The sequence below is a fragment of the Microtus oregoni genome, unplaced genomic scaffold (assembly GCF_018167655.1).
Source record: "Microtus oregoni isolate MIOR12 unplaced genomic scaffold, Mior012 000002F_ref0000024, whole genome shotgun sequence".
NCBI lineage: Eukaryota > Metazoa > Chordata > Mammalia > Rodentia > Cricetidae > Microtus > Microtus oregoni.
The window spans coordinates 3,692,102-3,764,190 of NW_024543061.1; positions in this window are offsets into that span (position 1 = coordinate 3,692,102).

Genomic DNA, 72,089 nt, shown 5'->3' on the forward strand with positions numbered 1-72,089 from the left:
ATTATGTTCCTAAATTCTCTCCACTTGAATTCTTACCACATCTCAAAACCATTTTCTTAATAATTTTAGTGTTTCTGCTGAATGTTTTGAGTCACATCACACATTTCACAGCTGTTAAATCTTCCTTGCTCATCCCTCACATCAGTGATTGTATGAAATGCACATTTTATAATGCCATTTTCACATTCAAAATTGCCACTGGTACTCCTTAGCTATAAGCAGGACATGGAATAATATGTTAGTGCACAATATTCCATTTTGCAGTTGCTAATTCCTCACTTTCATATTTGAAGTGTTCCCAAATGTAACTCTGACTGCACCATATTAAATAATATCACCTCTATTTTCATCTCTTTGTTTCTAAACATGTTGATTACTCAATGGGTGTACATCGGACATCGAATTTATGACAGTATCTTTTATGACTAAAATATTATTGGGCAACATGTTTGCAAGCAGAAATTAGTTTCTAACTCTATGAAATGAGTGAATAAATAGATGGAGAGTTTCATTCGATTTCTGCCTAGAAAGAGTTTCCAGATTTATCAGTTGAGGAATGAGATAAAGATTCAACTCCAAGAATATAAATACAGTTCAGAAGGCTAGAGAAGGGACAACTGGAAAGTCCACAGTCCCACAGAATAGTTTTCTGAAGGTGCTAGCATTTGAATTTGGCTGAACTAACAAAATCCTCCAAATCAAGAATGATAGAAGCATTCAAATAAAACTGCGAGTTATGTACACAGTTGAAAACCTCTTAAATGCATGTAATACATGAAGGCTTGTTAGGTTTGTGTTACACACTGCCCCCAACCAATGTAAAATACTCTAAAATCATACCAGACATAAATTCTGAAAAGTTTAGCTAAATTCTAAAGTACAGCACAAAATTATTTGCTGGAATGGAAATGTGGTCATATCGGTAAAATATAGTCTGTATGGTATCCAGCAAGAAATATCAGATGCCCACATGTTTAGGAAATCATTGAATATGATGAGGAGAGACAGATTACACAAAGTAACTCAGAATTCAGACAAGAATTAGAGTACGCAATTCTTAAAAGTGCATCAGAAATAGTAACTTCACAGGTTGCTTTATCTTATTTAATTCTTTTCAAAGAGTATTATACATTTAGCCAGAATGTTAGCTAATGTAGTTTGAAGTTTAAACCTTAAAGAAGGATATGACAATAATAGCATCTTGAAGTTGGGAGGGAAGTTATGATTATAAAATTTAAACAACAATTGAGATAATAGAAAGGAAAGACAAGCAAGAAAGTAAATTGCAAGTAAAAATTTTAATTAGTATAAAGGAATGAGTTTTTAAAACATACTCAGAGCCAGGTGTGATGGGACACCTCTATAATCCTAGCACTCAGGAAAAAATGGAAACAGATGGCCAAGTATGGCCATATAGAGTATAAAGGCAGAGTTTTCTACGTGATATCTTGTATCAAAAATTCCAAATACATAAAATTTAAAGGTTACATTGAATGATGACATAACATGAGTTGTATGTATGATCTCAACAATATTAAATACAATTAGCATAATACTCTAACTAGAAACCAAATACACTGAAATAAAAGAAACTGACACATCTCATAGGTAAAATAAATGAAGAAATAGTAGAAAAATATAAAATTCAAAACAAATTTATTAAAATATAAATAAAATATCCTAATACTGGTAAAATAGCTTCTACAGTGGCAACTTTCCGTGAAATAAAGAAGGTTTTCTGATTTAGATATGAACTGTCTCTTATGCTGAAGGTTTCGTTTGTACCTGGTGAAATAAGTCATTGAGCAGTGGCTAGTTCCTAGGAGTCTGGCCTTCTCAGGGAATCAATATACTTAGAAATTCGTGATCTGGTAAAGTGACTGGCATATAATAGAAAAGCTACTTTGGAGGAAGTATGGCCTTGCAGACATACCCTGAGTGATCGAGCTGGTGGCAGGCCACTCTCTACCTGGATCTATGCTTCCCAAATGCCATCAAGGCAGCTGCTTACCTACCACATGATCCCTGCTTTATTTTGCCTTATCACAAACAGATAAGCCCTTACTAAAAATATGAAGTCTTAGTATAAAATATTTGTTCCTTTCATTTGTTTCTTACTCTGTCATTTTGTCATGATTCTAAGTAAAGACAAAAACATAGATGCGAGGTAATGACAGTGTCAGGGATATGCCAGTAGCAGGATACATTTCCTTTATAAATGACCAATAAAAGCTTATCATCATCTACCTGTCTTGTGTGATAAATTCATGAAGAGCATATAATGATCCTAAGGATTTTGTATACCTAAAACACAGCTTCAGAGTATATTAAGGGGAATCTTCCATAACCACAAGAAGAGAAAGATTTATAGCTCTAACCAAACTGCAATAATACTTCACAAATATTCAACAATTAGATGTACAATTAGTAGATAAGTGGAAGATTCGAACCATACTATCAACAAAGCATTTTTTAAAAACCACACCCTTAAAAATATATTTTTAATACTAAGATCCACTATATCCTGTATCATCAAGCAACACTCAATAAACTTATAGCATTCACATCAGATAAATTATATCTTCTGAGGATTAGCAGAACAAACCATAAATCAAAGAAAGGAAAATGAACTATGTAATTAGGTTTAAAAAGAAATCAACAGGAGATATATTATCCCTTTCAGAGTAAATGGTAAAAAAAGTCACATATTGTGTCTTGCCACTGACAGGATACTGAGAGGAACATATACTCTATGTGCTAATTACACTTTTGTTGTTGCAATAAAATGTCCAGACAAAATCAACTTTAAAAGAAAGCAACTTAAGGGAGAGTTTACTTCAGTTAACATTTTAAAATTAAAATACATGCAGATTGAAAATAGAGGTGTGAAACATTCATTATTTATAGACAAAGTGAACTGTTAAATAGAAATTAAATAGAAATTCTTTCTGGATCTACACAGTGTAGACCAGAATAGTAGGTTTCATACTATTATACAACACAAAGCAGCATTCAACACTTCTAGGCCCAGGCAGGCACTCAGAGGACAGCCACAGCGCTGCCCAGGTGGAGAATCCTGTTGCCGACAAAAATCATCCAGAAGCCGCTCAGTATGTCAGGCCTGAGTGTGCACTTGAGGACGGTCACAGTCCTGCCCCGTTTGAGCACCAGTGAGTGAGTACTGGGTGGGAAATGGGAGAGAAAGAGACACAACAATTCAGGTGCTGGAGAGAGAGGCAGTTCTGAAGAGGCGAGGGCAGTGAGGAATAGCTGATAGAGATGGCCTGCTTGCTCCCCAGGACTATGTCTGGGTCCATGAGTCTGTGCTGGCTAAGTTCTGAGTTGACATCCATGGATCCTGTTGCCTAGGAAGGCCATGGCAAAAGAAATGTATTTGGGCTGACAAATGTTGGTGGGGGGCATGTTGGTCTTTAAGGGTCAAATTGTCATTAGAGTCATACAGACCTGGATGGTCTGTGATGTCACCAGGAGACATGATGTCATCATGACCCAAACTGCAGTTGAGGGCTATGGCTGGGTCTGTGGTCCTACTGAAGCAAGGTGTGTGACTCCTGTTGTGACTGAAGGTTTAGAGGTTGCCTATGGTCTGGGCTGTCACCTGTTTATTACATGCTGGTGTTCGAGGGCCATGCTGGCAATGGAACCATACTCATCTGGGTGATCTACAAAACCAAACAGTGCCACAACAACTTGTGGGCCTTGGACTATTGCCAAGGACCATGTCTGAGTCTATGGTGCTATCACAACCTGAGTCTGTTCTGATGTCTGTGGCACATGTAGTCACCAAAGGCCTCTCAGATGCGTAGGGTCTGAGTTACCATCTGTTCCAATGCTAGTGTCCAAGGACTTTGCCCCTAAGAGGTCAATATAAAGCTAAATGATCTGTATTACTAATTAGGGTCATGATGTCATCTGGGCCTAGGTTGCTGCCAAGGGCCATGCCAGGGTCCATGGCCCTGCTTCAACCACTGTCTGTGTTGATGTCCATGGCTCTGGGTACCCCCTAAACCTGGGAGATTAGAGGGACACAGAGTTGGCCCTACCCATCACTGGTTGCAACGCTAGGTGAAACGCACCTGCCAGTCACCAAGTGCAGCACTCTGGAGATTGGATCCTACACTTCCCTTGTGTTGCACTGTACAGTTGTCCTGTTAGCAGGCATGCAAGTGAGCTGTCCCTGAAGATGTGAGACTGGGAGAGCTAGTGGCACTCTCTGTCACACAGTGGTATGAGTGAGACCCCTCCCTTGCCCCTCACCACGTGTGGCAGGCAGGAGAGCTGGCCCCAGGGTCATGAGAGCGGGAGAAGTGGCTCTGCCCTCACTGGCTGCAGCATTAGGAGGTACTGGCCCTGCACCTCCCCTGGGCTGTACACTACAACTAATCCTGTTGGTGGGGACACAGGTGACCCAGGCCTGTAGGCATGAGAGCAGGGGAGCTGCTCCTGCCCCTCATACATTATGTGGTGGCAAAAGTGAGGGAAATATGTCCTCTAACCACCACCCCTTGTGATCTGTGAGCAGGTCTTGGAGGCATACGAAAGGAAGGACCAGCCTTGTCCCTCACTAAGTGCAGCATTCAGGAGAGTGAGCCCTGCACCTCACTGGGGAAAAACAGCAGAGCTGGCTCTGGTGGTGTGAGTCTGGGTGAGCTCTACACAAGGCTGTTAGAACAGGAGATCTGGCCTGGTTCCTTCCTGCCTGCAATATTGGATGAGCTAGCAATAGCAGTACTGGAAAATTATTCAGGACGATGATGATGTGGGGAAGCTGGCAGGCTGACCAACCTAGCTACCACCCTGCCCAGAAACAGTCCTAAAGGTAAGCTGGCTCAGGCATTCACCTTATCTATGAGCTGCTGCAACATAGACGTACAAGGCCCGCAAATCAAAGGTACAGCATCTTCATGGCACAAACAACGGTAGGATATCTAAGAGGAGACCTAGGGAGGTTCCAGTACTGAGACTGTAGCAGAGTTCTCATACTGAACCAATGAGGCCTAGCAATGATTAAAAAGTAAAGATGTAAAAGGTGTATGGACAAAAGAGTAAACTGTGTGACTCAAAGGGCACCCTATAACTTCCATGCCAGATTTTTGTTTGTTTGGTGTTTTGTTTGTTTGTTGCTTTCTTCTTTTTTTTGTTGTTTTATTGTTGCTTTGTTTGGGGGGAAGTTATAAGGGTAGAGGGTTGAAGTGAGAGAATTGGGAGATGAGTGGGATCAGGATTCATGATGTGAAATCCAAAAAAATCAATACAAAGTTAAAACAAAAACCAAGACAAAAGTACAGAAACTGCATATTTTATATAAAAACTGAGAATCAAGTCAAATCTTAAAATAGTACTGTCCTTAGTATTAGTGTATTGAAGCAAGTAAAAGAAAAAAATCACATTAGCAAAACATGGCTTATGGATACTAAAACAAAAATGACAACAACGTCTTATTAGGACTCACTCCATGCTTACATGCTTATCAGGACATTGCTGTTCATCCTTCAGGAAATTCTGAAGTCTGCTGCCTTCCCAGACTCCACATTTCATACCGTGACAACAATAGTTCAAGTTTCTGCAGCCCCTCTTCCTTAGAACATCTCAAGCCAGCTACTTTAGGATACCGTAAAAAGACTAAAATCTATGAAATATGACCATGGAAGAATAAACTTTCACATAAAAGACAATGAAACTTCTACTAATAAGATTATAGGGGAAATTTGCCAAATATGGGGTCAAATTTCTGTACAGATGCAAAAGGTACACAGAGCACTAAATAGACAAACCATAAATAAACTTCCCTTATCACACTATAGTTAAAACACTAAACACAGAACAAATTTTATTAAAGGCTGTAAGAGGGAAGGAAGGAGTCATATATAAAGACAGGCTCATGAGAATAACACCCGATATCTTAGCAGAGACTTTATACACTAGAAAATCTTGGAGAAATGTTCTTTAATTCATGAAAGACTAAAGATGCCAACCAAGATTAATATGCCTAGCAAAACTATCTGTTGTAATTGAAGAAAAAATACCTACCACAATAAAAATGTCTAAAGGTACATATGATACCAAAACAGCCTTACAAAGAACACTGAAGATCTTCTATCTTACATAGAAGAGAAGGATAAACAGATTCACTAGGCTACAGAGAAAAATGGATGATCTTAGAAAAACAGTTTTGTAGCACTGAACGATAAAATCAAAATCAAAAGGTATCAATTAATGCATATCTTTTAATGACACCTCTGAATAGCACTAGCCTCAATTTCCCAATTAAAAAATAAAATCCTGCCTATTTGATTAGAAAACAAACTCTATATGTTTATTGATACACATCTTGACTTAAAAAACAGGTATTACCTTAATGTTAAGATATAAAGTATTCCAAGGAAAAATAATGAAGAATACCACAAGCATTGCTACTTTAAGAATCTGATTTCAAGAAGCGGTTGTGGGGACGAGGCAGAAATCCTTAATAAATAAATAAATTTAAATAATAAAAAATAAAGAATCTGATTTCAAGTAGAAAAAATTAAAAGTAGATTTCAAGCTAAAGTTAATCAGAAGAGTTAAATGTCACTCTTTATTCTGTTCAAGGGAGCAACCTATTAAGAGGATATTAAAATTAAAAATATATACATATACTGTACTTGGGTATGTATTAACCTAGCATTAATCCATAGGATAACCCAACACAGTAATACTAAGTGACTTTAATACCCCACTTTCACTTTACTAAATGTTTTCCAGACAGCGAACAAACAAACAAATGAATAAAATGGCAGAGACATTGCAGGTGAAATCCATTATAGATTAAATAAACTTGCAGGTATCTACAGAATTGTATATCCAAATGCTTCTTAGTAGCTCATGGAAGATTCTGTAAACTAGACCACATATTGAAAAACAACTTACATCTTAACAAATCTATAAAATAAATTGATAATTTCTTGTATTCAATATAACAATTAAATAAACCTGTGAAGTTGAATTTATTGCATTGGATTGCATTGGAGGCCCTAAGATGTTGGAGATGCCATAGTTTTGGGATACCTACCAAGGTGAGTTTCTAACAAGGAGTGGAAACAGCCCCATGATAGAAGTATGTTGCAATCAACATAACTGAAAAAGAGTTGTAGATCTGAAGTGTGTTTTGATATCAGATATGAAGTTGCAGGGTTTGAAGTTTGCCCAGCTCATTTTCAGTCTTGCTTTAATCCAGTGTTTCCTTACTATGCTCCTTTCCCTACATTTTAGAAAAATATTGTATATTCTATGCCATTGTATGTTGGAAGCAAATGATCTGTTTTTGGTTTTGACTTTATATGGGGTTACAGTTAAGAAATTGTATGAATATCAGAAGAGACTTTGAACTTTGAACTTTTAAGTATTATTGATATACTGATAGACTATGGTGATTTTGAAGACGTACTAAATGAATTTTGCATTATGTTATTACTATAAGCCTATGGGAGTGAGGGAGTGAAATGTACTGATTTGAGTAGGTATGGTCCCCATAGACTCACGTGTTTGAATACTTGGCCCATTGGGAGTGACTCTATTAGCAAGTGTGGCCTTGTTGAAGAAAGCGTGTCACTGTAAGGATGGGCTTTGATGATATATGCTCAAGTAGTGCCCAGTACACAGTCTCTCATTCTGGTGCCTGTAGAACAAGATGTGGAACTTTTAACACCTTCTACACCTTCTCTAGCACAACCTGTTTCTTCATACCACCATGTTCTAAACCTCTGAAACTATAAGCCACAACCAAATAAATGTGTTCCTTTACCAAGGTTGTTGTGGTCATGGTATCTTTTAATAGCAATAGAAATACAAACTAAGACAAGTACAACGTCATATTACCATCAATAGCAAGGCAGTCATATATAAGATTTAAACTCCTATTTTATATAGCTCTCAAAGTCTGGGATAAACAGCATGGCAAAGTAGATGAAAGGGAAACAACAGAAGCAGGCGGATATCAGAAGACATAGGAAAGGGCAGTGAATATAATCGTCACATGTTGCACAAAATTCTCAACAAACTAATAAGAAAAATGAGTAAAAATAGAAAAATAAGTTAATGTGTTCCTTTTTCAGATGATAAGATTTGATACCTGAGAAGTCCTAAGTGCTCCACAAAAAAAAAAAAAAAAAAAAAAACTCATCAAACTTTAGCAGAGTAGCATTATTAAAAAAAAATAACCAAAACTCACCAAACAAACAAATCAATCACCAAGTACAGGCATAGTGAGGGAGAAAAAGGAAAAGTATTCCACTGACAATTGCAAAAGCTATAAAAACCTTAGAGTAACCTAATCGAGTATGGGGAGAACATCTATTGTGAAAGCTAAAACTACAAAGAATAAAATCAAGGAATAGACTAGAACATACAAAATCTTCAAATTCTCATAGGTGGTAGAGTTAATGCTATGAGGATGATCATACACTATAAGTAGGATACATATTTAATGCAAACCCAGACAATTTTTTATGACATTATACACAGAAATTTTAAAACGTATTAAAAATTCATATGAAAGCACAAAAGACCAAAGATAGCCAAAGTCATTTAGAACAAAACAAGAATAAAAGTAAATGGCAACCACAACCCAACACTCAATCTGAAGTTACACTATAAAGCAGTAATAATAAAAACAGTGTATACAGCACAGAAATGGACTCTTAGAACAATGGAATGGAATGTAACCAAGATGCATCTTGGTGGTATAACTATAAATATAACAAAATACAAACTGGAGAAATGTCAGCCTCTTAAGCAAAGGGTGTCTTGGAAAACAGGATGTATGCATGAATGAAATTCAGACAAACACCTCATATTCCCCCTCATGTGTGTATTCTAGTTTCGAAGTTCTAGATATGTGTTAAACATGACATATTTGTAAAAGCCAGAGAAGTTAAAAGAAGCCATTCAGGGATAAGGCTAATAAGAGGGCTGGTTGCTTATAGAATGTAGATAAGAGGAAAGTAGAAGGGAAGGGGGGATAGACAAATATTTGGAGTGGGAGAGTTTAAGCATGAGGGATTAGAGATGGAGGAGATAATGAGGCATGGGTTCTAGGTTAATCAATTGAAAGATAAATGAAAAAAATCAAATGGAGCCCTGTTTCTATTTCATAATCTAATTTAAAATATGATCAAAATTTGTTCGAAGGGCAAGACTATGTCTCCATAATGCTAGCACTAAAACCTGTGGGCAATTTAAATCAATGACCCAGGGTCATATATTTGTTACCTTCTTATGAGATGTTGATCCCAGAGGCCCCTAAATAATATGGGCTTCTTCTCTTCCTCTTGGTTGTCAAACCATATGATAAGCCTATATTGTAAGAAACCACACACTTTCTTATATAGATAGAATTCCTACCACTTGGCTAGCTTTCATAGTGCTAAAAAGTACTGGTAGAGGAAAAAAAGTGGTCTTATATCTCTATCTCTGTATGCTTTATGAACTACGATATCAACTTGCTAGGCAAGATATGACCACTTGTGACATAATGATGCAATTGTTAAATGGGGAGCCAGCTGTTTGAATTTGGGGAGTGAATCCATGATGACACCGTAAATTTGATGAAGATTTATGCTTGGGGTGCTCATAAGCCTCAGCAGGGAGCTGACTCCTGTTGTTTAGCTAAACTGATATAACATCAAACTGTCTTATCAATATTTTTTTTTATGCCCACAGATAAATACTTCTCTCAGTCTTAATTGTAGAAGTCTGTCTTGACAGTAAACAGGGGTGAATATTAAGACTCCTGAATGCTAAAGTTACTTAAACTATGTGGCAGTTGAATGTTCAGTCCTAAAAGCAATAGTTATACCACCCGCTTAGAGGAAGGGATATTTTTTAATTTCATTTATTTGTATTTGCTTATGTATGTATGTGCATACCTGAAAGCACGGGTTCACAGAGGGCAAATGAAGGTAACAAAACCCCAGCAGCTAGAATTCCAAGTTGTTTTAAGACCTGAGATATAAGTGTCTTTTTTATGCACTCTTAATTACCTTGCCATCTACCCAGCACCTCAACCACCTCCTTTGAGTTTAAGGATCCACAAATAAAGAAGGAAAAGAACATAAAGAAAAGATGACATGGGAAGAAGGCAGCAAAATATCATAAACTCTCACAAGCTGTGGCTGTCAGCATTGAATTTGCACAGGAAGGGGCATGTCAAAAGTCTGACATGAATGGGAGAGAGGCTCATGGTTTCCTTCTAAGCTACTGATAGATTCTGGGAAAGGGAGAGCCATTGTCTTCTGCTATGTACTCAAGAGTGGCTTGACTAGGTTCTACTGGATGGTTCCAAATTTCATAAATCTCAAGTTAGTAACTAAATATAAATTTGCAGATTTTAACCTTTGAATACAATACAATTCACAGGCACCATTAAAAGTTGGCTACATCTCTGGTTAAAATCATTTTCTCACGACACAAAACAAAATGCATGAATTTGTGAAAGGACTGAGGGAGGGGAAAGTGGATGACAGCATTGACAGAGAGCTGGGAGAGGGTATGGTGTAAGAGTAGTCAGAATGCCCTGCTCTCTGTGTGAAAATGTCAAGAAATAAATTAATACATAGTTGCTGAGAATATACTTAGAGATTTACATAGAGTTACATATACCATTACTGTTCATAAGATCCAATATTGTCTAAATTAATCTGACCAGAACCATTGCCTTAAAATAATACCATGTACATAAATTTCTAGAAAGTATTTACTAAGGCACTGACGACATTCAGGGATGTAGAAGTAGATATCTGGAAAAAAAAGGGTAAGCAGAAAAATAAGAACAAACAAACATTTGCTATGGAGTCCAGCTTCTTAAGCAATGGGTAACTACCCCATATGAGTAACTGAATTTGGGAGTCAATAAATATTTGGAAAAAAGAAAAAAAAATCTGACCATAAAATAATAAGAACATTTTTAATAGGATATGCCTAATGAATCTGAGGTTTGAGGTTTAGAGCACACATGTGTGCTGTCATGGAACATCACTGCATCATATGTTTCCAAGCATACACCACAGGCATTTGGCATCATATGTTTCCAAGCATACACCATGGGCATTTGGCATCATATGTTTCTAAGTATACACCATGGGCATTTGGCACTGCAATTCTTCTCAGGACACACATTCTAAACAAATGTTACCTGTGGAGCTCAAATGGGGGAGACTGTATTCTGTGAATCATAATGGTTTTGATTTTATTAATAGGCTTTCTACTCATGAATAAACAGTGATGTTATTATATAAAACAATGACCTTCGAAGTTTTTCTACAGTCATTCCACAGCATGTGAGTACAAATTAGTATGTTCTATAATTTTAGTTTTCTAGAATAAATTTAGAAATGAATATTTGAGGCACTAGCTTGAATTTTATGAGAAATCAATGAGCTAATTTTGACTTGGAATTAGGACAGAATTTCTAACTTCTGTAATGGTCTTATGTAGACTTCTCCTATTTTTACTGTATATGCACACAAAGCAATATTCTTGCCATTTGTAGACCGAAGTTTCTGTCCTACCTGGTCCTGCAGCCATTCAATCCCAAATAAATACACAAAAGCCTAAATTGATTATAAACTATTTGACCTATTGCCCAAGCTCATTGCTAACTAACTCATACAACGTAAGTTTACCCATAATTCTTTTCTATGTTTGGCCACTTGGTTTGGTACCTCTTGTCAGAAAGGCAGCCTCATCTTGCTTCTTCTGTGCCTGGCAAGAAACTGTGTGTCTGTCTTTCCTCTTTCTAGAATTCTCCTTGTATGGTAACCCTGCATATACTTCCTTCCTGGCTACTGACAAATCAGCTTCTCATTAAACAAATACTAGTGACAAGTGTGTTAATATTTGGAGTGTACAAGAATATTATCCCACAGATTATTTTTTTCTATTTTCATTTCAAAATAAGAACCCTAAATCTAATCTCATTTCTTTAGCATTTTCCTGACCATTATCCATAACGATATGGGCATAGTTTTCCTTGCTACTTCCTGATGATTGGGGGCACTGGTAATCTTTGGAGGACCCTAAGAAAATTTAGAATTACACTCAAATATTGACCAGAGTATACTGTGAAGTTAGTTCATCTCAGTTACCTTGAATCTGTTGTAGACACAGAACTCAGAAGAAACTGCAACAGAGGCACTATTAAGACATTGGATCATCTGGGATCATCTGGGTTATCTGCTCCTATTGAAGATTTTTCAGAGGGTCTTTCTCAATCATATCTGATTTTTCTTAACCCAGCATGAATCCACAGCTTCTCATTTCCTGTGGAAATAAAAGTAGAACCTCTTTCTCAAAATAAGATATCTTTTGATTTAAATTTTGAAGTCAAAATATTTTAAAAATATATAGATTGGTAACCAGCATCATTTATAATCAAATGTCTTTTAGCAGTTGCTCTTTCTTCCTCAGCAGTCACACAATTCAAAGACAACACAATAATTTATAGTATCCAGACTGTGTATTTTCCATCTTATATGACCTTTATTTATTACTCCATTTCCTTTTTAAGGACTTTCTTTATCCTTTTCCTTTCTTTCCAAATTCTACTTATAATTTTAAACACACTTTAAGCTGTTTAGGTTTTTTTTTTCATCTGAATCTGTCTTTTCTCTGTATCTCTTTCTTTTTCTGACCACATGAGTGTTTAATCTGCCAAGCAGCACAACTAAGATTAAAGCAGCAACTTTAGCAATTGGTTCCACCCCATTTCTTGGCTTGCTGAAAGTCTAGTTTCATGGCAGAGGTACTATCAGAATCCATGTTTATTGCTACAACTCTGCAGAGTTTCTAGGTGCATGACACAACCAAGAAGCATGCCATCAGTTGCTCATAAGCACCATTTAAGTGTTTTGTAGCAGGGTCTCTTAAAAGAGCTGCACAGTTTTTGCCACTAATGCTGAGTCTGGAAGCCTCTCTTTAAGGCGGCATGCCTCAGCTTACCTCTAGCAAAGAGAGCACAGCTCAGAAAAAGCTGCTAACAAGAAGCCAAACTTGACTTTGTTCTTTGTGTTTAGAATCCATTTTGAAGCTCTCTCAGGTTTTATGTGTCTATAGTTGCCAAAAGTTGGGCAACATTTGTAGATGGAAGTTTCTGTCCTACCTGGTTCCACAGAAATTCAGTCCCAAATAAACACAAAGCAATTTATATTAAGTATAAAATATTTGGGCTGTTTCTCATGCTTATTTCTAACTAACTCTTATACCTTAAATTAACCCATAATTCTTATCTATATTTAGCCACATGGCTTAGTACCTTGGGTTGGTAAAGTATTCAAATCATCATACTTTTACATCTGACTGGCTACTTTATCTCTGTCTTTCTTCCTTCCAGAATTCACTTAGTTTTGTCTCCTATACTTCCTTCCTGGCTTCTGGTCAATCAGTATTTTATTAAAAACAATACCAGTGGAAAATCTTTACAGTGTATAAGTTCATTATTCCATGGCAGTCATTGAGCAGAATAAAAGTATAACTACAAGAGCTAGTTCCAGGACAGGCTCCAAAGCCACAGAGAAACCCTGTCTCAAAAAAATGAATAAATAATAAATTTCCATATTATTTATTATCAGTATGTGAATTAACTGTTTTATGTACACATATATCCATCTACAGTCAACTAAGTTGCCTCTGTAGGGGATAGCTTTGTTATCCTAATTGTGGCACGGGGTCAATGGACACAAATACATAAAACATTGAGAAAGAGCTAAGATGCCTTACTTATTTTATGTCAATTATAGTAAACCTGAAGTCAACAATAGATAAGATTGCATTAAAAAATATAAAATGACATTTAAAATTATATTTTCTTTTAGAACTTACACAGTTAGGGAGGCATAATGTGATATTCAAGTTCCCATTGCTGTGACAAAAATCCCTGAAATTAACTAGTTGAAAAGAGAGATGATCTCTTTTAACTCATGTTTTCCATACGTTCAAATCTTTGTCACTTAGATTCAGAGAACTGCAATAAAGTATAGAAGGACCACATGACAGCAGAGTGGAGAGAGTTCTCAGAAACCTTCTCACAGCCAGCAGTCACTCCTGAAGATGCTCCCACGCTCCTACAGCACTGGCTGTAGGAGACTAAGTCTTTAGTAGAAGACTGTGGGTACATTTTAGCTCCAGCCTGCAGCAAAGTCTCACTCTCATAGCTGCTTTTCTTTAATGATTCAGAGTACTGTATGTTATAGCTGAATATGCTTATTAGTCATTATTTAAAAACCAAACTCAAGGTCAGGGGAGATGGTGATGAAGTGAATTGATAGTGTTCAAGCATAAGCAAAAGAGTTTGAATCCCATATCTAGATAAAAGGCTGTGTCTGTTGGTCCATTCCTGTCATATTAGTGCTTTGAATTTGGAGATGGAGCCCTAGAGCTCACTAACCAGACAACCTCATCAAATCGGTGACTCCGGGTTCATCGAAAGACGTGGCTCAAAAATCAATGTGGGCAGCAATTGAGGAAGACACCTCATATTTACCTATGGTTTCCCAGCAGAAGTACATACATGCATGTTGTCTAATACAAACATATATAAACTTTCATGAAAATATGTTCACATGCATAAACCACACACACATAATACATACTACACATGCATACATCTCACACACACCCAAAGTTGGTGCAGGAGAATTTTCTGTATTCTGTCAATCATGTTTTAAATAAATGCTGATTGGCCAGGCAAGAAGTATAGGCAGGAAAACCAGATAGGAAGTAAAAAGGATACAATAAGAATAGGAGAATTCTGGGAAGGAGGAAGTTGATTCCTCCCATTGCTGCCCAGATCACTGAAGCAGCAGGATGTGATCTGCCCCACTGAAAAAAAGGTACTGAGCCACATGGCTAACATAGATCAGAAAAATGGGTTAATCAAGATGTGAGGGTTAACCAGTGAGAGGCTAGAGCTAATGGGCCAATCAGCTTTATAACCTAAAGAGATCGATGTGTGATTTTCTTTGGGGTTAAACAGTTGTGGGGTACTGGGCGGGACAAAAACCCCAACAAACAAGTAGCCTGGCCCTTCATGTTACACAGAGTGAGAGAGAGAAAGAGACAGACTGAGAAAGAGAGAGGCACAGCCACATGGGCCACATATAATGCAGAAGTCTACAATAGCTAAGCTGGGGACTTTAGAAATCAAACGAATTATTACTATGAATGTCTCAGAAACAACCCAAAACTTGTGTGTCTTATGTATTTTATGAGCTTGATTCTCTTCTCAGAGTTCATGGAAGATTCTAACTTAAAAATCACAGTTATTTCTTATTAAATAAATTGAATGTAAAAACCAAGTGGCAGTGATGACTTTATTTCTACCTTCATTGCCTTTTTGAGGAAGTTGGAGCCATTAAATATTTCTTTTGACCTATATCATTCTATGATAAATTGTAACTGAAATATATTTGTACTTATTGCCAAACAACAGGCTCAATTATTCCTTTTATTTTACATTTTGTACTTTTGGTTTGTTTATTTTTTTGCTTTTGGTTTTGTATTTGTAAATATGAAAGTCCCTTAGATGATACCCTTGTCTTGTCTTCCTCTCCATCTGTTCTTTTGCTGCGAGAATATACACTTCCATTGTAACTTCCCTTGTTACTCTTCAAGGGTCAGGCAGCAGTTCTGGAATCCTGAAAGTTCACTTCCTCATGACACTACCACACAACTTCTCTGTGTCATTAGTACATTCTGGGATCCAGACTCAAAGGTTTTATCCAGAATAACACATTGTTCAAACTTAGCATTCCAGATCACCTATTTTTCCCCATGCTTCTTGTACCACCTCTCAGTTGCTTTACTCTCTGATCTCGCTCTTCATTCCTCCGTCAAATCTCCCTGTCATTTTAGAATGCTGCCCGTTTTCCTGTGCCTCAGAATGTGGCTTGGTTCAGTATCATCATAACAAGCTCTGGGGCCACCCCTCCTAGGTTTGTCTGTAACCTCTTTTCCATATATATTTCTCTGAAGTGCTGTTTCCTAGTATATTGGTCTTGGCCTTACTGATCAAACAGATGTCATTTCTGGTTTTGGTGATAGCAGAAAAATCTAGAAATCTGAAGTCTTCATTGCCCTCTATTTTGCAATTTAGCTACAACCTAAGATTGTCCCAATTTTCATTTTTAATGTCTGTAAATTTATTCCCCAAAGCAAACACTTATTTACTGATGCCCATTGCCTTTAGCAATATTTCTGTTTACAGGACAATCTCATGCTATTCCTATTATAATAAAATTGGCCTATTAACATTAGCAAAGCATCACATCTGTCATGACAAGTCCCTGAAGAACATACAAGGCATTCTCTAACTTTGCTTACATAAAAAACTTTTTGTTCAGTTAAACAATCATGCTGCTTCAGGGAACAGTAGTTTGGGATTTTGTATAATTTTATCCTAATTCTTAAGCCAATTATCTGATTCTAATAAACTTAGATATTTATTGAGGCTCCCAGCTGTGCATTTAAAACATATTCACAAAGAAGTTATGGTTTTAGACCTTTTAAATTTTATTTTACTTTTTAAGATTATAATTACATCATTCCCTCCTGAGTGTTTCTCCATCCAAACCCTTTTATATAGCCCATCATTGTTTCTTTCAAATCCACGGTCTCCTTTTTCATTGATTTTTGTTATAAGCATATATGTATGTAATATCTATTATTAGCTATATATAAATACAACCTGAACAGTCTTTTTGTATGTATGTATGTAATCAGGGTTAACAATTTGATATTGAATAACCAATTGGCCTGCTTTCTCCTCCTTGGGAAAGACTGTGTTCATATTCTTTAGTTGCCTGTAGTTCTTTGTGTAGTGTTGAGAGATCCTGGGATTTTAGCCATAAACTTTGGTGTACCTATTGATGTCATTGTTCAGCACATATAGTCAGTAATATTATCGGTATAGCTTCTGACATTCCAAGTTATCAGAGTCTTACAACAAACTCTTTGGTATTCTGGATTCTACAGTATTTCCACCCCATCTTCTGAAATTATCACTTGGCCTTGTTTAAGGCACTTGCTTTGTCCATGTTTCCATTGTGTGAAATACACTTACCTGTCAGTATCAAAACAAATGTTTGTAATGTAATTAGTAATTATGTTGGTTTATTAAAATGGTGGTAGTTTACAAGAGCCATACTTTACTATCCTGGGTAGATTTCCATTATTTGGCATGAGTTTCTCCTTGTTGAGTGGGTCTAAACTGAATTTGAGAGGTACCAGTTACTGCCATGATGTGCATATCTCTTCTATAATATTGGTGTTATAGAGCGTACTGTCATTGTTGTAGTTCTTAAGGATTAGAGCTTGGTAGGACACATGGTTTCTTCTCTTCCTTGGTACAATGAAAACTTGCTCTCAGGTAAGAGGCTTTCAAGAACCTTGGTGTCCTGCGTCATAGAGGCTTTCTCTCTTCAGCAGTACAGACTTACCTTCCACCTCTGAGGTCCAGACAAGGGCAATAGCAATAGTCTAAAATATTTGCAGTGTCCCTTAGGCAGGATAGTTATCAACTCAAAAGAGGGTTTCTCATTTATTGTGTTGGGATTTTTTTAGATGGTCTTTGACTCTTGGAGAGATCATTGTCAGCCCAGATAGACAGTATAGGATTTTTATGTAGATGCTAAAGACTATAAGTCCTTTTGACTTTTTCTGACAACTTTATCTGCTAATTTAATTTCTCCCTTCTTATTTATCTCCATTCCCTCCCAAATTAGAGTTCTTATCTTCATATCCCTATTTTTCCCATAAGATTACTTACGCCTGACTATCCACTCTCTACCTCCTACGTCCTACTGTGACAATGGTCAATTAATTTTATTTCCCTATTTCTGAAGTTACTCCAAGATATGTACTGACAACTAAAGCTTTGGGGCTCAAAGACATCAATGATGAGGACACAGACATTTGTCTTGCTTATATTTATTCCTATCCTCAGTCACTTTTCTTTCCAGAACTTTAAAGTATACATAATTTTCAATTTCTTGTCTCACGTGATTCTATGCACAATTTTCTTTGTGTCCATTGTATTTTTTAAAATGCAAAGTATTTTTAATTTTTTATTTTGTTTTGCATGCTGTCCACCCTCCTTCCTCTTGTCCAATTCTCTTGCCATAATTCCCCTCTGCACCTCCATCCACTCATCCTCTGTTTCTGTTCATAATGGAGCAGGCTTCTCATAAGTCAACAAGGCATGACATATGGAGTTGAGAAAGCCCTTCTCTTTGTATTAAGGCTAGATTAGGCAGTCTAGTATGGTGGAAGTGCAAACTTGAACAGCAGCTTTGGAAATCAAATGATGGTTTCTTAGAAAACTGAGAATAAATCTTCATCAATACCTGACTATACCAATCGTGGGCCTATACCCAAAGGTTGTTCAATCATAATAAAAAGATATTTGCTCAATTGTGTACATAGCATTGTTATTTATAATAGATACAACCTGAATAATGGGTAGAGAAAATGTGGTAAATTTATACAATGAAGTATTGTTGAGCTGTCAAAAACAATGATATCATGAAATTTACAGACAAATGGACAGAATTATAAAAAATCAACCTGGGCGAGGTCACCCAGATATAGAAAGGCAAACATGGTAAGGACTCACTCAAAAGTGGATATTAGCTGTAAACTCCACAGTAATGTTTGTTCCACAGTAACTTACTTTTCCTCTTACAATATTTTTACGTTTTATTCACCATGTATAACATTTTGGTATACAGTGCTTTATTCTCTATGTCTACAATACAACACAGATAGTACTGTTGATAGAGTTAAATACACACACACACACACACACACACACACACACATAGCCTGAGTATGGTGGCACAGACTTATAATCCTATGAGCGAGAGGCATCTGAAGAAGAAGAATTGGCACCAAATTAAGGTCAAATAAACACAAAGAATAACATGGATGCAAGCAAGCAAACAAGCACTCTTGCTTTGTTTGTTAATTAGAATATTGCTTTATCACATCCTTAGACACATACTTCAAAACGATGAGTTCTGTCAATATTTAAAACAATTTAAAATATAGTCACAGTCACCCTTAGAGTGTTTATTAACTTTAACCCTATACCATTTCTTCCCTTCCTGTATGAAGAGATCTAAACAAGAACATTTTGTAAACATGCTGTCATCAATTGCTAGACGAAAATTGAAGCCCCTGATTCAAAATACTTCTTTTAGCAGGACAGGTCTGCTACACCTTAATCACTCATTATAAATAATCTTATTTTTACTGATTTACAGCGTATGTCAGCCTGGAAATGTGAAACAAAATATACTCTTCTCTATGAAGAAATAATGAATCAGAGCGATGACATAGTTTCCTTTATAACCAATGTTTCTGAGTGAGCTGTTTAGGAATTCTGTGTCCACTGAAGCTTGAAATATATCATAACAGAGTAGAAAAGAACATTTTTAGATGTTGTTCTTCACAGACTGAGAATCCTGAAGAGCAAAAGTATATAACTAGAATTCATTCTATATTATGTTCTTCACTATATTAATAAATTTTTTTGCTGGGTAAAATGCATGGTATGCATGGATCACCATACTCGTCTAAGCAATTTTCCTAATAAAAGTCCATTTTGTCTATGTAGTTTTAATATAGAGAAAGGACTCTATTCAGCAAGATTTTAATACCAACTGTTTAAAATCCGAGATTAAGTAAGTTACATAAACATTTTGGTAAATACTATCATCAACAAATATCTATAAATGCACAGATATATGATTTAATCTGTTATTTGGAAGTATAAAATATAAAATGTTACTAAGTATATTGTATGAAATAAATGGCAAGTTCATAATGCTAGATAGTGTTTATAATGCTATTTCATCATTCAAAACATATATGAAATATATGTTCAGAAATATACAAAACTTCACAATTTTACAAATTACAAAAGTTGGAGCTGGGAAGATGGCTCAGTGTGTGAAAAGCCACCAGGCCTAAAATCTGAGTGAACCCACATAGTGGAAGGAGAGAACTGACTTAAGAAAGTTTTACTCTTCCTTACAAGTACACATAGTGGCATGTACACACACACACACACACACACACACACAGAGCCACACACAAATAATAAATACATAAATAAATACATGAAATCAATTTTGAAGAATTTTCACATACAAATTATTTTTAAAACAAGTAACTTTGCTTTGATAGACAGTCTGTCTAAACTCACCTATTATTTTGTGCTTCTTGTTTTAGCATGTGAGGAATTCATTTTGACCTTTTGTTTCCTCCATAACCTTTTAATAGAAAGTCTGAGTCCTAGGATTCTAGGAATTTTGTGTCACTTGGTTCAGTACTATCCAAATCTCATAAAATGGTATGAAGTTTGATGCTATTTGAAGGAACTCCGGTTCATCTTCCCTGAAGCTTTGAAAATGAGAAGAAAAGCCTTTCCTATATTTGGAAGTGTCCCAGCAATGAGAAAAGGGTAACAAAAAAAATCACTGTAAAATGCTGTTTGTTCGATTCAAAAGACAGTCTGCTATTTTATGGGCTATTTTATTCTTTGACTGGCTTCCCTGGAGAGATTCAAACACAGAGGTTTGAAACACACCAGGTTGAAAGGCTGAATATGTCAAGAATATGGATCACTGGAGCAAGAGCTTCATCTTGCAGCTTCATTTTCTGCCTGGAGCACTCTGCAAATGAACAGAGGCTTATCCGTTACTGATGCTGCCTCAGCCTCTAGGGCTATCAGTGCATTTCCAAGGGGATCACTACGTTTCACCACACCTAACCTCCATGGGGAGGTTTCTCCTCAACAGATGCTTCTAAATAAACCTACAATTTTCTTTTTGCAAAGCTGTACATAGTTTTATTACTCTATAACCTGGGCTCTGGAAAGAACGTTATGAACAAATTTTACTGAACATCCTAAGCAGCAGAGAAATCATGAATCTCACTTCCTAAAGTACCTTAACACAGGTGTAGATGCAGATCTGCTCACTCTAAACAGTGTAGATCTGTGTCTTTTGAGTCTTTTGTATGTTTTAATGTCACCATTCTCTTATCTCCTGAGGAGAAAGCACAAGCGCTGAAGTCTGTATTGCTAAGTCTGTGAAGTGATTCATAAACAGTTATTTGGAAAGATCCAAAAGAGTTTATTGGTCAGAAAAAATGTACTTGAAAACACACAATATCATGGGAATGCATAACACTGTGGAGCACCGGGGTTAAAATTCAAGGTGAGAAATAAAAAAGAATCAGATTCACAGCAAAATTTTTATCTTTTTTCCCACTCAAAAATATTCTGGAAAAGAGATGGAGCCCAAACATCTTATTCTAATGGACTTTTTAAAGAATAGTCTTTCTAACCCACTTACTAGAACAATGTACTTCTTCAAAGGCAAAATAACTGATCAGGATTTTCAGGCACAACCTCTTTGAATTATGACACCTGTTTAAATAAAAACATTAAAAATTTATAATATATGGATGGTAATGTTTTGAAGGAAGATATTCCATAACAGAGGGAAAACCACAAACAAAACTGAGGTAATATTTGTTACAGATTCTTTTACAAAAGGCCAAAGTGAATAATTATGTATGTTATTAGCATCTATATTCAGGGAACTATTGCAAAGCTCTGTTCTAACTTGAGAGGGCAAACATAGGAAGAGGAGTGCTAGGCAGGAAGTAAAATTCCATATATTGGACTCGTAACATGATGTGGGAAACCAGAAAGTAAAACAGGGCACAGAAGAAAAGTCATTAAAAGGATGTCTTTCCTTACCTGGGATCAGTGGCCATTAGCAAGAACATAGTGAAAATGTAGAAGGCCAGGCATTATTTTAACTTTATAAGTAATCATTTTTTTTTATTTTGATTGAGCTCTACATTTGTTCTGCTCCCCTCCCTGCCTCTCCCCTCCTCCTTTTAACGGTCCTTCAAGGTGCCCATGTTTCCAATTTAATCAGGAGAACTTGTCTTTTTCTACTTCCCATGTAAGTCTCTCTTGGTGTCCCCATTGTTGCCTAAATTCTCTGGGATTGTTGTTTGTAGGCTGGTTTTCTTTGCTTTAAGTTTAAAAACCACCTATGAGTGAGTACATGTGGTAATTGTCTTTCTGTGTCTGGGTTACCTGACTCAAAATAATGTTTTCTAGCTCCATCCATTTTCCTGCAAAATTCAAATAGTTGTTTTTTTTTCTGCTGTGTAGTTCTCCATTGTGTAAATGTACCAATTTTCCTTATCCATTCTTCTGTCAAGGGGCATTTAGCTTGTTTCCAGGTTCTGGCCATGACAAACAAAGTTGCTATGAACATAGCTGAGCACATATACTTGGGCATGATTGAGCATCCTTTGGATATATACCAAAAAGTGGTATTGCTGGGTCTTGAGTAAGGTTGTTTCCTAATTGTCTGAGAAATCACCACACTGACATCCAAAGGGTTGCACCAGCTTTTTTATTCATAATATTTGCACATGAATTAATATGTTTAATCATGTGCATAATACATGATACAAAAGATGCAGGGCAGGATAATGAAGGTAAAACTGAAAAATAGAATAAACACACAGAGAATAACTTCTCTAACTGTGGTAACTACTCAAAATGTGTCACAGTATCACCAAATGTCGCATTATTTAGAGTCAACATTTATTACTATTATTTGTAAGCTGTAAGAAGCTCATCGGTGTATTTCCTTGTTTAATCTCTACCAAAATATCATTCAAAAGTTAGCAAGGAGGAAAGCAAGAAGGAAAAAATAAATAATTTGTATTTACATAGTCACATTTTCTTTAGAACAAAGGTATAAAAAAAACCTCTCATTTTTCAGGGTATGTCCAATGGGGCTCTGGTTTTGGTGCTGTTATTGTTTGTGTTTATCTGTTGTCACAGAAAGATCAAGGCTCTTTTTACAAATACAGTTCAAGTGATCTAGCAAAATCACAGTGATTGTGATGGATGAACTCTGCTGAATGTTCAGTAGACATATTAGGTGCAGATTTTATCTGTCACTCTATGCTCCAGAGAGGCCTGCCCTGCTGCCTGCCCTGCCGGCTGCATTCCCCCAACTCTTTCTTGGTGCCACTTCATTTCAGCTTCAGTCTTCTTGAGGTGTTCTCTGTTCTTTATTGATTCTGGCTGTTTAAGGAGTGACAGGGTTTTGGGTGCCAAGAAAGATACTTCTCTGTTTAACTCTTACTCCTATATTGAGAAGTGTTGAGAGTAGTTTCTGTCCCACCCTGTCCTACACCTATTTAGTCCCAAATAAACACACAGAGGTCTACATTAATCATAAACTGATTAGCCTATTAGCTCAGGCTTCTTATTAACTCTTATAACTTATATTAGTACATAATTCTTGTCTGTTAGCCACGTGGCTTGGTACCTTTATCGGCGAGGCAGTCACATCTTGCTTGTTCTGTGTCTGGGTGATGACTGCACACTGAATCTTTCCTCTTCCCAGAATTCTCTTGTTCTCTTAGCCCTGCCTATACTTCCTGCCTTGTTGCCCCACCTATAGTTTCTGTCTGACTACTGGCCAATCAGCATCTTATTAAAATACAATTGGCTGGGTACAGACCATTGTCCCACAGCAATTGTGGTTGAAAATTTAAATTGTTTTTACCATAGGCATAAATATTAAAAGATAAAAGTATACAAAAGTATTTGTCTCTCTCTCTTTTTTTTTTTTCCTTTAGAGCAGTTTGGAAGCTTGAAATTTGAAAACCACTTCTGACTGGCTACAGCGTGCCACTGTGGAATAGAACAATTAAGGACCATACCCTGGGCTGCCTCACTTGAATGAACTGTTTCTCATTTGTTTTATAAACTAAAGCTTTTGCAACAGACCTCTATCATATGATGGATATAAGGAGATGTGACTGTATGCATGTCTGCAGTCCCACTGCATGTACATTTATATTCAGCTGCAATACTGTGTTTACTTAGACACACAAATGCCATCTATTGGGAAATTTTCTCAAACCAGGCAAAAGAGGAGCTAATTTTATTTTGGCTTTCCTATATAGCTCCTTGTGGTTTGCTATCACTTGCTTTAACTAGGTGTAGTGTCCCCAAGCTTCTTTAATTCATAGCTGTCTCCCCTCAAAAGTGATGAAAGTCAAATGTCTGTGTCTATTTTTCCACATTACTGAGGATGTATTGTTTAATAAAAGGGGACTCTGTGACTTATGCTTGCAGTTTTAGACAAATCGCCCATGTTGCATGGAATATAAGAAAACAAGATTGAACATTATTCTAAATAGATTTTTCTGAGAGAATCATGAAACTGAATGAAGTCATTTTTACCTTCATACCTGTTACTACCATTCTAGGCATAACTGAATGCCTAGTGTACCACACAGTCCCTAACCAAGAAAAAAACAATGTTTTATTTTCAAAGAAGAGGAAATAAACGATCAAATTCTATAGCTGTAACAGGTCTTATTTCATCTGTATAGTTGGCAATGTGTGTACATAGAATAATTTCCTTATTCAGAAAAAATGCTTTCCAGTTTGTTGAATAAAATTGATGAGCAAACAAAGAATTTTCTCACATAGAGCATACTGACTAGGTATTAAATTATTTAATTCCTACTTAGGCTAGAGATGTTTATATCCATACAGTTACAATATTCTGATGTCAAAAGCAGCATTTTCTGGAACTCTACTATAAACATTTACAGGATGATGTACATACAAATTGGTGTATACAAAATTGCTCTTATTTCTCTCAACCGAGTTCCACTTGTTTTAAACAAAAAGGCTTGACTAAGAATTCACTGCTAATGATTTAAGAGCATGTGTGATGAGCAATGAAGTAAAAAAATAGAGAGGAGAGAGAGAAATGGGTAGGGTTAGAGAACTTGTTTCAAACACTTGAATTTGTAGACCATATCCATTCTCTGCAAGCTACAGATATCAAAAAGTCATTGCAGTAATTCAGCATGAAACTCAGGACCAGATAACCATCAAGATGATAGAGTGAATCCCAATCTAAAATGAGATATGCCCTAAAATGATCATTAAGACAGAAGACGAAAGGGCTCAGATCCTCCTTTTCATCTATTCTATCTCACAGTATGAAATTAAATTAAGGTAGGCTACAAATTCAGTATAAACTGGCACAAACCAATGACTTTGTGATTTCTCACTTAGAAAATGTTAATCTAACTGAATATTTTAAATCTTGAATAAGTTGCGCAGTCATATGAAAACAAATGTGTCTTCACTTATAATCTCAATTTAGCTCCACCGTCAGTCTACATCACCAGAATAGTTGATGGTAGTGGGGGAAAAAAAAACCACACCATCCTACTAAATAGGATAGACCTGAACTTCCGGTCTTATTCTTGATTCACAAAATCTTTGAACTTTAAGATATTATTTCAGTGCATATATCCATATTTTCTCTTCATGAATTATACAAAATATTTTTGTTACTCAATACATAGTCTAATAATATATATAATATATGCATGTGTGCTTATAAATACTGATAATGTCTAAAGAACCCCAACTCCTATTAGAATTGAGTTCTGACCCCTGAAACAATAGCTTTTCTTCAAGAGACTCATGCTTGAGAACGGTACCTTACAGAAAGCCTAGGGAAAAGCATAATACATCAAATACAGAACAGTTTAATAAAATGTAGAACAGTGTGTGTTGATTCAGGCAAGCACATAATATTTAGAAGCACATCCTAAAAAAAAAAAAAAAAAAAAAAACATGTGCACAGTGTACAGTTGTAAAGCCCAAATCTAGTATAACGGCTGAGAAGCTATCATCCTAAGGAATTTAGATAAATACCATAGCGAATATTCAGTATTGTCCCATAAATGGGAGTTTCTCACTTGAGAGACAGCACTGAGATAAAGATTTGCCTTAAAGAGCTGAATGGTCAATAGTAAGGCAGAAACAAAGACAGGCAGGGCTAGTAGGCAGAGAGTATAAATAAAAGGAGAAAGGAAAAAGAGGGGCAATAAAATAGAGGAGGACATCAGGGACCAGTCACCCAGCTACAAAGCAAGTCACTGAGGAAGAAATAAAGAAAGGTATTCAGAAATGGAAAAAGAGAAAAGCCCAGAGGCAGAAAGTAGGCAGAATAATTTAAGAAAAGTGGGCAAGAAACAAGCCACGCTAAGGCTGAGCATTCATAACTTATAAAAATGCAACAAGGCCAGGATAAAATCATTTGACATTGGGCACATTCAATTTTTGCCTTTCTTAGTTCTGTAATCTAATATTGTAGAAATAAAATTTTCTTTCAGTTGAGGAAGTTTCCAAGCCATATTTGCTACAGATAGCTGTTAGGCTATAAGATATGTAAATGAAAATGTACATGGGCCATATACATTAAAGGCCCAATGGAGTTTCTAGCCATTAAAGTTATTGATGTGTCTGAAAATCCAATTTTGTTCTTGAAAAGAATAAAGAAATTTACTACTGATAGTAATATCATGATGTGAAAACATAAATATTTTGTTATTATTAGTATATTTAATCATGTTCTCAAAATTCATTTTTAAAATTTTATTGTTAGTGATTCCATTATAAGTGGAGGCAGAGTAGAGTCTCTGCTACTCCCCTAACTATGAGTCTCCCCCACCAGACTGCAGCTGTTGACCTGCACCTACCATGTGGGCTTCAGTATACAGATGAGAGATGCCACAGCCAAGCTAGTACCAACTCTTCCTTTGCTGTTATCCCTGGAGCTGCCACGGAGGAGTCCCGGCAGCAGAACACAAGCTTTAATTGAAGTTCTGCCCTGCTACAAGGAGTATATCCAGAACAACTTAAAAATCAAAAGGCAAGTTTGGTTCGAGATGCTTTTACAAATTAATTTTATAAAATTGGAAGTAACTATGGCAGCACAGACCAAGGACATCAACCCAGGTGTTGGTGGAAACACAGACCACGGGCATCATCAGAGCCTCTAGAAGTCAAGGTTTTATATATCAGATGACCATAATTTCTCTATTATAAGGTCATCAAATATTTGTTACCCTGGAGTTCCACAGTTCATGTTTTGTTCCTATTTGTTTTATGGGAAGTGTGGCTCTTCCTGAATTAGGGCAACTGTGCTTTGACAGAAGAACAGGGAATGGTCCTCGCTTTCATTTCTCCATGATTACTACTCTTGTGTAAATAATACATGACAAGTATGTTGCACTCAATTATTATTGTAGTTAATTTAATATATATTTGTCATTTAATCTGAACTCAATCATGAGAAACATTTCTCATAATAGGAGCAAACAGGAAAGGTATACTCAAGATCCATTGACATTCCCACAGGAAGGCACTCCTCTTCTGACCTGTTAGATTGTGTTAGCTTTTATCACTCAAAGTATCAGCAATGTAAACAACCGTTGCAGCACTAAGCTTGAACATTTTGGGGTTTAACTTTCCTTGAGTTTGAAAAATTATTAATTTCTCTAGAGAGTAAAGAAATAACTATTAGAAAAACATGAGTATATGTTGAAGACTAAAACATACCAACATCAAATCTCAATATGAATACAGATTTCTATAGCTTCAAGTACATTTTTGGTTTTGGCTTTCTTAATTTCTTTCTGAAATGTGTCCAAACTCACCATTATAATTTTAGGCTATGCCACACTCTAATATAAGTGGAGTACCTCTGTGGGGTATATTTTACTCAAGAATACAAACAACAGGTTAATAATATTCTGCTAGGATGAAAATACATATTAGTATATCTAAATGAGAAGTTTTAGTTGTATTTATTTGACATCTGTGTTTAACTGAGTATAAGGAATAATATATCTATTTTATCTGTATTTTATGTATCTATTCTATATAACCACAATTTTTATATAGGTACACGATATATCCCCATACTTCTTTCTATCTATATTTTGAAAATAAAATATACAAGTTAAGATACCCTAAATTTTATTCAGTCATCTACATATAAGCATCTCAGACATGTTTATTTGTTTTTAATTTTATGTTTAACTATAAAATGACTTTTCTGTTTGGGTAGCACATTCCCCAGTGACTATGTTATTAATCCCACTGGGACCAATTTAAAACTATGGACTCACATTCTCATGCACTGAAAAAAGCAATATATCACTTTTTAGATGTACTTCTCAAAAAAAAAATTCAATCCATAGGGAAAAGACAGTAGGACTGAATAAACAGAATGTATCTCCCTCAGCCAATATTTTTCAAGGTTTTAGAAGCAATATATTTCTAATTTGTTTATGTTTATAAGGTGCTAGAAAGTAGTCCATAAGGAAATGTATAATATTCTCATTCTCTTTTGGGAAATACTCACTATTTGTATGAAGTGATAAATTCTCCTAGAGTGATACCAAATAAATAGGAAAGGATGCAATATTGACTAAACAAGTCATATTTTAGCAAAGTTGTATGCTAGCTTCCTTGTATTCATAGGACTCTTATAAAATACTGTATATTTAGTTCTTACTTCTGATTTAAAGATGATGCTGACCTTTAAATGATCTCTAACTCACTTCCTACCTGACTCCCTAAATTGGAATTTTCTCATGAACACCACTTGTTCATATGTTACCTATTATTTTTTAAACATTACTTCATGTAGTTTTCACATATTTTGGTTTCTATACTTTAACAATTATTTAATGATTCCCTAATATAAGCTAATGTGCACTTCATTCAGAACTTCATGCTCCTGTACATTTTGAATCATCTTTGCAGAAGGATGGTAACAATTTTATTCTCTGTCTCATTTAACTTTGTTCATAGTACCTACTTATTTCTGGATTTATGATGTGACTCCTGTGGGATCCTTCCATAGCACAATGACCATGTGTCTTTCAGAGGAACTGCAAGCAACCTAACAACAGAGATTGTGCATAAAATACTTTTTTGTTATCTGGTATCTAAAATTTTGCTTGAAATGCTGCAGTATTGATAAAATGGTTGTGACTGACAGGACAAATGAACATGTGTACAATAATGCTAGTTACTATAATGATGATGTGAGATTGTCTCTAATTTTGTAACGGTTTCTGACTAACAGCTTTCAGATAGCAATTCTCAGAAGCTCAAATCGCATAAACTCAGACAGCTTTACTTTAAAGGTCACCATATGAACTGAGACATAAACACACTTATTTCCAGTCCGCTGGTTAAAGAGGAATTATTACATCTCAGAGCGTTTCATTCTTAATTTTTTTCACTTAAAATTAAAAATTTCATTGGAAATTTGCAAAAGGCCACTACTATCATTCTGTTTTAAGACTTTCAAGCCAAAGTCGCTGACTAAGTATACTTATTAAATTATATATGAATACAACTATAATTATAGTAGTCTTCGATTTTAATAAAAATAAATAAATACAACTCCTTTATCTGTTATTATTCTTAAACATAATAGCAGACACATAAGTAGAATTTATTATTTAAATTAAATATAAAAAGCTACAAACACTATTATTTTTAGTTATGTTTGATGTGAAATTGATTTGCTTTCCATTAACTATATACCATATCATGCTACCCTGGTATTTTATATTAGGAATATTAAAAGTTATTTTTTGTCATAACTTTTAAAAGCATAGTCTTACATAGTTCAATTTGCCCTTGAATTTGCTATGTTGCTGATGATGGCCTTGAAATTCAGATATCCTGCCTCCAGGTCCCATGTTTGTGGTCACAGGTATATACCTCTGAACCTGAATTGTGTGATACTGGGGCTTAAATTCAGTACTTTATGAGCCAAGAGTAGACACTTCACAATTGAGCTCTCCCTAGAACTGCAGGTTGTAGTCTGGTTATCACTTGCTTTACATCCAGTATCCACTTATGAATGAGTACATACTATGTTTATCTTTCTGATTTTGGGTTACCTCACTCAGGATGATATTTTCTGGTTCCATCCATTTGCCTGTAAATTTCATGATTTCATTTTTTTTTTTGCTGCTGAGTAATAATCCATCATGTAAAAGTACCACATTTTCTTTATTCATTCTCTTTCAGACTAGAATTCTGCTAGAATTTCAAAAAAGAGGTAATGCTAATATTCCTCAAATTGTTCCATAAAATAGAAACAGACAGAACACCATCCTAATGAGAATCTGTACTATAACTTGTTTGAAGAATAACAAGACCACTGCATAGCACCAGACAGCATCCTTTGGTGAATTTCTTCTGTTCAATTGCTGTGTAAGACCCACCTGAGGAAAAGTTCTTCATTATTCTGTATTTCTATAACTGGATTAGGCAGTCTGGATTATGCCTATTGTGAGATATTATTTTTTTTCTGCAGTAAAGGTGTAGAACAGTCTCTAGGACCTGAGAACAATCTTATATGTTGAGCAAGTGCCAGTTCAGCAGGCTAGACTTGAGTTCGAAGGGTGATATGGGTATTTCCTTGAAACTTCAGTGCCTGTTTCTTTTTACACAGGACCACAATGAGGAGGCACAGATACAAATACAAGTACTTACAATTTCTCATTGTGAAAAGTTTGATTTTGCTTGTATAATATAATTCTCTTCCCTCTTTCTGTAGCTCTTAGAATTAATGTGAGAACTTCTGAAGTTAAAGCCTAGGTAGGATGGCTGAGCTCTGTGCCATCACCTACCAAGTAATTCTAAATTACAGCTATTTAAATTTTTGAGACAACTTTTCTACCTCTTCCTAAAGTGCTTCTTTGGCATCACCAATTTAGTTAGTACACAAAAGAAGTTGACATTTTAATTTTGTCAAAGTTTAAATTACTAGAATTTTGTTTCAGGTTTTTTAGAAGCTAAGATTAAATCAATCTCCATTCATAAAGCTGTATTCTCTGAAATAACACCTTTAAATATTTCCTTTTTTAATCTTTTAATCTTCCTCTTGTCTCTCTAAAAAGATTTGATTATTGAAATACATATTATTCTCAATTGCATTTGATCTCTCTTCTGAGTAATCTTGTGTCTTTCAACAAGTTGTTGTAGTTTATTGTAATAAATATCATAGACAAATAATTTGGTTTTCTTTTGTTTAATGGCTGAGTGCTTTTAACCTTTGTACATAAATTCTTTATATTTAATTCCTTACACTCTTGGAAAAATATATGCTAATTCTATAATATTTTCTATTTAGTAAATTTAATTATTACTTACTGTTGGCTGTTCTTTTCCTCTGTAAAAGTAAGGGAAAGTTTAAGTGGGAGCAGTGGAAAGGGGAAGGTGAAGATTAAGAATTTTATGGAATCTAAATAATCAAATGGGAGCTGTGTGTCCACGGGTACACAGTTTCTTTTCTAGGTTTTTGATTTTGCTACAAGATGATAACTGTATTATGAAGTACTGAGTTCACTCTGCATAAAGTATAATAAACAATGGAAAGGGAACAATTGAAGTCAAAGCGATGTCTTGAACCTCAAGAGACAAAGAATAGAACACTCCATAGTCAAGGTTGTGTCTTATAGAGGCATTATTAAAACTTCTGAGGTTGCTGTAAGAAGGAACTATCAATAAAGGCTAATGCTGAATTATATGTACTGTTAGACTAAAAATAGGTAATATTAAAATATTCTACAATAGCACTTGAAGTACTTTTCCTGGACTGTCTAGAGTAAGGTGGGTGTTAATAACTAGAACAATAGAAAACCAATGTGAATTTGGGACATCATCACTCTTACCGATAAATATGGAGGATTTTCTAACTTTAGCAAGTTGTATTTCCTATACACAAACACAAACAGACACACACGCACACACATATAATATCAAGAGGAATAGAAAATTTGAAGTCTACTTTCTGAAACTTTTATTTGAGAAAGATTAGGATCACAGAAATAGAAAATACTCAGGGTAAGCAACCTCATATGATCAAACATAGCAAACCTTAGCTCTCTTCACACTGTAATAACTCCACTTTCCTTTCCATTCTGGTTTGCCATCAGTGTTTCTCAGCATGGTTCTATTTTCTTCTATTGAAACTTGTATCAACCTGGTATTTTATCATGTACACTACCTTCTTTATCTCATCTAATGTCTCTTTTTTTAACCTCTTAATTTTGTTCTATTATTTAATTACACAGTATATGAATTGCATACTTTATACACAAATGGACACACATCTATTCATGTACATGCATATGTATAGATTAAACGTGCTCAAAGTTTGCTCTCTGAGAAAACATCTTGTCAAAGATTTACACTCACAGTACCCTGAACATTTTGTATTTAGATGCCATTCTTATTAAAGTAGTTTCCTTAGGAAAAATTACATATTTTATATGTGGAATTTTTTCCTGTTTTTGCTTCATTTATATGGATATCTTACACCACATGTTTGCCAATTCTTGATTTCACATTCATATTTTACAACTATTTAGAAAACACTTGTAATCTACTAGTTCAAGTGTGAGGTGCTCCACCGGGTAGTGCTTCTCACAACTTGCTAGGTGGTGGTAGGGATGGTTTTCAGTTCTGAGTCCTCTGTCCATTGTCGTCATGGTGGCACTGAGGAAAGCATGGTTTTGAGAGGTAGCTGAGAGCTGAATATATACATTCAAAGACAGCAGGAAAAGAATGTATGACACTGGGCCTTGCCTGAGCATCAAAACCTCAAAACCTGGTACCAGTGACAAACTTCTGTGGGGCCCTCTTTTTCTTCATGGTTCATTGGTCACCAGTCCAGGAAAAGAAAGGGACAGAAGCAGTGACAAAGAGATTTGTACAACCTGTGAAGACAGAGGGAATACCCTTCTGGGAGAAAGCTGCAGTGAGACAGCACAACTTTATTTCAGAGTGAGGGGAAATTGAGGATGGGGACAGAGGCCAGAGTAGCACCTAATTTGCATTAAAAAGCACATTCCTATCCTAAAGCTCCTAGCATAAGTATAACTATCATATGAGCATCAGGGAGAAGCTTTTGTGGGCAACTGTGCTAAGGGTCACATTAGAGGTAAGTCAGTCATGCAGGTATAGAGATATTTTCCAGATAAGGTCAGATACAGAGCAGAAAGCCCACTAGCAGGGCAAGGGAGAGCTCCATGTTTCAGAGGTCAGAGAGAGCTTCCAGGTCATGGCAGACTTTCGTTTTTGATTATCAGGGACTCTCAACACACTTCTTACAACGAGGCCACACCTCTGAGTAGTGATATTCCCTATGAGCCTATGAGGGTCATTTCTTTCAAACCACCAGAGTTGCTAAAACTCTCATGGTCTTCATTGCTCTATTTTCAGTTTCTTTGTTTTTCAAGTTTTACTGAGGACTTGGAACATAGAAAATATAAGAGCATGAAATAATTGTTCCATGCAGACTTGTATGTTTATTTTATCGTAATTTATTCATTTGGTCTCTAATATGCTAACTTTTTATGCTTAGCTAAGCTTTTTAGTGTATGGCATTGTTCACCTTTTTGAAGAATTATTCTAAACTTTTTAATTTATTTTACTTGCTCTTTGAAAATTTGAACATATATACAATGTATCCTTATAATATCCACCCCCATTCTCTCCTCTAAGTTCCCCAGTATCAAGATCCTCCATTATATCTACCATGCAACTTCATGTTCTCCTTTTATCTATTTGTTTGTTTTCTAAATCTTACTGACTGAGTCCAAATATTGTTGACAATGTCCACATTGGCATTTAGTCATCCAGTGGAACGGATCAATGGGTACTCCTAAAGAAACATACCTTTTTCTCTTGTAGCAAGAGTCCTTTTATGTACTTATACTGACATTTAACCCCTAAAACATGCTCACACCTATATTTAAAATACACACATGCACATGAAATTAAGGGAAAAGAAGTTAATTCCCATGGGTCTATCACTCTACATAGTTGTGAGTTCAGGCCTGCAATTGTCATTTCAAGTCCATAGAAATGCAATTAAAACACTTCTTCCCGCTCTCATACTTTCACCACCCGCTCTTCCGCAGTGTTCCATGAGCCTCAGGAGGGGAGTCCTTATGGATCTTCCATTTATTTTGAGCACTCAGTTACTTGTTCTAAGCATTTTGAACAGTAAGACAGATCTGTGTTCATCACTACCAACAGCAATAAGGAGCTTCTCTGGTCAAAGTTGAGAAAAGCACAAACGGCAATCATTATTTTTGGCTCTCACTTTTATTCTTATAAAGTCATTATTACTTTCCTCCCTTGCTTTCTAGTAATATGTGGTGCATTCAATTATTCCCTCTCTTTTTAGTTAAAAATGTAAAGAAAGTGTATAATTTAAATCTATTAAATTATTTTACACAATATGTATGATCAATTATTAATGGTCAAATCCTACACAAGCAATGTATGTGAAGTTCACATGTAAATATTTTAATATATATACCAGAGAATACAAAGGACCATAGAGCCACCTGAAATAGAGAACACAGACTGAAGAAGGCACATATGTGTACTCTCCGGCCATGTTCTTCTTGGCACTGATGACAAAAACCATTAAAATATAAAACGATGTTCTCCGTAATTGTGACTTAGATACTTTTTAACACATTTGGCTTGATTGGTCTTTGTAGGCAAATCAAAGTTTTCAGATTTTTTAATCGAAATGTTTAAAAACACTGAGAAATGTATGATATTACATTTACTTCATATATATATGGATATATATGTCATTTCTTTTTCCCTTCGTGTTATGTATGTATGATGTCTGTATAGATATGTGTAAACATGTGTGTAAGTGTGTTTCAGTGAGTGAGAGTAAACATGAGTGTAAGTGTGTGAAGACATGAGTTTCAAGTTGAAAACCATTACTTTGCAATGCTTTGCTATGTAGTCCTGTCTTTCAGGCAAGAACAGATCTTGCCAAAAATGTCAAAACATGTTCCAAAACTCATAGGATTATCTTCTCTCATTATATATACTGCTTGAAGAAATAAACCTGTATGATCAAAACTGTGAGGTTTTCATTAATATAATTATACTTAATTTCAAATTTTAAGTTCACTTTAAAATGCTGTTTCACTGTAACATTTCTTTATAAAATTAATCAGAATTACCCATTTCATAATTGTAGAAATTTTACAGCTGTTGGGTGAAATTGAGTACTCTACAAATAGAAGATGATGAGAACTAATTTTTCCCAACATAAGGCAGATGAAAATTCAAATTTAGTAATAGATTTAATAAGTAATTTGGAGGCCAAATTATGTTTCAACCATAATATTAGTAGATTCTTCTGTGTACCTCCAATTATCATACATTGTTACAACACAAGAGTTGCCAGTGACACGGTTCCAAGAAGTATGTAATTAAATCTGACTTCACAATTTACTGTACTCCCAAAAGAAGAAAAGTACGTAATTTCCTTAGTTCCATTGTTATATTGTTTTTTGAGATGTCCTCTATATTTTTTTGTGGATTTTTTCATTTTTTTTCCTTTAGTAATATGTGGTGCATTAAATTATTCTTCTGTTTCAGTTTTATAAAATGTGATCAGAGAGTGTCTTTAGTGGGTATAATTGTATTAAATGCTTTTATACAGAATACATGATCTACTATCATTTAAAAAGCAACTGTACACGAAAATAGCAGTGTGAAGTTCACATATACATGCTTTGATATATATACATATATACGTACACACACACACACACACACACACACATATATATATATATATATATATATATATATATATATATATATCCAAGAAGAGAAAGACTCATAGAATCAAATACCCATCTTAAATAAAGACACAGGCTGTATAAGGAAGATGTGAACACTCTGGTTAGCCTTCCCTTGCCATCAATGACAAAAATATTAAAATTTAAAAAGACATAGTTTTCAAAATTACTATTTAGTTTATGGGTAGAAACCAAACATGAGTGAGTACATCCCATGCTCCTCTTTTTGGGTCTGGCTTACCTCACTCAGGATAGTGCTTTCTATTTCCATCCATTTGCATGCAAAATTCAAGAAGCCCTTGTTTTTTACTGCTGAGTAGTACTCTAATATATATATATATATATATATATATATATATATATATATATTACATACTTTCTTCAAAGGACATTGAACCTATAGTTAGTGATCCTAGAGAAGCTAAATAAGGAGAACCCAAAGAAAAACATATAGGCATCCTCCTGAATATTAACCTTCATCAGGCGATGAAAGGAGACAGAGACAGACACCCACATTGGAGCACTGGACAGAAATCTCAAGGTCCAAATCAGGAGCAGAAGGAGAGAAAGCACGAGCAAGGAACTCAGGACCTTGATAGGTGCACCCACACACTGAGACAATGGGGATGTTCTATTGGGAACTCACCAAGGCCAGCTAGCCTGGGTCTGAAAAAGCCTGGGATAAAACCGGACTCGCTGAACATAGCGGACAATGAGGACTACTGAGAACTCAAGAACGATGGCAATGGGTTTCTGATCCTACTGCACGTACTGGCTTTGTAGGAGCCTAGGCAGTTTAGATGCTCACCTTACTAGAATTGGATAGAGGTGGGGGTTCCTTGGTCTTTCCACAGGGCAGGGAACCCTGATTGCTCTTCGGGCTGAGGAGGGAGGGGCACTTGATTGGGGGAGGGGGAGGGAAATGGGAGGCGGTGGCGGGGAAGAGACAGAAATCTTTAATAAATAAATAAATAAATAAAAATAAAAAAGAAAAAGAAAAAAACAAAATTACTATTTAGATGCTGTTATAACATATTTCACAGAATTTGTTTTTATCGTCAAATTAAAATTTTCAGATTTTTAAAATAAAATGTTTAAGATACTGAATATGTGTAGATATTATAATATTATTACTCTTACTTCATTGTTCACTTAGATGTATACGAAAAGCATGTTTCTAGAATAAATTTGTAGCGATCACTTTAGATTTACAAAGTAAAATTTCAGATACTGTTGCTGAATGAGACTGAAATGGTGGATTGTGTCTCTTCTAATTGAGTGTTGCAGTGAAGATTTCACATCTCTTGAGATCTTTGGCACTGAGAAAGGATAGACATTTTACTAAGCAAAGTACTTCTTGTCTGTCTTCGAGATTAATTTTTTGTCTGCATGTTAAGGATACATGTAGGCATTTACATTGGCTGAAAATGGTGACATAGCTTTTGATCCAGGGAGGGAAAGATAAACTAATTGTCTTCCTACTTTGTGGCTGAAGATATGTACATATCCAGAGAAATGACAAAGTAGAACACAATAGTGCTTGTCTATCTTCAGAATTGATTATGGTTATTTATAAATAAGTGATTAACTATTCCTAAATTTTCTCACTGTTTTAACTTACAAAAGAAAAAATAAGTTATATGGTTTAACTATAACTCAGTGAATAATGAAAATTATCTAAGACTCTGGATAGTATAAATTATGTTTATTTCATATTTTAATTTTTCTTATACATATTCCTTATTTTGAAAATTCCATGTATAATGACAATGAAATATGAATGTATCTATACATCACTTTATTTTTTACAACTTCTCCAGTAATCTTCTTTACATATTATGCTTCCAAATTCATGGGTGTCTTTTAGTAGGTCTTTCAAAACTTGTACTAAGATTTTCATTAAAAACCTATGTCTTCTTGGACCTGTCTACTTTTCTGTATCTATAAGTTGTTTGGTTGGATTGCGTATACCTACCCTAGATGCATATATGATTAGAACTATAAAGTCCCTTGATGGTTCAGAAATGATTATGGAGTTACCTTATTTATTTTTTTAGTTTCAGATTCAAGTCTATTTCTTCAGATAATAGAATAGCTATGTCTCTCTTAGTTGGACTACATTTTTTCCTCATTCTTTAACACTAGGTTATTTTCACTTTGGCCATAAAGTGTGAACCTTAGAGGCAGCAAAAACATGAATCCTGTTTTATAATCTAAGTTGAAAATCTCTTTATTTCAAGGCTGTTAATTTTCAGTGTTATTGAGATATGGTTATTAATTTCTGTCATCTTGTGAACTTTGTAATTTCTTAGTCATCCTTTGATTATTTATCATGGGATTTATCCCATATGTAGTCTTCAATGTGTTTTTCTACTCTTCAGACTTAATTTTTTCTAGTAATCTCTGTAATTCTGGCCTACAACTACCACCCCATATGAAACATATTTGTACTTAGTGTGGTGTGAAGAGTATAAAGAAAAAACTTTCAAGTCTGGATGACTACTGAGATATATACATTGCATGGTGCACAATCTTTGCTTAAACGTCACAAATGAAGGTGTCTTCCTTGGTGGTAAAGTTAATCAAGTAAATCATGCCCAGTAAAAGACTATAAATAAATTCAAAAGTTATTGTAAGGGTGATCTGCTTTAGTATCACAGACCAAAAGTTTAATCCTACTTCATTTTAAGTTTCTCCTTACACAAGTAATAAGACAGGAAGTCACATATATGGGTTAATACGCCACACAAGTTAAAATAATCTTTTCAGCACTGCTAATTGAGTATATGCTTCTGCCCACAGCACTCCCCCCCCTCAAAAAAGGTACTTGAAATACAGTGATAAAGAAATCCTACCTGTTTATAACAATCCATTTTAAATAGAGAAGAAAGAGTGGTAAGCCATAAAGCTGAACTATATAACTCAAAAGGGAGCATCAGCTTGGGTTTGGGAGAGTATTGAAGTTTTATTGAAGATGATGGAGAGACATGGATTTCCAGCTGCTTCACTGGAGGGAGATGAAAGTCATCGGACTTTAAATTACTACATTACTGTATGTGTTGATGAGTTAATTGATTGTGTTTTTGATGTGGTAGTTTATTCCCCAAAAGTCTCAGCTACTGTTGTTTTATTTTTTTATGAATCATACACCAATTCTCATATCCTTCATATTCTAAGAGAAAAATCTATACTAAGGATGATGCTTGGGCAGAAATAAAGAGACTTACAAACTGACAAGCAGAGAGCAACTTCACATAACTTTCACTGATTCATTCTACATTACTTCATGCTAAATACTCAATAAAAATGTCTAAGACTTTGATCCTACACTGTAAAATATGTTCCTAAAATTGTTCAGAGTCATTCTCTGAAAGAAAGCAAAACTGCTTCACCTGGCTTCGATTTATTTTGTTGTAGTCAAATTATGATTACTTACATTAAAAGCCTACTTGTTTTACAAGGTTGTAGTGGGAAGTGTAAAGAAGTCTCTTTCAAAAACTAAAGACTCAATTCCCACATAACTTATATGATACTTACCTTCGTACTTCAGATGAACATATTTTTGTGATTTATTCTACATTCGCCCACTTTAGGTATCTGCTGTTTTCTGTCTCTTGAGAATGAGGAGTTATTACACTGTCTGCACCTGTTCACTTCACACTCAGGTTTAGAGGTATAAACATGGTATTTATTTAGCTTATTGTGATTAGGTATTGATGCACTTCCCAAAGCTTCTTAAAATCATTATCTTTTGTCTTCCTCATTGCTGATCTTGTTTGTTAGTTGTCTCAACACTTTTTTATATTTCTGAAGTCATGTCTTTAGGCTTGATCATGACTGTTTACTCAATTTTTTTCTCAATTCTTTCATTTTAAAGAACTGACCCTCCTGTTAGACTTGTTCACAATTCCATCACATAGATGTTATTATTACCTACTACCCATGTATTTTCTATAGTTTATCCTATTTTTTAATTTAATATTTTACTCATTTAATATGTAATAATTTTACCAAATCACTCAAGTAAGTTTCTGTGAGAACAGAATCTTCAGAAATACAGTGGCTGTCTACTATTTTCGTACTCAAATTCATTTCCTATGTTTTTTTAGAATAGAGATATATGTATTTGAAGTTTGAGATATGACTTAAAGGTCTGTTCTTGATATTTCACTTTGCTATAAAGTTTCTCTGTCTTCATAGTATAAGTAAATCAATATTTTAGAAATATTTATAATTCCTTTTATTTTGGTAATATTGGAATCTTAATCATTAAAACACAGTGACTTTTATGTCCTTTGTCATTAACTTAATTGAGATCTTAGTATCTGTAGAAACATGATCTGAAGTTCTTAAACTCTTTATGTTTTCCCCTCTTTTTATTTTCCCCTTGGCTGTTCTCCATCATTTAGTTGTTGGTGCACAGCTGATATTCTGGCTTTCTCGATATTAGTCATCTGGTATCTATAATATATATTTATTTATGTTCTCCTCCAGGGAGAATTTTCTGAACTTTATAACCAAAATGTTCTATTGATTTTCTTTGCTGTAATATATTCAATTCCCAAGAGCTTTTTTTAATTATTTCATTGATCTTGGTTTATAGTAGCATGTCGTTTTTAAAATTAAAGCATTGCATATACAAGGAAAGGGCACAAGTCTAGAATAAACAGTTCAATGCATATTTATAATTTGAACACATCTGTAAAGTCCAAAAACAAACTAAGGAGTAAAATGTTCCTAGCTATTAGAGTCACCATTGCTGTTCACAGATAGCATCTTTCATCAGTGGGCAACAATATTCTGGTATCTATGAATAACCGATTCAGGTATTTTTCTTATATGATATTAGTGATAATTATATGAGGGGGATCCTGCCGGTATCCAGGCAAGAAACCAAAGCATAAAGAGGTGAGAATGAATCTTTAAATCAGATTGATTTCATCAACCTGGATCAGACTTGGGGAGTCTGATGACAGGTGGTTCATTGCTAGCATATTTAAAAGGCAGTACAAGTTTGGGAAAAGTTTCCAGACATTAATCATTCTTATTTCAGCTTTTCCAGCAACAATTATTCCAAATCTAGGCTGACAATTAACTTAAAGCGTGACTACTTAGAAACTCCTTTCCATAGGACATTTGATCACTCAAAGGTTATGAATCTATTATGATCTCTGAATGATACCTTATAGGTCAACAGGCTATAAAGTATATGTCACATTCCCACTAAGGATGGGATTAACTGGAAGATAAAGATAAAGGTCTAGGGAGAAAGTCTAGGATAAACTTTCTGGGTGGTTTAGGTGAGATCTACCTCGAGAGAAAAATGTGGGTGAGGTCTGCTTGCACAGATAGCTAAAAGGTCACTAGGTTTCAACCAAACTGACTCTTAATCTTTTGGGTGGAAAACAAGAAATTCTTCCCTTGAGTATAGCCTCATTGTGCTTAATATTCCTGGTTCCCTGGTGTTCTGTGGACCAACTATTAAATACTACATTGTGTTTGTCTAATTTACTTAATTACTCTAATTTCGTGTTTCAAAAGTACAGTAGAGCCGGGCGGTGGTGGCGCACGCCTTTAATCCCAGGACTCGGGAGGCAGAGGCAGGCGGATCTCTGGGAATTTGAGGCCAGCCTGGTCTACAAGAGCTAGTTCCAGGACTGGCACCAAAAGCTACAGAGAAACCCTGTCTCGAAAAACCAAAAAAAAAAAAAAAGTACAGTAGAAGACCAGAACGATGGCTTAATGGGTAATGTTCCTTGCTGTCACACTTGCCAAGCCTGGTAATTTGCATTCAATCACCAGGACCCACACAACGGAAGGGGAAAAAAAATCACATAATAATTTTAAAAAATATGTAAGTTTAGATACAGTTTTTTCCAGAAACCCATGTGTTAAAGGCCGACACTGACATTGAGCTAATGGGAAGAACAAGAAAAAGAAAAGTTGTCCCCTAAAGAGAGAATCTTCAGTCATTAGAAAAATTCTCTTGAAATATGGCAAAAGATACAAACTGAAGCTTCTTGGTTTTGCTCACTACTATTTTCATGTCGGGATCCACCACATGATCTTTCCATAATATTATGAGCTCAATAATGCCAATCAAACACTCCAAATAGGAAATGACAGAATCAAGACTATAAAGTTGGGCCTATTGTCAAGTTAAAATCAATGTAATCATTATCAAAATTATAATTACATTGTTACGAGACAGAAAAGCAATAAATAAATAATAAAATAATACTAAAACTAATATAAAAGAACAAAAGACCCTAGAAGACCAAAGTAACCCTAAGCAGATATCATCACCATACCTGATCTCAAAGCACACTATCAATCCATAGTAACAAAAAAGAAAAATATTTTAAAGCCACCCATCAGACAACAGACTAATATTTAAAATACGTAAAGTGCTATAAAAAATAAAACCAAGAACCCCTCAAATTATCTAGTTAGTAAGTTGTTCAGTGGACTAAAATTACAGGCTTCCAAAGAAGATATTTAAATGAACCAAAAATATTTTAATAAATGTTCAACATTGTTTTCCATTAAGAATATGCAAATTTAAAGTGCTTTAAGATTCTACCTCATTCATACAAACATATTCAAGAAAATAAGTGTGAGCAAATACTGGTGAGTGTATGTTGAATGTGGAAGACTGTTTTTACTTTTCACTGAAGAAAGTTTTGAATTTTCCTCTAAAATCAAGTGCCAGAAATAAGCTATAAACGAGCTATATCAGTGCTAGATATATAAAAAATGGACTTTTTGTCACCATATCACATAGATTCATGCATATCCATATTATTGATTTTTCTCCATACAAAAATTGGAAGACATTTAGGTAGCCATCACAGATACATGGATAAAGAAAAATGTAGTAATTATACACAATGGAAATTTACTCAATGTAAAAACAAATGAAATTGTGGTATTTTCAGAAAAAAAAATGGACACATTAGGGAAAAAAGATAAATCAGATGCAGATAGAACATTTTGCAATTGTTCTTTTAAATGTGGGCTCATGTGTATGTTTGAATCATAGAAATGCACAAAAATGATAAGGGTAGTGGGAGAAATCTTTAGTAAGTAAGAAAGAAAAGCAAGAGTAATAGAATATATGTGACATTAATATAGAAGGAGATTTACTTGAGATGAGTAGGGGACAAGCAGGAGAGACCATAGGAAGGGAAAGAGGAGCAATATGGGAAAGAGTACAATGACATACATGTTTGGGAATGCCTCAGCTGGACCCAATAATTTGTATAACAAAATAACCATCATTTTTTTGCTGTTCATTGTTTCTGAAAGTTTGAATAGCTTTTTAAATATAACATTCTCTCATTGGCAAATAAAAATATAAAGAAAATCCGACACCATCTTTTTCACTATATAATTTGATTGTCCCAGGTGTTCTTTTAGTTTACAGACAACTGTCTAATACAGGGAGTGATTATTCTCACTTTATTTATCACTAGAAGCACAGGAGCTTCCATTTGTCCTGAATACGCATTAACATCTTGTGTAGTCAGTATTTTAGTGGTATTTACAAAATAGCTCATTTTAATACATCCCCTGGAAATATTTACAAAAGACAGTTGATATTTTCTTAGGTAGTTTTGTTAGCCACATATAACTAATCAGTATTAATACTTCAATAAAGATGTGCATCCTGCTCATATATGGCAGCAAAATAAAATCACTGTACATGGCACAAAGTAGAAGTGAGGTGGCATTGAAACTACATCTAGCTTCTAGGGAGTGTCACAGCATAATCTACATATCCACTATTATGCACATCCAGCTCCATATTCACAACCAACACTGTGCAAATTAGAATCATGTGGAAAATTGAAATATCTCAGTACAAAAGACATGCCAGAACTCTCGTGATTAGTGACGACATTGTTTTGTATACTGTGTCTTATATCTATAAATACATTTACTTATGAACCTCATTGCACTAATTCATAGTGTAGTATATATAGTACTGTAGTTTTCAGTTATAGAATAAAAGCACAAAAGGACCAAAACCTGAGGTTCCAAAGAAATATTCTAAAAAAAAAAATTACACAGTACAAGCTCTAGTTTATATTTTAAAAGTGAGAAAGTTACACAGTACTGCAGATAAAAAATGTTGTTGTACAGGCTGGATGATGTTTCATCTTCAATATACAACTGGAGTAAAATCATTAAAATCCCATAAAACAGTTTCTAGGTCATTAAATAGCTATAGATGAAGGTAATTGTGAGTTTTAAGTTGCAATATTTATCATCATTTTTATTATAGTATCTATAATTTTCAGAAGTAGTTATATATGCAATCATCTGTTTGTTATTGCAGTTGTAACCATGTATTAGTAGCAACAATATGGTCTAAAATAGGGTTTTCAGATATTCTCTGGAAGATAAAATAGAAAACATTGTTCTTTTAGTGTATCTTCCAATATTATTATCCAGAAATACATTTATGTGTCCTGTATTATTCTCCCATACTACACTCAATGATTCTTTGATTCACTGTGGAGATACCATTGTGGGAAGAATGAGTATATTTTGATGCCAACTAATATTCGTGAATTTAGGACTGATGAGGTTAGGATATAAAATATAAATTGAAAGAATATGAAAAATCAAATACTAATATGTATTATACAAGTAAATAAAATAGGAAATTGGTGTGAGGAAGGGTTCAAAAAGCAAAAAAAGGCAAGGAAAGAAAAGAGTCTGATTATTAACAGAAGCAGTGTTATTAAATCATGAACACCGTTCACAGACACAGGAGAAAGGCAGAAATATTATGGAATGTCTAGTACATAATCAGTCTCATAGAAAGTACAACATAAATCTGAAAGGATACTATTTAAATGGCAAAGTGAAAATGGCTTTTCCGGTCTTAAGAAGTAACTGCATAATTTCATAGCAGCACTTTGAATGAACTATAGATATTTTCCTTAATTTTTTGATATGTAATTTTTATGAAGAATTATTGGTTTTAAGACAGAAACTCTAACAATTGTTTAAATTTTATCATTTATTGTTGAATTGTTATTTTCCATTGTATACATTTTCCCACTGTAGAATTTTTCTGCTGTGGTTGGTATTATTCATTTCCTCTTTTATTTTATTTTACTTTAAGCAATTTTTTAAACTAAGTAGTCAGTGTTCAGCACATGCCCCTTTTTACATAGCAGGTGACTAAAGAAAATGCTTTCACTATGAAGAAATGATAGATTTATAGGGACAGATGTTTATATGACTCAAGCATGCATGTCCCCAGTTAGTTCCTTGGGCAGGTGAGGATAGGGAACCTGAAATGACCCTATCCTATAGCAATACTGATGAATATCTTACATATCACCATAGAACCTCATCTGGCGATGGATGAAGATAGAGACAGAGACCCACACTGGAGAACCAGACTGAGCTCCCAAGGTCCCAATGAGGAGCAGAAGGAGCAAGAACATGAGCAAGGAAGTCAGGACCATGAGGGGTGTACCCACCCACTGAGACAGTGGGGCTGATCTGTTGGAAGCTCACCAAGGCCAGCTGGACTGTGACTGAAAAAGCATGGGATAAAACCGGACTCTCAAAACATGGCGGACAATGAGGGCTGATGAGAAGTCAAGGACAATGGCACTGGGTTTTGATCTTACTTCATGTTCTGGCTTTGTGGGAGCCTAGCCAGTTTAGATGCTCACCTTCCTAGACCTCGATGGAGGGGGGAGGACCTTGGACTTTCCACAGGGCATGGAAGCCTGACTGCTCTTCAGACTGGAGAGGGAAGGGGAGAGGAGTTGGGGGAGGAGAAAGGAGTGGGAGGAGGGGGAGGGAAATGGGAGGCTGGGAGGTGGTGGAAATTTTTTTTTTCAATAAAAAATAATAAAAAAAAACATGTAGGTGTGTTTATCAGAACATCATATGACCTTTTCTCAATTTGCACAGTCTTTAATGTTTTATTTGTCAGTTTAAATTTTTAAGAGAAATTTTTTTTAGTCATTCCATATATGAAAGCTTTAAAGAGTGCACAAATGCAATTTTAGAATTGGGGCTTGGAGATGGATGGCCATTAACTTGGAGCCAGCCTAAAATAATTATCAGAATATTTTCTATGAACAAAGCAAATAAACAGACAGACAAAATAAATATAAATGGTGGGATTTGAGAGATGACTCACTGGCTCAAAGCACTTGTTGAGTTCAGTTCCTGTCCCTCACTTGACTCCAGTGTATTTAATATTGTCTTCTGACTTCAGTGAGCACCAGGCATACATGCATGAATATACAGGCATGTAACAAAAATCATACATGAAAATAGAATAACATCTAAAAATAATAAATGATGCAGAATTGAAGTAATTTGAAGGGATGGTGACATTTCAAGTCATAGTATAGAGCTATAGTAATTATAAACTTCATTTTATTGAAATATAAACAGACACTTTGATCAATGGAATCAACTTAAGACCAAGCCATAAATTCATACACTATGGACACTTGATTATTGGTAAAGAAACCAGAAATGAACACTGTGAAAAGGAAGCATCTTCAATCAATTGTACTGTTCTTAGGGGATGTCAGGATGTAGAAGAATTCAAATAGTTAAATTTTTATCACCCTGCACAAAACACAAATATGATGGCTTAAAGACTTTAGCATAAAACCAGACATACTTGATCTGATAGAAGATAATATAAAGAACAACCTTGAATGCATTGGTATAAGATACAATTCTCAGAACAGAACACCAATAGCACAGACACTAAGATAACAATAAATGAGATCTCATTAAACAAAAAAACTACTTTAAGGCAAGGGACATTGTCAATAGGACAAAAGAACAACATACAGAATGGGAAAAGATATTTACCAACTGAACATCTATAGAGGTCTAATATCCAAAATGCATAGTGAACTCAAGAAACCAGATATCAAAAAGACAAATATTCCAATTGAAAAATTGGGTAGATCTAAACAGAGAATTCTGAATGAATCAAACTCAAATGACTGAGAAACACTTAAATTTTTGAGATCCTTAGTCACCAGAGAAATGCAAATCAAAACTACATTGAGATTTCATCTTACACCTGTCAGAATAGCTAAGATCAATAACACAAGTTCATGCAGGCAAGGATATAGAGCAAGGGGAACACTCCTTTGTTGCTGGTGGAAGTGCAAGCTTGTAGAGTAACTGTGGAAATCAATATGACAGTTCCTCGGAAAATAGGGAATTAATCTTCCTCAAGATCCAGCTATATTAGTCTGGGCCATATTCTTAGAGAATGCTCCATGCTACCATAAGGACACTTGCTCAGCTATAAGCTTTATTCATAATAGTCAGAGCTGAAACCAACCTAGATGCCTGCCAATTGAAGAATGAATAAAGAGAATGTGTTCTACTTACATGATAGACATACATACATACAATACTTCGCTGTGTAACAAAAATTGTCATGATGAAATTTGCACACTTAGTGAGGTAACCCAGACCCAGAAAAACAAATATTATAAGTATTCATTTATAAATAGTTATGAGTTTTTTTAAGTAAATGATAATTAAGATACAATCCACAGACCCACGGATGTTAGATAAAGAGGATACCTACAGGGGAGAAACATGTATCCCCCTGGAAAATAGATAAAATTCTGAGGGTGGACTGGGTTGGGCGGGCACTGGAGTTAGAGGGATTAGGTGTGGGGGTGGAACAAGAGATTGTAGGAATTAACAGATAGAATTGGAGGACAATTGGGAGGACAGTATGGAAACCTAGTTCAGTGAAAACTTCCTACAGTCCATGAGGATTACCTGTAGCATGATTAATAAAAACCTAGAGACTGATATTGGGGTTCAATCTGAAGGTCAAAAAGATAAAATAGCCAAACACTGGCTCTTACCTTTACCTCAGACATAATGATTATCCTGCCTCCAGGAATCTCAGAATGAGACTGATTGAAAGCTGTGTCCTTTTGTTTTATATTCTTCTCTAGTGTTGGGATTAAAGGTGTGTACACTACCACTCAGTTTCTATGGCAAACTACTGTGGCTACTGGGATTAAATGTGTATGTTATTGCTGCCTGGTCTGTAAGGCTGAGCAGGGCAGGCATTTTACTCTCTGAACGTCAGGCAAACTTTATTTATTAAAATTCAAATGAAATATCACTAAAATGTTCCTGGTAAGAACTCCTAGTAATGGAGGATACAGAGTCTGAGCTGGCTATCTTTTGTATACATGCAAGGCTTCCAGTAGTGGGACTGGGTTACATTCATTTGAAGTTATGGCCTAGGAGGTTCCGTGGAGATCCCTAAATAAACCAGACTGATGCTAGGGCCGAATGTCATTCTCTGAAAGCTGGCAGTGTGACCTCATTGCAGATGAAAACTTCCACACAGCTCATTGAGTGTACATAGGTCAAACTAGTGTGGGTTTGCAGCCTTTACCAAGATGTTCTAGTTTCTTCAGTGCAAGTAGGTACTCTGCATGCTTCAGAAAGAGAAACGTGGATACCGTCCTCACCATAAAACCCTTAAATTGGTCCTTCCTGCAAGATGTCCTGGGTTAATGGTGTCAGAAAACTTTGTGGCAGTGGCCAACCAATATTTGGTTTTATTTGAGAGATACACTACAAGAGTTAGTCCTGCCCTACTTTGCCTGGGAGGCCAGGACTTGGAGACTGGATAGCCCAAATACCTAAGGTAAAACCAAACAGGACTAACAAAAAAAATCAATGAAATGAATAAGTAATTCCTAATGATATTCTGCTACACTCATAGGTAGGTACCTTGTCTAGATGTCATCAGATGAGTTTCTTCTGATAGCAGCAGGGAGAAGGTACAGAGACCCTGAGTCAAACATTAAGTGAAAAAAGGTCCAAATTGGAGTTATCCATCATGTCTCTCCCTTAGAGATCATGTAGCATTGGGGAAGAGGGTTAGAAAATGTTGAAATCAGAGGGATGCACAACACCAGGATAACATGGGCTACCAAATCAACTATGCTGGGCTCACATGCCTCACAGAGACTGAAACATCATGTACACAGCCTAAATGGGTCTGCACCAAGTGCTCTGTGTATGCTCCAGCTGCTATGTTGGTATTTTTGTGGGACTCCTAAGAGGGGAAGCAGGTGTATCTCTGACTCTGTTGCCTGCTCTTGAGACACTTATCCTCCTATTGGGTTGGTTTGTCTATCCTTGGTAATAGGTTTTTTACAATGTCCTGTTGTGTTTTGTTTCATCCTGTTTGGCTCTGATCTCTTGGAGGCCCACTCTTTTCTGAAGAGGAAAGGGATGGGGAGTGGATCTGAGCAGGGTGGGGAAATAGGAGAAGCGAAGTTAGGAAAAACTGAGTTTGAGATGTATTTTTGAGAGATTAATTTACTTTCAACAACAACAACAAAAAGAAAATGAATATCAATGCCCCCCAAAACATGGAAAGTATAAAACATCATTATATTTATAAACAACTTAGGCATCTCCTATTATGCACCTCCTGATACTTATAAATGTCAGATTTTGACAACTGTATAATCTTTTTCATGTTTTATTTTCTTGGTATTCCTGGATGCTGAACAAGTCATTTGAAATTTAAAACCCATCAATTGTTTGGATGTTAGAAAGAGTAATCTTTTACAATGCGTCCCAGGTGCACATATTCATTGATCCAATATCTTGCCTTATGGTCCTGACTATGTTCCACAGTCATAATAGAAGAAAAAAAGACAAAAAAAAGTGCTAGTCTAGTTCAGTTGGTAAAATCAGCAGATATCGAGAATGCTAGAACTCGCGTAGGCTTTCACGCATGCATTTTAGACCAACTGACTGCTTTTGTCTGGGAATATGTTTACAATGGTATTTCCTCCACCAGCTGGAAATCTTCAAAGAACTTACAATTCTGGTCCATAGCTTCAGTGCTCCAAAATGGTCTCCTTTATGTGCTTTTCTTTTATCTACTTCTCAGAACAAAAACTTTAGGAGAAGCATCAAAGACTGATAAAATTTCAAACACTCTGGGATGGTACCATGTGAGAATAGGAGATTAGCAAAAAGGTAATCTGAGAAAAATCCAATGATCCTCTAGTTAACTTGACTTTTAGGGTTTCTATACTATAGATAAACTATATTTCTAAATTCCAATTGCAAGCACAAAATACAGATTTAATTGGTCATATATTTTGCAAAGTTTTGCATAAACTACTAACTAGAAAGATTGCTAATTTTGTGCAAAATTATATATCATATGCATCATTCTCTAAAGATTAGTTTGTTTCTTTTTCTGGTGCAAAATATCAAATCCAGAAATTTGCATATACTTACAAATGCTTTTGACTTGGGGGAACTGACAGTATTAGAATCCTACAGGTCTTACGTATATATGTATATGTGTATATATACACAGAGATCATTAAATGTACATATGATTTCAGATTACTTGGTGAAATTCAAATGAATCCACTAGTTAATGGTATCTCATATATATCTCACAATTGCGTTTCTAGTTTAAATTTTTATAAACAGTATATGGCATTTCTAAATCAGTCACATTCTTAGCAAAGCTTAATAAAATCTTTTAGGTTTCTCTCATCCTGGTCAATTTGAAATATGCACCATTGTGATAATAATGCAAAATAGTATTTCATAGAAAACAAAATATTATTAAAGTTACTTGTCAATTTTTAAAGTTTATCTTTTTATTATATTCTGACTGTTCTGTGTGTACCTTTTGTGGTGAAATAATTTTGCATCATATGAATCCAATATCTCTTCTCTCCTTTTCTGAGTTTAAATTTTCATGATTTAAACAGGATTGTCATGGTTTGAATGACAATGACCCTTCACAACTCATATATCTGAATGCTTGATTTCTGATGGGTAGAAGTGTTTGGGAAGGATTAGGAGGCATGGTCTTCTTGAAGGAGATATTTCCCCAGGGTAGAGCTTTCAGGATTAAAAGTCCACACCATTCTTAGTAATTTCTTTACTTCATGTTTGAAGATAAGATGTAATGTTCCAATACCATGCCTGCCTCACTGCTGCCATGCTTCCTACTGTGATGGTCATGGACTAACCCTCTGGAACAGTAAACCCAATGTTAATGCTTTCTTTTTATACATTGCTTTGATCATAGTGTCTCTTCACAGAAATAGAAAAGTAACGAAGACAATGGCTCTTCCACAAGCGAAAGTGTTTGTGGCAGTTAACTCAAAGTGGAAAATTTCTCTCTTGGATTGTTATTCTGGTATAGTAACTAAGCATGTGCTGAATAACTGTAGATTAGACTATTTCTTTTTTCCAAGAAAATTTTGAAGCTTTGGGCTCTACATATAGATTGATAATACATTTTTTGCCAAGTCTGTATTTGTCATTAATTGTAAAGAGTAGCATGAGATCGTAAGCTATTCAACTGCACTAGTGTAGGTTAATATCTATTCTCCCTCCACTGAACTGGTAGCCAGGTATTGGTCTGGAAAATGTCTTCTTTTTTCATTGTAGATGCCCCTGAGGTTAAAAAAAAAATAAAACTTTTACTCCACCTAGCAAAGATAGAGTAGTGGTATTTTATTTTGATAAAATTCCTTTACAGATATTTTGATTGATTTTTTTCTTCCCTGCCATCATATGAGTCCATTGCACTTATGACATTTGCTCCATAGAAATAATGAACAAAGAATGAAAAAGTATCTAAACTTATTGGTAAGAAGACAGCATGTCAGAGGGTGAAACACATCCAATACATACTCAAATGATGCCATTTCCGGGGACACTGCCCAGAATTTCCAATGGTTCTTTTGGTGTCAGTAGAACAGAGACACTTTCTTTTCAGTTACTGCATGAATATTACGAATACATTTTTCTCATTGACATTAAAACTTCTAAAAGTAAATGCCTTCAGCAGCAGGAATGGTAGTGCTTACAATGCTCATGTCAAGACAAGTAATTGGGGTACTGTTGCGAGACATACCTATAACTACTTTCATTGTGGAAATGTATTCTTGATTAAAATGATATGTCACCACTCAAACCACTTTTGTAGTTCAGGATATGCAGGCTTTGTGTGTATTTAGCCTATTGCATTAAGTTACTATTGTCCTTAGTTTATGATAAGCATTAAATTTGCATTTAAAAGGTCATTTAAATATTTTTCATAGAATTGTATACTTCTAGTTAATGTTTAGAGTTCTGAAATATCTCTTTCAATAATTTTATCAGTTTGATTTTCAGAGGATAAGATTTGCTGTGTCCTCATTCTGCCTGAATTAGATCTTTAGTTTCATCTTGTTCTTTATCAAAGTTTTTCCTTTCTGGGTTCAATGATCTTATTTATGGGGCTGGAGATATGGCCAAGTGGTTAAGAGTACTGCCTGTTCTTTCAGATGACCCAGGTTTGACTCCTAGTGCCCACATGGAAGCCCACGGCTGCCTATAACTCCAGTCCCAAGAGATGTACCTTTTTCTGGCCTCCTTGGGGACCAAGCATGCAGATGGTACATAGACATACATGCAAGCAAAATGCCCATATGTATAGAAGTAAATTTTAATTATATTCATTTTAAAGATGTATTTATTTTCATTCTATGAGTATGAGTGCTTTTGCTGTATATATGTGTATCACTACATGTGTGTCTGATCCCCAAAAAAGTCAAAAGTGAAAGGAATTAGTGATGGAGGGAGGTCATTGGTTAAATAAAAAGAAACTGCTTGGCTCTCATTGGTTAGAAGATAGGTGGGAGGAGTAAAAAGAACAGAACACTTGGAGGAAGAGGAAGTGAGCTCAGACTCCACAGCTCTTCTCTCGGGAGCAGACGCCTCAGAGAGATGCCATGCTCCACTCTCCCCGGCAGACGCACGCTATGAAGCAAGCCGCCAGGTTAGACATGCTGAATCTTTCCCGGTAAGACCGGTGCTCACAGATTATTAGAGATGGGTTGATCGGGATGTGAGAATTAGCCTCTAAGGGCTAGAGCTAAAGGGCCAAGCAGTGTTTAAAAGAATACAGTGGCCATGTAATTATTTTGGGGCATAAGCTAGCCGAGCAGGCGGCCAGGGTGCTGGGAACGCAGCCCCGCCACCCCTATTTACTACAAATGGCACCCAACGTGGACAACTGCTTCCACATAAAGCCTGAGACAGCTTGGGAAGTAATTCTAGAACAAAATGATAGCTTTGTGCATGGTTTCTTGGTAGCAGCACTCTCTCGGGGCTACTCTGCTTGCTAGAGGCAAGCAAGCACTCTCATCTAAGAGAGGCTTTCCTGACTCAGCTTTAGCTGCAAAACCCTGCAGCTCATTAAGAGGTCCTGCCACAAAACACTTAAATGGTGTTGACGAAAAGCTGAATGTACGCTTTTCGGTTTTCAGCCATAGCAGGAAAAAAGCTGTGCTGTTTAAAAATGCCGGCTTTCTGGGCTGTCCTGCCAGGGCAAACTCTGACTCTTTTACGCAGGCGGTTCGTGAGGTTTGCAAGCACAGGCTGCTGAAGCTCGCTTGCTGGCAGGGACCTTGAAATGCCATAGAGTTGTGACAGTAAACATGGCTACAGCCAGTACCTCAGCCATGAGGCTGGAAAGCTAAGGAATGGGCTGGATCTAGCCGGCAAAGCCACTGCTTTAGTCCTACTGAGATTGTTTGGTAAATTAAAGATTCATGTGGTCAGAAAAAGAGAGATTCAAAGACAAAGAAAATTTCTAAATGGTTTACAGTGTGTTAAAAATATATGCAAGCTGAAAGTGAAAAGTTCTTAAAAGTAAAAAATGAAAGAGAGTAGTTGGGCATGGTAGCACACACCTTTAATCTCAGTGCCTAGAAGGCAGAGACAAACAGATCTCTGTGAGTTCAAGGTGTAGTAGCTTACACCTTTAATCCCAATGCCTGGGAGGCAGAGACAGGCGGATCGCTGAGAGTTACAGGACAGCCTGGTCCACAGAGTTATTCCAGGTCAAAGATATACAGAGAATATAAAATAGAAGTAAAAATAAACAAAATAGAGGTTAAAACAAAGCTGCACAAAGATGGAAAATACACAGAGAATCTTGATACTGTATGCTATTATGCGCTCTTTAAATTATTTAAATGCTGAGGAAGGAGCAACAGATGCTAAAAGATATTTATTTATACATGCTGCTGAACTAATCCAACATAGATATTTTGATGCCTTGACTTTGAAATTTGGATTTAAGGACATGATGCTTTGGAAAGGAGTTTCTTATTTTGTTTTCACAGATGATGAGACCCTGTTCATTTCTTCTATTCTGATTTGGTATGTTGGACCACGTCCTCCTGAAGGGTTGCTGTGAACATCTTCAGAAAATTGCTTCGCTCAACTGCCAACTGAGATGAAACTAGCATACAGGTTATACCATGAAAGACCTAATTAACGACGCCCCCGTTCAGCAGGGAGCAGTTTGGAGAGAAAAAACTGCGCCCATGTTCCCAAATATTGTTTATAAATGTTCTTTTACTTTTAAAGGGGAAAATGATATAGGAATGAATAATTTGCATTGGTATGGAATTTAAGGTCAATTTTGTTATATGTATATGCATATTTCTGCTATTGATTAAGATATTGTGATTGTGTAGTTCACTTAAAATGTAATATATATATATATATATATATATATATATAGCTTGTTAATAGATAATCATAATAGTCAAGTTTGTAGTCATGTTAGTTAATATTTTCTAGATGTGTATAGATATATTTTAGATAGGCATTCTTCATATTTTTCAAAGATTATAGAATATGGCATTTTAAATGTTTTAATAACTTAGGACTTTTCATGACAATGAGACACTCTGCTCCTGGCAGCACCAATCTACTTCAAGAGGAAGATGGGCATCGAAGAGGCTCGTTATGGAGTTAGATAGCCATTCGGGCAAGAAACTGCTCTTACCTGGACTATTGCATAAACTGGACACAGAGAACCCACAGAGAGAGGACTACTGAACTTGCCTAAGGTGAGATGATCTTTCGGGGTTCCTGATTCATGAAAGAGTCTGCGAGACATTCTGCAGGACACAACAGATAGTGACTGAACTGACTTTGAATTTTCCTGCTTTATGGAAATGTCTGCTGGATACCATGGGCCTGAAGGCTGAAGATGGATGTCCCAACGGTACAGAGGAACTTTGGGTGACTGTCCAGGCAGCGAGATGTCTCTGTCATTTCTAGAGTTTTAAAAGATGTTTTTTTCTTGTTTGCTTAGGTAGTATTATATCTTTCTGGAGTCTTTGATGGAGTTAAGAATAGTGAGTTATAGTTATAGTTTTCCTTAGTTATGATAAAGATTATTGTAACTTTTACTTGATAACTGTTTCGTTATATGTAATTTTGCTATGTTAAAGTTAAAGCCTTTTTGTTGTTGTTGTTGTTTAAACCGGAAAAGGGGAAATGATGGAGGAAGGTCATTGGTTAAATAAAAAGAAACTGCTTGGCACTCATTGGTTAGAAAAAAGGTGGGAGGAGTAAACAGAACAGAATGCTGGGAGGAAGAGGAAGTGAGCTCAGACTCCACAGCTCTTCTCTCAGGAGCAGACGCCTCAGAGAGACACCATGCTCTGCTCTCCCAGACAGATGCAATGAAGCTCCGACCCAGGATGGACATAGGCTAGAATCTTCCCGGTAAGCACACCTAGGTGCACTACACAGATGATTAGAAATGGGCTAAATTAATATGTGATACTTAGCATAGAAGAGGCTAGATAGATATGGGCCAAGCAGTGATTAAATGAATACAATTTGTGTGTTGTTATTTCGGGCATAAGCTAGCCGAGCAGGCGGCTGGGGTGCTGGGAACGCAGCCCCGCTGCTCCTTATTACTACAAATTAGAGATTCAAATGGAAAAAAAAAAACAAATAAATTACTGTCTATGGTCATTGAACTTTATTTTTCCAACTTTTTCAGGTCAACAATTCTAATCCAGAAAGCAGAAATTTTACTTACTATTAATCTTATTTTATAAATTCAACATTAAAAAATGAATTATGTGTTCTGTGTTAGCCATCTTTAGTTTCATTTTATTTGATCTGTGAGGTAATGAATTTTGGTCTGTATAGGCCCATTCCCATACCAAAAAGAAGTGGTTTATATATAATAGCTCAAAAAAAAATAATGCTTGAAACAATGCAAAAAAAGAGTAACTGTTGTGAAAGCTCATTTCCTACACTATCATCCCCTTTCCAGTCTGCATCAGTGGATTCATAGAGTCTAAGGTTCAAAGAGAATGAAAAAGAATATTAGGCCTGGATTCCAGGTAGAACCCCCCAAAATGGTTTCATCATTAAAAACTGTTTCTGGCATGTCCTTGAGGGCTTGATGGTTTCATCCAGTGGGCAAAAATTAGATAAGTGCACATAGCTATTCATCCTTCTTCAAATAAGAAATGACCAATGCAAGATTCTATATTGATTTATTATCTGTTATCAATTGTTTAAATAAATGATCAGGAAATTAGACAGTACTTAGATGCCAAGGAAATGTTGGGCAAGAAATCTTAAATTGAACAAATCAGCAAAAAATAAAAGATATATATCCCATGTCATTTTTTTACCAGATAGTCAGTGCTCAAGAATATAGGACCTTGATACTAATTTCATTGTTCCTTAGTTATTCTTATCATTATGCAATTAGTCAATGAGTTAAGTGACCCTGGTGCTCATCATGGAGATTATATGTGGGTTCAGCTACCTGTCCAGCTCCCAAAACTTATTGCTTTATGATCACAAATGATGATTAAGAAGAAAGTAGGGGAGGTCAATACTGAATCCAGACACAGATTTGAATGAGAAATGTTTCATGAAGGCTCATATTTTTGAGCAATGATTCTCCAGTTTTTGGTCCTATTTTTAAAGTTTAGGATAATTCAGCAAACAGAGCCTTGCCGAAGGAAGTTTGTCATGGGTGGAAGGCTTTGAGTGTGTATAGCATAGGCCCATTTATGTTTTATTCTTTCTACTTCTTAAATGTAGATATAAATGTAACCAATCATATTCTTGTTTCTGCCACCATCCTTTCCCTGTTTGCTGCTATGTCTTCCCAGCCAAGATAGACTTTGTCATTCTAGAACCAGAAATCAGATAAACCAAGTTTTCCTTTTTATTGCATTTCATCATAATTTACCATAGCCGCAGAAAGTAACTAATACAGCTCCCATTCCCTGAATGAGAAGCCAGATCTCTCTTGTCTATTTTTTTTTTATTAGAAGATCACAAAAGGTCAATGTTTGGTTTTTATGAAGTTATATACTTTTATTAGATATATATTTGTCTTCCCAGGCTAAAAAAGTTTCTTCCGATATGAGCACCTCTGGACTTAGAAAATAGTTTATCAAGTCTGAATATTTTATACTCTTACTAATTATGTTAAAGACATCTGCTTCACAATAAAGTATGGGTCCATACTCAAAGATTTCAGTGACATTGCCATTATTCTCAACATTCAGAAGCCATAATCTTGATAGTTGGTGTCCTTTGGAAAAACACCATGCTAAATGATGTTGATTTATAGTGTAAGCCAAGCTTCTTAAGAAACGTGTATGTCTTCTCAGTTGGTTTCAGATATAAGACATTATGCCATCTTAGACACAAAATTTCATATTCCAGGAAATGATTGGTGGGTGCATCATCATTACCCATGGAGAATTACAACTCATATTGTGCTTCTTGTTTCAGCAACTTTATGCACTGCTGGCATTAAGATTTCCCTTGCAGAGAGATAAGCTGACTACACTAAGATATACAACATTAATTCGATTGTATTGGAAGCTAAAATTTCCACTAGCCACATTGGAGCCACTTAGCTCTTAATTAATGATTTAATTTGGAGATTTATTACTTACTTTTCTGTTGCTGTAATAAAATACAATAAAATACAATGATAAATGCAAGTTTATTTGGGCTTATGGTACCAGAGAATTCGAAGTTCAGCATGGTGAGAAGGCATGCAGGAAGCTGCAAGCTCACACTGTCAAATGCAAATAAAACAGAGAGAAAACTGGAAGTATGGAAAGATTATAAGCACTAAAAGCTAGTTCCAATGACATACGATATCCACAATGGCTCCTGCCCCCCAGTGTTCCAAAACGTTACTGAACAGTGCAATCTTGAAATGTTCAAATATCTGAACTCCCTCAAGAACATTTCTTTTTCAAGACACTGCAGTCTACTTCCTAGCTACTATAAGTCTTTGGCCATGTCTATTTGGCTTCCATAAGCTCACAGCGGGTGCCATTATTAGGAGGTGTGGCTTGGTTGGAGTAGGTATGGCTTTGTTGAAGGAAGTATGTCACTGCAGAGGCAGGATTTGAGGTCTCATATATGCACGAGTCATGCCCAGTGTCTCAGATCACTTTCTGTCGCCTGCTGATCCAACTGTAGCCCCCTCTCCACTCTTACCCCTTTAGTAGCAGCAAGTCTGCCTGCATGCCACTGTGTCCTGTCATGATGATAAAGGAATAAGCCTCTGAAACTTAAGTCACTCAATTAAACAGTGTCTTTTATGAGTCATCATGGTCATGGTGTCTGTTCATAACAATAGAAACCCCAACTAAGGCAATATCGTTATGCAAAGTTTATTAGGTCCAACTCCAAGAATCCTTATATTTTCTCAATTTCAATACTGTTTAAAAGCCCAAAATATCTTTTATTGCTCAAAGTATTCTCTTATTTCAGCCCTTTATAAAATTAAAGAACAGAAACAAAGCAAATTAAGAGCATCTAAAATATTACCATTGCAAAGCAGGGGATTTGGATACAATGAGGAAATACTGGACCAAAACAAGATTAAAACTCAACAGAGCAAACACCAAATTCTGTATCTCCATCTTCAGTGTCAAAGCTGCCTACAACATGCAATTCTCCTTTGAGCTTGTTCTATTTCCTGTATTCATTTCTCCTTCGTCCTGCTTTACTGCTCTGACAACTTGAAAATCTTGGGGTGTGCATTTCTGGATTCTCAGCACCTCCATGCCACTCAGCACCTTCTCAGAGGAGTGCCATTTGCACATACTGCTTGGTCTAAGTGGTTCTATGAAACCAAAGAGGCCGAACAGATGGCTTCTCCACTCTTGTGCCCATTAGACTCCTAAAGGCAACACCATGTCAAATTCCATGCCAGCTTGGGACAGATTGTGACCTGCCCAATTTGAATAACATTAACAGGAAGATTTTCACTCTGTTGCTCTCTAGGAGCAGAAAATGCCTTAAGTTCTTTTGTCTAAATTGGAAGATTAAAGGGTAGAAATTCTGTCCTGAAGCCACTTGTATCTTTATTCCAGTGCATAGAAGTTCTATCCTTAACAATTATAAACTCACTTCTAAGACACATACTTTGGCTATAATGTTAAGCTTCCTAGACTTCTTTTTTTTTTCTCCAAATTGTATATTTTGTATTGCTTTTTGCCCTACTTTCTCTTTTACATTGTAGATCTGTATAAGCTATCTCAGTCCTAACCAAGCCACACACTCAGCATTTTAAAGCCATGAAATTTCCTCTACAAAAGAAATTAGTATGTTATTATTTTTTATTTAACCTTGGGCAAGTTCTCAGCACATGAGCAGATTCACTGCCAGAATATCACAATAATGGCCTCTAGAACAGTTGCTAAAATTTTTCCCTTTGGAAACTCCTTGAACTGGGCCTCCACAATCTGCGTTGCTCTCAGAAATAATGATTTACAGGCTTTCTAGAATGACCCAGTAAGCTGTGATTATAGAATTCAATTACTTTCTAGTCCAAGGTTCCAAAGTCTTCCACATTAATCCAAAAATAAGTATAATCAGGTTTTTAATATAAACAAACCACTTTCTGGTTCCAACTTCTAAGTTAATTGCACCAAAACAAAGACAACTTATCAAAGAATAGTTAATTGAGTTTAAAGTGTCAGGTCAGAGAAATAAGAGTCTGGTCAGAAAGCAGACAATGAGCAGTGGAAGCAGGAAACTTCTACATCTTAGAATTCAAGCACAGACTCAGAGGTGAACTGAATGTTGTAGAAGACTACAAACACTTAAAGCCCAATGCCAGTGATGCTCTTTCTCCAATTATGTTCTGTCTACAGTAGTTTTCACTACTTTCCCAAATAATGTGACCAACTTGGGACCAAGTATTCCTATAGCTGAGCAATGGGGAACATTCTAATCAAATCACTGTGGATGAGTACTGACTATCAAGGGAACATTTAGATAGCTTTACACAGTGCAGGCCAGGAAGAATATTGAAATGTAAAAGGCCTTCACTGTACCTCTTTATAGGATCAGTGGGAATAGTTCTTGAGAACGTTCAGTGGAAAATACGACCCCCAATTCCTGAGGACTACTAGTGGCAACACTCTACTTGATTTAAAGTTTGTGACATCCCACTAGGGAGAGAACTCTGGTGTTTATGGAAGACAAAGAATGCAGGGTCAATAAGGATAGTGGAAGAAATTAGTTGTGAATCCTCTTTTTACAAAACAACTTTGCAAATTTGGACGGTATTTTCATTTATTTTGCAAAAGAAAGGTTTTATTTGTAGCTATTATCTATAAATTACCTATCCATACTATTTGCTGAATATTTTATATTAGTGTTATATCTACTGTATATACACAGGAGGTCTTTGTCTAAGAAATTCCAAGATAAACTGGGTGGTGGTGGCACACACCTTTAATCCCAGCATTCATGAGGCAGAGGTAGGATGATCTTTGTGAGTTTGAGCCAGCCTGGTCAGAAGAGTTATGACTGTGGCACAGTGAAATCCTGTCTTGAAAATCCAAAAGCACAAAATTAAAAAAAATAAATAAAAATTAAAGAAATTCCATGTTATACAGGCATTATATGCTTTCCTAATTCATATGAACTAGAACATGTTCTAGTTCACAACTTATGGACATTTGTAGGTTACTCTAAGCATCTTAAAAACAAGTAAAATAATAATCTGTAATATGGAAAAAAGATTAATTTGTGTATGATTTGCTTCATCATTCCTGAATGTATCTTTATTCCTAGTGTAATCTCCATTCTCTGGTCTCAATCCTTGGTAGCCCTACCCCAGTGCCCGCCAAACCTTGACCCCTTCCCAGAGGAGTGTCAAGACAGCCCACCAAACTTTGACCCCCTCCCCCAGTCTATTTAAATTGCTCCCCAGACAGTCCCATCATGGTCTAAACCCCACCCCCACCCCCACAACACACATGGAACCTCCCCTCCCATGGTTGCTTTGGTGGCTTCCCAGTTCCCCTGGGGGCCACCAGAGAGCGCAGAAATCCCATTTGATGGAGGAAAGTCATTGGCTAATAAAGGAACTGCCTTGGCCCATTTTATTGATTGGAAGATAGGTGGGAGGAGTAGGCAGAACAGGACACTGGGAGGAAGAGAAAGTGAACTCACTCTCGACAGCTCTCCTCTCGGGAGCAGATGCCTGAGAGAGATGCCATGCCCCGCTCCCGGGATGAAGCTCCGACCCAGGATGGACATAGGCTAGAATCTTCCTGGTAAGCGCACTTTGGGGTGCCATACACAGATAATTAGAAATGGGCTAAATTAATATGTGAGACAGCCTAGAAGAGAATGGGCCAAGCAGTGTTTAAATGAATACAGTTTGTGTGTTGTTATTTCGGGCATAAGCTAGCCGTGCGGGCAGCTGGGGTGCTGGGGACGCAGCCCCGCCGCTCTTATTACTACATCCATTAAACCTGGATATCCTTTAATTCGGCTTGTTTTTTGGCTTGATTGTGATTTTTGTGTCCGCAAAGAGCTCCCATTAGAAAATATTCTTAACACATAGTTCGTGTGAAGACATGCTCTAATTCACAACTCATGGACATCTTAAACACAAGTAAAAGAATAATCTGTAACATGGAAAAAAGGTTAATTTGCATATAATTTGCTTCATTATTCCTGAATATTTCTTTACCAACTAAATTAATATTATTAATTATTTCAAACTTTATCTTCATTTGATATTGGTAATATTACTTTTAAAAGTATTAGGTCTTTAGTAATTTTTGGGATTGAAAACCTGTAAAAGATAACCATAATTGAGAAGGAAAGAAATACAGTAAGGTGTATTTTGAGATACAGATTTGGCTTTCCCTTTCTATCTATCTAGTTCTCTCTCTCTCTCTCTCTCTCTCTCTCTCTCTATACAAACTCACACTCACACACATACACATGCACATATACACAAATGGTAAATAAATTCTTTTTACTTAGAAAGCCCAAATTCCTTTGTAATAAACGCCTAAATTCTTAGTTATTTAGAAATTAAAAATTTATGAAGTAATTAATTTGAAAATCTGTTGCATGTAAGAATTTATCTTTATAGTTATTCCAGCTGTTCCATTTGTGCCTCCACTTTTGAGACAAGGTATAGTTGACAGCGAAAGTTTCAAGAGAAATGAAGAACGAGCATGGCTGCTGGTGAGTCCAGAAGTGAAATGTACCTTTAACGTTTAATTTGAAAGTAGATGGCATAGTGGGTCACTTATTTCAATGAGGATTCAAAAACATTGAAAATCACATTTCTCCTCTTGGCTGCCTAGTGTGACAAAACTAAGAAATGTCAATATGAACTCCTTTTGGACAGACAGTTCTTGGAAGAATCTGCATTTCGGCAGACAAACTTGCACACCAGTTTGCATCTATCAGTAATTAGGAAGTGCTTTTTGAACACAACTCAGCAACATATCCATGACACTACAATATTCCTAAAAAGTTCTTATGTCATCATAAAGCAATGGATCTTTATATTTCTACTAGACACAAAAGAAAAGTCGGTAGCAACCACCCATGATTTCTGACTATGGATTCTGTTGGAATGCCTCTTACCTCTAAGTACCAGCCTCTGTCATAGAATTAGTCAAATACCCAAGTTTATCTGCTAAGGACTAATGAACTAGATTGATTTTTTTTTAGTATTTTATAAAACAAAAGCTCAAAATTGATGTTAAGTTTAATAAATGCATCAAGTTACATAGAAATGTTTCCAAGTTTTGTCAAAAGCAAGGTGCATTATAAGGTCTCCCTCATGCATGTGTCTGCCCAACACTGTGGGCAAGCACTGTGACTTTTGCCTAAGTGCTTAACACCATAAAATGCTGTTCAACTTTGGGTTAATTGTTCTTATAACTGCAGGGTCAGAGGCAGTCATTTAAGCTTCCTGTTGAAATCATAATTAACTTCATGCTAATGTCCCTTGTCTTTTGAAGCCACTTCCCATTAGCAGAGTCTTTATGATTTCCCAGTATAGTTGACAGTGGTTTATTTAATTCCTATGAAGCAAAAAAAAAAAAAAAAAAAAAAAAAAAGTTAGAGATCTTCCCTGTAAAATAAACAGTGTTCAAGGCTTTATCTAGACTAGACTGGCGCTATCATCAGCCTTCAAAACAATTAATTGGCCCCACAGGCTTAGATGGATTTTAAATTTTTAAGAGGGAATTAACATGAGCACAGATGTTAAAATTATCATTTCTGCCCCTGAGAAAACCCCTGAAAGCTGTTCAGAGTGGGAACTTCACAGTTGAGACCTTGCCTAAAGGTACTAATAGGAATCACCCACTTCTGTTCTGACATTTACAGTGTATTTCTAAGCAATAGATTTGCCCTGCAACCATGCCAAAAGTCATAAATAAGCTTTACAGTTTTTACCTTGGCTAAGTGGGGGAAAAACAGATATACCAGAATAAAGAAAACTTGCTTTTATTTAAAAATTTCTACGCTTACAAACTGTAAAGGCAGGCTCAAGACAGGGAAGTTAACAGGTTGACTGAGAAGCTCAAATAATTCAAGATTTAGTTCGTGAAAAAAGTAAGGAAAGTACATTGCAACAGAAAAAAAATTTATTGATGCAGCCATCTGCATACTTCATTCTGTCCTCTGTGTGTGTGTGTGTGTGTGTGTGTGTGTGTACATGCATATGTCAGGAGAGATATTAAATACTACATTTGGTATACTGAAAAGAGATATGTTTAAAAAACCTTCAGTTATGAAAGCAATCCCTTGGTGTTTTTCTTGACCCTGTGAAAGTAAAAAACAAAACAAAACAAAAAGGATGAAATAGTTTTGCCAAGAGGAGCAGATGTTTCTGTTGTATATTTCGTATTCCCTAACCATATTTGAGAATTCTAAATATAAACGTTCAAACAGACAGAGTGCAAACACACAGGAAATTGGAGGAGTGGGAGAATTTGTCTAGATGATTCAATCTGATTCACAACTTTTCACACGAATCAAATACCAGACACACTGGTAGGGGGGAGCTGCTATGGCCATAATAACATCATGTGTATGACATCTATTCTGAAGAGAAAGCAAATCCTACGAGCCAGCCCAATTTTAAAACTGCTTCTCGCCATCTTCATGGTAATCAGGGACAAGTTGCAAAGATACGCATACTCACTTGAATTCGCATGACTATTTTAGCATCCTCCTATGACACGTTTAATGTGCCACATAAGGAAGTCACTAAAAGTCAGACATATTTAATATAATGTTCTCTCAACAGATGAGCCAGGTTAAGCCACTTCATAGCACACTACTTCAAACACACTCATCTACATGCAAGTTGAATTGGTTAATAATCCCCACTTCTAAACGACAGAGTAGTCAGAACTAAAGCAAGTTCTACATCTCCAAACAAATCTGGTGACAGCTCTCGTCATCAAGATAAGTTTATTTCTTCTCTATAGAGAGTAAATAATTCTAAACTAAATTACTATGTAAAAGATTAGAAAAGTACAATTAAAAAGAAAATGTTTAATCTCAACACTTTCAAAACAATTAGACTATAATTTTGGCATTTAATAACATTCTGTAAAAAAAACCTAAATATATATTTTAAGTTTTATGTTATAAATTTTTGATATATTCTTCAAAGAACTTATTTTATACTATGTGGAATATTAAGACCTCATGACGTCAACTGTATAACTTCCTGGTTGACCCTAGGCTTGTTTATCTTGCCTTGCAAGTGTAAAATTAGCCTTTGTAAAAGAATTAGCAATGCAGTGTCCACATATTTACCTATTGTCCAGCTATTGTTCCATGTCTGTGGAAAATAACATACTCCTATCCCTATCCGTGGAGAACTGGAGAACTGTGCTTTAAAAGAAAAAGTCACTTAGCAGTAGAATTTGTTTTTCCCTAGTCTCAGGACAAAGACTGTCCCCTATCAATGAAAACTGATCTACTTACAAAAATGTGACTGTGAGACGAGAGTTGCCAGACACTCAAAGTAAGCTCCTTCATAGTCAATGCATTATACCCATTCAGCTACAGAGTATACCGTGTTTCTACAAGTCAAATCATAATGGATGCATTTAGCAATTGGCAGTAGAATTCCGTAAGTAGCCAGTTAGAGTCACTAGGACACAAAAGACAAAGAAAATACCCTGAAAATCTCCACAGCATTAGGCAAAATAGTAAATGAAGAGCCATCACACATCCTGCTGAAAAGGCAGAGATTAGTGTCACAACATCACATTGCAGGGTAGAATCCACCCAGCACACTTTCCCTTTAAACTGCCAGAGTGACTGTAAAATAAAATGAATACTGGTAGAGGGTTATTATACAACTAGTACATTGTTAATTAATGTGCCAGATGTTGTATACCATCCTCCAGATGTGGCATCATATCTAAAGCAGATTAACTAAGACTCTCCCATGTGCAGCAATAGATCTGGCCAATTTATTTTAATCAATAGGCTTAAAACATAAACAGCAGCAGGTCATAATTACAAGGAATGGGCAAGACTGTACATTTCTTGTCTTGATCTGGGACTGTGTAATCCTGTTTCTAGTCTGACATCTGGACATTCAAGGAATTTCATATTAGTTCACATTGTTTATACCAAGTTAATTGGACCCAAATGACAAAATAAAAACTAAAAAAATTAAAAAATAGAACATGCCCCAGATCGCTGTTTAAGCTTAGATGTACTCTGGCAAAGAGAAGATAAGCTGCACAAAGATTCATTTACTTACCAAATGCAGGAATATTTTAGGAAATATACTAAACCCAGACTTGCCTGTTCATCTTTCCAACTTTCTACTATCAACCGTTGGCAACACTTGGTAACAACCTTCACATCATATTGCTAACACATTACATATCTGAAGCCTCCATTCCATTATCCTGAAGATTCCAATCCACAAATTTGAGTTGACCACAAGAAACAGGAATACCTACATGAGATATGGAATAGAAGATATCTTGTAGTATGTTCTAGTTGTGACTAATTAACATCGACTCTGGGAAATAGGACATGGCAGACAACAGCACTAGAGGTGTTTTTGGTCATAGGGTCAAATATCACATGCCATGTAAGATCTTTTGAAAATGTCATGGAAAAGTTACAAATGACAGTCCAGTCTCTGTGGTTCTAAAGAAAGAGGTTGCAGTGTAAGGAGCAGACTTATAACCCTTTCAAAGAGAAATCCTTGAAGAAAGGAAAATAGAATAACTTATATAGCAATTACTACACTGCAAAAAAGTCTGGATTAATTTAACCTTGTCTTAATGATGCTAGATAATGTTAAACATAGTGTCAGAAAGATTCCCATACTTCAGTTAGGACAGATGTGTATATACTTGCTATCAGGAAATAGACACAGAATCAATTGCTTCAATTATGATTGGTGACCCTGGTGTATGGGTCTTGACTTCTATTAAGTGTCAGGAACCCTTTCCTCCTAAAACCATTACAGGAACCATCACCCTGTGGAGTCTGCAGATCTGTCAGGAGCCATTTCCTCCTAGGATTATAGCAGGAACCATCGCCCTGGGGAGTCTGCAGAGACCCCAACACCCCTAATTATGTTAAGAATCGTTCTATTGACAGAGCCTACCCCACACTCAATTAGCTGTTAATAGAGAGCTGTTAGTGGAACCTGACCCACATTCCAAACTATCTAGAGAACTAGGTGTGTCAACCTGTGAACCCTGGTCTACGTGACCAACGTGAACCACGTGACCAAAGTGAACCATGTGACCAATGTGAACTATGCTGCAAGAATCCAGGCCCCTGGCCAGGCGGTGGTGGCGCACGCCTTTAATCCCAGCACTCGGGAGGCAGAGGCAGGCGGATCTCTGTGAGTTCGAGACCAGCCTGGTCTACAAGAGCTAGTTCCAGGACAGGCTCCAAAACCACAGAGAAACCCTGTCTCGAAAAACCAAAAAAAAAAAAAAAAGAATCCAGGCCCCTGTGCCCACCCCCCAACTCCTTGTCCTTTATAAGCTGTACCTCATCTCTAATAAACAGAGGCTTCGACAAATTTGCCTAGCCTTCTTCCTCTTTCCCCCCCATATCTTCCAGATAGTGCCTCTCCGGGACCCTGGAATAACTGACTGCAGGGTGGGTTACAACCCCTAGACTGAGTAGCCCACCCAAAGCGGTTTACAACTAAGACCATCCAGTGATATAAAATACAGCAATTTTGGAGGATTCCTTATTAGCAGAGCTCTGTACAAGAAATAAAAATTGTTATTTAAGACACCCCTTTGTAACCAAACATCAAATTGCTCAAAACAAAACTAACATTGATGAGGGTATTCAAAACTGAGCAGAACAACCAAGTGAAAAACATAGAATCAATGGGTAAAGTTGGAATAAGTCCAGCAACAATATTTTTTAGTATCTTTTTATTTAATTTTTTAATTGAGAAAAGGAAAAAAAAGTTTCCCCCTCCTCAGAGCCTCCCATTTCCCTCCCCTTCTCCCACCCTTCTCCCCCTCCCCCCACTCTTCTCCCCCTCCCTCTCCACTCCAAAGAGCAGTCAGGGTTCCCAGCCCTGTAGAAAGTCCAAGGTTCTTCCCCCTCCGTCCAAGTCTAGGAAGGTGAACATCCAAACTGGCTAGGCCCCCACAAAGCCAGAACATGAAGTAGTATCAAAACCCCTTGCCATTGTCCTTGGCTTCTCAGCAGCCCTCATTGTTTGCCATGCTCAGAGAGTCTGGTTTTATCCCATGCTTTTTCAGTCACAGTCCAGCTGGTCTTGGTGAGCTCCCAATAGATCAGCCCCACTGTCTCAGTGGGTGGGTGCACCCATGTGGTCCTGACTTCCTTGCTCATCTTCTCCCTCCTTCTGCTCCTCATTGGGATCATTGGAGCTCAGTCCAGTGCTCCAGTGTGGGTCTCTGTCTCTATCTCCATCCATCACCTGATGAAGGTTCTATGGTGATATGCAAGATATTCGTCAGTATTGCTATAGGATAGGGTCGTTTCAGGTTCCCTATCCTCAGCTGCCCAAGAAACTAACTGGAGATATCACCTTGGGCTCCTGGGAGCCACTCTAGGTTCAAGTCTCTTGCCAGCCCTAAGGTGGTTCCCTTAACTAAGAATTGTGCTTCCGTGCTCCCCTATCCAGCCTTCCTTTATCCCAATCATCCTGTTTCCCCAAGTTCCCCTCATCCTCCCCTTCTCACTTTTCTTTCCCCATCTCCCCTTACCCCAACCCACCCCACCCCCAAGATCCCACTTTCCTCCCCGGCAATTTTGTCTACTTCCCATAGGCAAGATGAAAACTATATGTTTTTCCTTGGGTTCACCTTCTTATTTAGCTTCTTTAGGTTCACCAATTGTAGACTCGTGACCCTTATTTATGGCTAGAAATCAATTATGAGTAAGTACATCCCATGTTCATCTTTTTGGGTCTGGGTTACCTCACTCAGGATAGTGTTTTCTATTTCCATCCATTTGCATGCAAAATTCGAGAAGTCATTGTTTTTACCGCAGCATAGTACTCTACTGTGTATATATTCCACACTTTCTTCATCAATTCTTCCATTGAAGGACATCTAGGTTGTTTCCAGGATCTGGCTATTACAAATAATACTGCTATGAACATAGTTGAACAAATGCTTTTGTCATGTGATCGGGCATCTCTTGGGTATATTCCCAAGAGTGGTACGGCTGGGTCCAGGGGTAGGTTGATCCCGAATTTCCTGAGAAACCGAAACACCGATTTCCAAATTGGTTGAACAAGATTGCATTCCCACCAGCAATGGATGAGTGTACCCCTTCCTCCACAGCCTCTCCAGCAAAGGCTATAATTGGTGTTTTTGATTTTAGCCATTCTGACAGGTGTAAGATGATATCTCAAAGTTGTTTTGATTTGCATTTCCCTGATTGCTAAGGAGGGTGAGCATGACCTTAAGTGTCTTTTGGCCATATGACCTTCTTCTGTTGAGAATTCTCTGTTCAGTTCAGTGCCCCATTTTTTAATTGGGTTAATTAGCATTTTGAAGTCTAGTTTCTTGAGTTCCCTATATATTTTGGAGATCAGACCTTTGTCTGTTGTGGGCTTGGTGAAGATCTTCTCCCAGTCAGTAGGTTGCCTTTTTGTCTTAGTGACAGTGTCCTTTGCATTACAGAAGCTCTCAGTTTTAGTAGGTCCCGTTTATTCAATGTTGCCCTTAATGTCTGTGCTGTTGGGGTTATACCTAGGAAGTGATCTCCTGTGGCCATCTGTTGTTGGGTACTTCCCACTTTCTCTTCAATCAGGTTCAGTGTGTTCGGACTGATATTGAGGTCTTTAAACCATTTGGACTTGAGTTTTGTGCATGGTGATAGATATGGGTCTATTTTCATTCTTCTACAGGTTGACATCCAGTTGTGCCAGCACCATTTGTTAAAGATGCTTTCTTTCTTCCATTGTATACTTTTAGCCCCTTTTTCGAAAATGAGGTGTTCATAGGTTTGTGGGTTAAAATCTGGGTCTTCTCTACGATTCCATTGGTCGACTTCTGTTTTTACGCCAGTACCACACTGTTTTCATTACTGTAATCTGTAATATAGTTTGAAGTCAGGAATGGTAATGCCTTCAGAAGATCCTTTATTGTATAGGATTGTTTTGGCTATCCTGGATTTTTTGTTTTTCCATATAAAGTTGATTATTGTCCTCTCCAGATCTGTGAAGAATTTTGATGGGATCTTGATGGGGATTGCATTGAATCTATAAATTGCCTTTGGTAGAATTGCCATTTTTACTATGTTGATCCTCCCAATCCAAGAGCAGGGGAGATCCATCCATTTTCTGGTATCCTCCTCATTTTCTTTCTTCAATGCCTTAAAGTTCTTGTTAAATAGATCTTTTACTTCCTTGGTTAGAGTTACCCCAAGATATTTTATGCTGTTTGTGGCTATCGTGAAAGGTGAAGCTTCTCTGATTTCCCTCTCTGCTTCCGTATCCTTTGTGTATAAGAGGGCGACTGATTTTTTGGAGTTGATCTTGTATCCTGCCACATTACTAAAGCTGTTTATCAGCTGTAAAAGTTCTTTGGTGGAGTTTTGGGGGTCGCTTAAGTACAATATCATATCATCTACAAATAACGAAAGTTTGACTTCTTCCTGTCCAATTCGAATCCCCTTGATCCCCTTATGTTGTCTTATTGCTATTGCTAGAACTTCAAGAACTATATTGAAGAGGTATGGCTAGAGTGGACAGCCTTGTCATGTTCCTGAGTTTAGTGGGATGGCTTTGAGTTTCTCTCCATTTAATTTGATGTTAGCTGTCGGCTTGCTGTATATTGCTTTTATTATATTTAGGTATGACCCTTGTATCCCTAATCTCTCCGATACTTTTATCATAAAGGGATGTTTGATTTTGTCAAATACTTTTTCAGCATCTAATGAAATGATAATATGGTTTTTCTCTTTCAGTTTATTTATATGAAAGGGTACATTGATAGATTTTAGTATGTTGAACCAGCCCTATATCTCTGGGATAATTTTCCTAATGTGTTATTGGATACGGTTTGCCAGTATTTTGTTGAAGATTTTTGCATTAATATTCATGAGTGAGATTGGCCTGTAATTCTCTTTCTTGGTTGAGTCTTTGTGCGGTTTTGGTATCAGAGTGACTGTTGCTTCATCAAAGAAATTTGGCAATGACTCTTCTGTTTCTATATTGTGAAATACATTAAGGAGTATAAGTATTAGGTCTTCTTGGAAGTTGTGGTAGAATTCCGCAGTGAAACCATCTAGTCCTGGGAATTTTTTGGTAGGGAGGTTTTGGATAACCTCTTCTAATTCTTCGCAACTAACAGGTCTATTTAGGTCATTCACCTGGTCCTGGTTTAACTTTGGTATATGGTATTTATCTAAAAAAGTGTCCATTTCTTTTACATTTTCCAGTTTTGTGTTATACAGGCTTTTGTGGTAAGATCTAACGATTCACTGAATTTCCTCTGTGTCTGTGGTTATGTCCCCCTTTTCATTTCTGATCATATTAATTTGCATATTCTCTCTCTGCCATTTGATTAGTTTGGATAGGGGTTTATCAATCTTGTTGATTTTCTCCAGGAACCAGCTTTTTGTTTCATTGATTCTTTGTATTGTTTTCTGTATTTCTATTTTGTTGATTTCAGCCCACAGTTTGATTATTTCCAGTCTTCTCCTCCTCCTAGGTGAGTCTGCTTCTTTTTTTTCTACAGCTTTCAGGTGGGCTGTTAAGTCTCCAATGTGTGCTTTTTCTGTTTTCTTTAAGTGGGCACTTAGTGCTATGAACTTTCCTCTCAGGACTGCTTTCATAGTGTCCCATAAGTTTGAGTAGGTTGTTTCTATATTTTCATTGAATTTGAGGAAGACTTTAATTTCTTTCTTTTTTTCTTCCTTGATCCAGGTGTGGTTCAGTAGTTGACTGTTCAGTTTCCATGAGTTTGTAGGCTGTCTGGGGGTAGCATTGTTGTTGAATTCTAACTTTAATCCATGGTGGTCTGATAAGACACAGGAGGTTATGAATATTTTTTTGTAACTGTGGAAGTTTACTTCGTTACCCAGTATGTGGTCAATTTTCGAGAAGGTTCCATGAGCTGCCGAGAAGAACATATATTCTTTCTTATTTGGGTGGAATGTTCTATAGATGTCTGTTAAGTCCGTTTGATTCATTACTTCCATTAATTCTCTTATTTCTCTGTTAGGTTTCTGTTTGATTGACCTGTCCATTTGTGAGAGAGGAGTGTTGAAGTCTCCTACTATTAGTGTGTGCGGTTTGATGGCAGCCTTTAGTTTTAGTAATGTTTCTTTTATGTACGTGGTTGCTTTTATATTAGGGGCATAGATATTAAGGATTGAGACTTCATCCTGATGAATTGTTCCTGTTATGAGTATAAAACGTCCCTCTCCATATCTTCTGATTGATTTAAGTTTGAAGTCAACTTTGTTAGAAATTAGTATGGCCATACCTGCTTGTTTTTTAGTTCCATTTGCTTGATAAGCCTTTTCCCATCCCTTTACTCTGAGTAGGTGTCTGTCTTTGTGGTTGAGGTTTGTTTCTTGTAAACAGCAGAATGTTGGATCCTGTTTTCGTATCCAAATCTTAGCCTGTGCCTTTTTATAGGTGAGTTGAGTCCATTGACATTAAGTGATATTAATGACCAGTGGTTGTTAACTCCGGTCACTTTTTTAGTAGTAGAGTTTGTGTGTTTCCTTTCTTTGAGTTGTGCTGGTGAAGGGTCTCTATATGTCTGAGTTATTGTGGTCATTGTTGG